Here is a 61,874-nt window from a genome sequence, read left to right as displayed (position 1 = left end):
CTCACAATTTTTTTAGATATATAATATTGGAATAACACATGGGAAAAACCAGTAAAGGAATTAAAATGTAAGTGTTAAAACTGAAAAATAGTAATCTTAATGGCCCATGTGTCATCTTTGAAAGTAAATGAAGTTCAGCGGGGTCAAATTCGTAAAATTTAAAGTTTAGGGCCAAATCCATAATTTGCTCTAAAATTAAGGTCTGTCCATGTAATTTACTTTTAAAAGAATTATACCATAAAATAAAGATTTTAATTATTTTTTATGACTATGATATTATCCAATTTTAATAACCGATATTCAGGGGGAGAAAAGTTGTAATACAATGTGGGATACGGAATGAATTATTCCATTTGCATGGTAAGATTATCCAATCTATCATTTGTGATGCAAGAATATGGATAAACACAAGTAACAACAATTTTTGTTAGATTTTGGTCACATACCATGCTTAATCCGGTCATAACGATAATGACCCTTTGATTTTCAAGAGTTCCTATACGAAATCTTTTTCCTGATGTAAAAAAAAATGTATTGGGTTACATAATTTCAACAATACTAGTAAGGCCATGTGCGTTAAGAAACGAAAGACGTATGCAGTTGATTTGACAACAAAACAGAGGAGAAGGGTGCCAGAGTGATGAACGACACAAGTTCTCATGGAGCAAGTCCATGAGATGGACTTGCAAGGACATGAGAATGTAGCTAGCGTACGCCAGAGTGATTCCTGGTGGAAAAAACGTGAACGAAAGATCCTGCTAAACCGAACTGGGTCCAAGAAAGAAATATTGAAAATTCTTGATCTCTCTCAATATCCCTGTCACTTCGAAAATCCAGGACTTGCATTCATGTCTTGTCGTAAGGTTACTCTTGACTTATTAGAACTAAAAAGAATTTCATTTAAACATCTCATAGCTTGAGAGAGGGAGGGGATCGGTGGACCTTCAGTTGTAATTGCTCTGATAAGAGCATGTTAACATTTAATAATTGTAATCATTATTTATAGATATATAAAAAATTATAAATTGTTTTTCGGCCCAACTATTACTATAATAGGGATTTCAAAAAATGACACACCCATTAATTTCTAGTAGTGTTAATAGGGCGTATGAGTATTGATGGTCTAACGCTCTAGCTGGGGTGTGCATCGCTAATTGGTGATCATTTGAACTAAATATGGTCCTAATATCACATAGATAACATATCACTTACCAAAAATATCAAGATATGAGCGCTTGTGATTCACTCTAAAGCTCGACGATTGCATAAGAGGATTCATTTCGAACCCAAAGTGACACAAGTAAGAATCGAACTTGGGATATGAACTGACAACCTAGCTCGCAAGACCTACCTCAAATCCTTCACTTCTAATATCCATCCAAAATGACACAAGTGAGAATCAAACTTGGGATCTGAACCTAAGCCTTTCTACTACTAGACCACAAATGAGGGATTGGGGGGTTGGACTCTTTACTTTTTTTTAAAAAAATATATATATATTTCAATAATTCTACAACTAGCTATCAATAATAGTTTAGGAGAAATTTCAACTTCCAATCTTGAATTTTCTTCTTATTATTCTTATTATTAGTGCTTATTTATGGTTGAAAAATACGAGTTGAATGTCACATGTTCTATACAGAATAACGAGAATTTTTTTAAGTATAATGTATGCACTATTCATGAAGTATATAGAAATTTAGATACAATGAGAATTTATTAATACATTCTATCTAATAACTCCTTAGAATTTATTTAATTTCATGAAATTAAAAATTATGTAAAATTATCCCTTTATTTAACATTGCACATACTATATGTTGGTATCAAGAATGAAAAATTATGCAAGATCAAGAAAATCCACATGTTACATGGTCTACCATTTGTAACTCTATCGAAGGCAACAATGAATTTGCTGAATTAGGGTATCCTGCCTAACAATTTTTTTGGATATATAGTATCGGAATAACAAATGGAAAAAACCAGTAAAGGAATTAAAATGTAGGTGTTAAAACAGAAAAAATGTAATCTTAATTGCCCATGTATCATCTTTGAATCGAATTTGTAAAATTTAAAAGTTTAGGGCTAAATCCATAATTTGATCTACAATCAAGGACTATCCATGTAATTTACTTTTTAAAAAATTATACCATAAAATCAAGATTTTAATTATTTTTTATGACTATGCTATTATCCAATTGTAATAAACGATATTGGGGGGAGGGGGGGGGGGTGTTTGTAATACAATGTGGGATATGGAATGAGTTATTCCATTTGCATGGTACAATTATCCATTTTATAAGGGTTTGCAGTGCAGCATGTTGCCCGTTTGTCCTCTGTCTTGAATCTTAATGTAAACATTTCATATTTAGATAAATAAAATAACCATATCGTGATAATTATGCGTTTTGCACAAAAATACACACAAAAACTTATATCCATGAAATTCACACATATACATACACATGTACGTTACCTCTCAAAATAAGTCAAATGTAATGAAACTTTAGTGAGGTGTGAACTTGTTTTAAATGACTATTCTTCAGAAAGACTATTCAACATGTGTTTTGTTTCAATATAAAAATCAAAATGACCAATTCATATTCATATTCTCTTCGTAAATTGCTAACTTAAAATATAAACATATATATTTATCAAATATAAAAACCAGAAAAGTCCATTTCTATCAAATATATACATAGTTGTAACGTAGTTTTCTTTACATATATCTCACCATCTCCAAACCATATCAATAGTTTTTTCTACGCATAGATGTTAATTGATATGGTGGTTGTTCTTTTAGTTAAAGCATCACTATTGGAAGGTTTAATGTATATAAAGTTTAATTGACATTCCTGAAGTTGTAGTCACACTTTGTGTATCTATTTATGAAAAATCCGATACCCATTTTCTCGATGTTATACTTTACTAGTCTTAAAACTAGAGGTGTTACGACATAGTACGAACTTCTTAGGCACCAAAAGCGTTCTCCTTTGGCCCTCTTGTTGGATAACTTCTAAGCATGTTAAGGACTCCGGCTGACAAAATAGGTTTTATCGTGTTAAACATGTCATAGATGACGCAATTAGCACAATTTTCAAACATGAATACAACTCGCTTAATTAATTTATTTCTCATGTCTATAACATAGTTGTATGTTTCGTGTATCAAGAAAAAGAAATGATATAGCCTAGCTTACTAATTTTAGTTATTTAAAGAAAGTATAAATTTACCTAGTGCACTTTCTATTAATTAAACATGTTTAATCGTGTCTTATACAGGTACCTAGCTACCAAAGTTTTGCCAACCATACCAAGAACTATGATTCCTTGTTAGGTTAGATATAAATATATGCATGTTATACAAGCAAGCATTCTCTAAGTAATGTTTGCATGAAAGTAAAAGTGTAGATATATCACACATTATAAGTAAATAAGAAGGTACTCTTGATATTTATCAAACCAATGTCTTGTTTATAGTGTAAAAGATTATATATTTACAAGTGAACTTTCATACAAGGACACAACAACAATAAGTACTACAATACAAGAAATACTAAATCACTATGGTAATAGTTGTACCATATTAATCAATGTAGCAACTGCATTTTGGGCTGCTAAAGATGCAAAATTAGAAGCTTCATTAGAAATTGAAGAGCCTCCACCAGCCAAATCAGAAAGAGCCCTAATTGCAAGAAATGGAACATTTTGTTGATAGCAAATTAAGGCAACTGCAGCACTCTCCATATCAATTGGTGTCACATTAAATTTGGAACTTAAAAATGTTCTATAAGCCCCATTATCTATAAACATGCTTGCACTCACACCCCTCTCAACTCTTGCCACTTTAGGTGCCCTTGGTAAACAAGCTGTAGCATTTATACACTCCTCCAACTTCAAACCCTACATTATCACAAAATTACGATTCACGTCCTTTGTTTCCGTTATAAGAATCACTTATATATGAACAAAAATAAGTACCTCGAGTTTCTTGGAAAGCGTGAAGTAGTGCTTGTCAACGGGCACCCAAAATACGTGTTGTCTGACTTCCGGGGTCGTGTTGATTGGGAATACTTCTTCTGGTTGATACCATACATTATTTAAATGGTTGTCTATGGTTGTGTCGTTGTTGTAGTCCGAGAACTTTAGGTACCCGATGTCTCTTGTGTAGTCCCCATTGGATTCTAGAGGCAACTCACTTTCGGGCCCTTGCCCGTATCTCTATAGTGACAAAAAAAAGCATTATTATATGGCTAATATTCAACACATTCGTTTCTAAGTCACTTTTCTTGTCTTAGTTATTATTTTACATGTGACGCAAATATATTTGATACCTGCCATGACCACAAGCCTGTATGAGCCCAAAACTTGGGGATTACCACATCTCCGATTTCGAATTCAGTATTTGCATTTCCGGCTATACCAAAATGTAAAACGACTTTCAAGTTGAACAAACTCAACAACAATTGTGTCGTAATACCTGCGTTTAGCTACACAAAATATATAATTAAGATGTCAAATGTGTACATGATAAAATGAAGGAAACAAACCCTAATCTTTGTTAGATTTTGGTCACATACCATGCTTAATCCGGTCATGACGATAATAACCCTTTGATTTTCAAGAGTTCCTAAACGAAACCTTCTTCCTGTTCAAAAACATACATACAAGATCACATAAGTTCAAGAATACTTGTAACAAGGATGATAACATTTCATTTCATTTCATGCATAGGCATAGGCATGTGCATATATAATCTATCAAATGCACGCGTGCTTACCAGAAATATCAAGATACGGACGCTTTTGATTCGCTACAAAGCTCGAAGATTGTAGAAGCGGATTCATTTCGAACGTGTTTGGCACGACAATACCAATATATGAACCAACCTTGTTGACACTATCAATATCTTTCAATAAAGACTTGGGAATCACACATTCCCCAATATTCACCAAGAAACATAACCCTAAGACAAACCATGCAAACATCATCATAAAAAACCTCATCTTTGTCTCTCTCTATGTGTTTTGTTTAAGGTTTTAACTTTTTAAGAATGTTGGTCTTCATAGATTGGATGTTAAGGTTTTTTTATAGCACAGGAAGTGGATAATATTATAAGAGTGACACGTGGGTATGTAGGAAGTGGTCTAAAACTTGGGGTTAGTCCGTCAACAGTTAAGTTCTTGTTTGGTGGATTAGGTTTGCAAGTGGCGGATACTTGCAGTTGTTTGGCAAGTAATTGATATTAACAAACAAATACACGTGAAATTGAAGATTACGGTTTTTAATATAATAACTATGGAATAATAACTAGGTTTTATCCTCGTATTACATGGGTTGTTTATATTTTTCATTTATAATATTTATATATTTTTTTGAATTTTAATTTTATTTATTATAAGGAAGTTTATAATACATAGGGTTTGATAATGGAAAGGTTACACAAATAAATGAGATGCTATAACTCATTTAAAAACTATCTGGCTTTGATGAGACAAATGACCTGCTTATATTTTTTTACCCTAAAATTGTTCTTTTAATTATAAATAATATCTTTTTTTTTAAAACAAAAATGGATATTAATAGTATATCGCTATTTTATAGGATTTTCATATCAAATATTTGGTGAGATTAATTTTTAATATAATGAGATGTTATAACCCATTTAAGGGCTATATGAGTTTAGTAAGACCCATACCCATGAATTCGGGTTAAATGCATGAGAAGTCTACGTTTACAAATAAAACAATCTGGTTGCTTAAGAAAATGTAGGATTCAACCAAAGAGCTTTTAAAGGTTTCGTTTATATGTATTTATTATATTATTATTATTTATGATTAAGATTAAGATACATCAGTTCAACGTATTTTAAGATAAGATCTTAAACTTATGATTTTTAATACTTTGAATACTTTGATTAAACTACTCTACCTACAATTACAATATGAGAGGGACTACAAGAAAACAAATACTTAAATATTCTTACTAATAAAAATTTACCGACCAAACATGAGTCAACTTATGAGGATTGTTGATCAAGGGTATTTGGCCCGGCAGACTAGCAATACGAAAACAAAAGTATTTGATAATGTTTTGTCTTTTCAAATGTTGAGGTACAAGTCTTGTAGTTGTAGAAAAATGTGTACTTGCTTTTATTTATTTGTTAATTAAAGTTAGTTCTAATTGGTTGAAATGTTAATAGTTAAGAATCTTAATTTGAACTTCATATATGGAAAAAGCCTTTAGTGTATTTAATCACTTAAATGTGAATTGGTTTAACGATTATTTTTAGTATTTTACTACTCAACGTCCCAACGATTTAGCAACAACATATTCATTGACTTATCATAAATTGACGGTCTACTAGCGACATATTACCAACTGCCTATCGACAATGTTCCGAATATAAGCATCTCTATTAACCGAAATAGATATATTCATATAAGAAATATATCAAAAGGCACATGTGTCAAATTAACATATGTAATATCATACAAGATGAATTGTCTAGTAAGTGGTCTAAGTTTGATAACAATGCAAGTTGCTTCAACCCTCCAAAATAATATTCAACTACTCTTTGAAAAGTTAGAGTTTTCACAACTTACATTAATTAATTAATTAATTAATTAATTGTAAGTGACATATAGCTTGTAAAACTTGAATATACACATTATATAACAATTAAAAAAACATTTGAATATTTCATAACAATGCACTAAAAAGTATATCTAACATTATTCAATTTGAAATTGTTAAAAGTACAACACATGACATGTTTGGTAAATTGAAAACATATAAAATAACTAGAATACACTTAAAATTAAAACGGCAATTCAAGAAAACCAAAATCCGTTACAAAAATGCAAAATAAATCATCTCTGTCTTCCTCAACCATCCTTCTAAACAAACTCACTTCAAGACTCCGGTCTCGGTTGCGGTTTCGGGTTCTTCCGTTGACTCATGTTGACTCACCGAGTGTAAACCGAACGAATCTTCTAACCTTAATATTCTCGCCGATAGCTGCAACTGTCTGCTTCACGAAATCCTTCACGAGCACCGAATCATCCTTAAGAAAAGGTTGTTCAAGTAGCGCCAGCTCACCTAACCGCTTCGACACACGCCCTTCAACAATCTTTCCCCTAATACTCTCGGGTTTTGACAAAATGTCTTCACGTTGCATCTCGATGTCTTTTTCTTTGTTCACGATGCTCTCGGGGATGTCTTCGATTGAGACATACTCGACTTTCGGGCATGCAACGACTTGCATTGCTAAGTCGTCGACTAACTCTTTGAACTTTTCACTTCGGCCCACGAAGTCGGTTTCGCAGTTGACTTCGATTAGGACTCCGATACGGGAGTCATGGATGTATGACCCGATTCTGCCTTCGGCTGCTAAACGGGCTGATTTCTTGTCGGCGGTTGACAGGCCCTTTTTCCTTAAATATTCTTGGGCTTTCTCGATGTCACCACCGGTTTCAGATAGAGCCTTTTTGCAGTCCATCATTCCTGCACCGGTTTCTTCACGCAGTTGCTTTACTAATGCTGCTGATATTGTTGCCTTGGGTGCCCTTAAAAAAAATAAAAAATTCAAGATTAAGGATAAAACAAGAACCAATTTTTGGAAAAATCTTGAACCAAGAACCGGTTTTTAAAACGGTCTACACACAAAACCGACTAGAGACTTGGATTATTTGACCAAAAAGTCAAAATGTATGAATCTTGGAATTATTAATCAAAGTGTATCTTTAATGCACAAATGCTACTAAATTAGTAAAAAAAAATAATCTTTATTGACATGCAGCAATTTATTAATAAACAGGTCAAGAAGAAACGCGCCTAAGAGTGAAATCAAAAAATTAGCAAGAAGAAACGGGTCAAGTAGGTCGAAAGTCTTTAATGTGTAAAACGTCCTACTTCGTTAAAAAGATTATATTTTTAAAATATGACAACACCAATAATTTATAAAAATATAAATCTTTTTGGACAAAAAGTGTTCTGCAGTTCCAAACAATCGAACCCCGTTTGACAAATCCGATTGTACACAAAAAATTACTTATTTTGACCCAGACCCATACCCGACCCATGTGTTTCAATCTGAATCACTTTTGACGGCAGGAACAGTCAACTTACTCGTCAACAGTTTTAACCGCTTCGGTTGCTGCAGGCTGCGGTTCAGCAGTTGGTGCAGACGCCTTCTTAGCAGTAGTTTGTGCAGCAACTTCAGCAGCAAAATCTTGTGATTTCTTTTCAAGCCCTTCACCGAGGTTAAACCGCACAAACCGTTTGACTTTAATATTCTCCCCAATAGTCGCAATCGTTGACTTCACAAAATCTTTGACCGCAACCTTGTCATTCTTAATATACGCCTGTTCAAGCAACGCCAGCTCATCAAGCCTCTTCTTGATCCTCCCTTCAACAATCTTTGACCTAAACTGCTCGGGTTTTGACAAAAGGTCTTCTTTTTGCATCTCGATTTCTTTCTCTTTTTCAATTATTTCTTTCGGTACGTCTTCGGGTGCTAAATATTGAACTTGAGGACACGCAGCCACTTGCATTGCTAAATCGTTGACTAACTCTTTGAAAATGTCTCCACGTGACACGAAGTCGGTCTCGCAGTTGACTTCTATTAGGACACCGATTCGGCTGTCATGAATGTAGGACCCGATTCTGCCCTCAGCTGTGGCCCGGCTCGCTTTTTTGTCAGCACTTGCTAAACCTTTCTTTCTGAGGTATTCTTGTGCATTGACTAAATCGCCACCGGTTTCTGCTAGGGCTTTCTTGCAGTCCATCATACCCGCACCGGTTTCTTCACGCAGTTGCTTCACTAGAGCTGGCGATATTGTTGCTGCCATAGTTACCAAAAAAGTTAGTTATAAAACATAATTAGCAAAAAGTTAGCTATAAAACCATATTTACCAAACAAAATTGGTTATATAAATGTAATAAAAATGATACAAGAAATAGTAAATAAAAAAATATAACTTATAAACCTTTAGCAGTAGCTTCTGTGGGAGCAGCGACTTCAACCTTTTCTTCCTCAACTGAAATTTACAAAAAAAGTTAAATAAAAATCGGTTATGTAACAATAACAAAGCATGATACAAAAAATAGTAAATAATAAATTATAATAATAAACCTTTGGCAGTGGCTTCTACAGGAGCAGCTACTTCAACTTTTTCTTCCTCAACTGAAATTTATAAAAAAAATCGGTTATATAACTGTAACAAAGCACGATATAAAAAAATAGTAAATAATAAATTATAATAATAAACCTTTAGCAGTGGCTTCTACAGGAGCAGCTACTTCAACCTTTTCTTCCTCAACTGAAATTTTTAAAAAAATCGGTTATATAACTGTGTAACAAAGCATGATACAAAAAAATAGTAAATAATAAATTATAAATTATAATAATAAACCTTTAGCAGCAGCTTCCGCATGAGCAGCTACTTCAACCTTTTCTTCCTCAACTGAAATTTCAAAAAATAGGTTATATAACCGTAATAAACCGTTACGAAAAATAGTAAATAATAAATTATAATAGTAAATTAGTAAACCTTCAGTAATGGCCTCTGTGGGTGCAGCTATTTCAACCTTTTCTTCCTCAACTGAAATTTCAAATAATCAATTATATGTAATAAAACATCATACAAGAAATAGTAAATAATAATTCATAATAGTAAACCTTCAATAGTGGCTTCTGTAGGAGCGACCACTTCGACTTTTTCGTCTTCTGTTAAAGCGGCGGCTTCAACTTTTTCTTCCTCAACTGTAATATCAAAAAATCAGTTATATAACTGTAATGAAACATGACACAAAAAATAGTAAATAATAAATTATGATAATAAACCTTTAGCAGTGGCTTCTGCCGCAGCAGCCACTTCAACTTTTTCGTCCTCAACGGGAACTTCAGCATCCGCTTGAACATTTGTTTCGGCTTCTTCAATTTTATTCTCTATGACTTCATCAACTGATGTGGCAGGCGGGATTTCAGCATCTACTAGCAACAACATACGAATAATAATTAAAAGGAAGTACTAACAATTTAAAAACCGTAAGTATAAGTAGTCAAAGAGTAATAATGCAAACCTTCGGTCACATCTTGTTCGGTTGAGTTCGTGACGGTATTTGTCTCCACAGGTATATCTACTTTCTCCTCAGCGGGCTCCACCTTATCTGTCATAAATATATATATGTATATTTTATTAACAACACTGTTGAATCATGAGTATAATAAGTGGAAAAATGTAATAATTCAAACCTTCGGTTGTGGTCTCGAGGGTAGGTACTTGTTCACTTGAGCTAGTTGTTTCCTCGGGTATCTCTACTTTCTCTTCACTAGTAATTTCTTCAGTTATAAAAAAAACTAATTATATTTCATGTTATGAAAATGTGCATGAATTATGCGTATAAGTTCAAACCTTCAACCACAGAGGCATCTACTTGCTCTTCACTAGAAACAACTTCATCTTTGACTTCTTCATCAGAAACAGCTTTGACTTTTTCATCATCTTCTGTTTCGGGAGCGACAGCTTCATCTTTGACTTCTTCACTTGAAACAGCTTCAACTTTTTCGTCTTCGGGTTCCGTAATTTCAGTCTCTTTAACTGATGGTTGGGTGTCGGTTTCACTAGAAACTTTCTCCCTCTCGTCTAAAAACGAAGCAATATCTTTATTTCTACGGAAAGCTACAAGAAACGGGTTGGTAGCAGTAAAAACCTTTCCTTGAAGCTTCGAGTCGAACTCTTTATTATTATAGTCACTCTTCATGGTCAAGGTGACTTGACCTCTTGCGATTCTCAAGACCCGAACTTTGACTTCTTGACCTACTTCAAGCGATGACCCGTCACCCATTATACTTCCAAACCCTTCATCGGCTTCTTCAGCAGCCGGTAAAAACCCTTCCTCACCTTCCGGAAGGTTTATAAAAGCACCCGAACGCGTAAGATTCTTTACCGATCCCTCGAGCTCTTGACCCTTCACAAATTTTGTACTTTTTCTCCCCTCGTCTCGGTCCCGCCTCTGGTTTGACTTTTGACCCGTTTTTCTTGGAGGTCTAGGCGTCTCGCCGCCAGCGGCAGGCTCACTTTCACGCATGGTCAACGCGATCCGGCCCGTTTCGATATTTGCCTCCACTAACTTCACCTTCACTTCTTGACCAACCGAGACAACATTTGCAACATCCTTGACAAAACTGTCACTTAACCGTGAAACATGAACCAGCCCGTCAGTAAAAGCTCCAAAGTCAACAAAAGCTCCAAACGGTTGGATCGATCTCACTTTACCCGTGAAAGTTGCACCCGGGACCAATTCTTCATTTTTCACAGGTGGCATTTCACTTTTCCTAGCGGGCCTTGACCGTTGCTTTGACTTATCAACGGTTGATGTGGGTTCTGATGTTTGACCAGAATCTTGACCCGAAACGGGATCTGATTGGTCAGCTTGTTCCGTGGTTACGTCCACATCCACACCAGTGGCTGATGCCACTCCAAATCTCGGTTTATGGTAGGACCCGAATGTTCTGACACGAGGAAATAATCTAAGAGATGTTGACAGAGGTAATAAACAATCTTGACCGTGTACGGTTCTACGGGTAGATCTTTTTACATTACAGCATTTTATTGAACCGTTGTTTATCTTTATTGTATCGAAAGTACACCCGGGAATAAGAGAAATACTGCTTGTTGATGAGGGTATAACGGGTGTCATCTTGTTATTCAAATATGGATAGAGTCAGTTACAGGTCAGTTGGTAACTACGCTAATTCTTCATCAGCTTCTTCACCTGTGAAGCAAACACAACATATATCATATTAAGTAGCTAATAAGGTCAAGAATGAACGAAAAGGGGAAAGATTAAACAGGTTACACATCACCGATGACATAATCAAGTAAAATGCATTGTTCCAAACAATAAAAAAACAGATCTTTTAAAAAAAAATAGTTTAATTACTTATGAAACTGAACTGGCTCCTGTTATAAAAATAACCTAAATACCAATTTACTACAAAAAATTATCCAAATTTGTATAACATGTATGTCCAATTTGCAACACAATTTATCTCATATCTAACCTATGCAGTCGATATCGCCGATACATCACGATATAGCGGTGATATATCAGTTATCGGTCCCTTGGTAAATATCGGTGCAGATAATATCGGCGAAATTGAACCAATATTGGACCGATATATCACCGATATTCCCGATATCAGTGTTTTAAGTCTTAATTATCAACTTTTAGTGTTCAATGTTAGTGCTTTAAGTCTTAATTAGTTCCTACTTGCTACAATTGTTAGTGTTTCGCAAGCTGCAAAAAGGTTAATTTGTTAATGGTTGAAGAGCATATTGAATTATTAGTGTTAAATTGTTACATATATGAACTTTACATGATATTAAAATCATCGATATCCCACCATGGTAACCACCATGGTAACCGATATCTCAAATATCGGTACTTGACAGAAATCCGATATTTTTCCACATTAACTTCTTAGCACCTAACATTATCTTCAAAGATAAAATCTCAATTTTTCTTATAAAAAGATCAAATTCAAATGGGTTTAAACCCAATTTCACAAATATCATCAAGAATCCAAGAAATTTACAAAACCCACAAAAAGTAGCCAACTTTTCATCAAAATGAACTATATTAATAAATTACATTCAAAAATAAATAAAACCCAATTTCACAGTAAATTAACAGTTACATATGCCTTTAATTAGTGTCAATTAAACCAACCCCAATTGGGTTTTACAAACACCAAACAAAATTGACTTCAATTCAATATCAAGAAACTTCAAGAAACTATAAAGATTCAAGAGAACATTAAAAAGCAGGTAAATTTAGACTGACCCGGTAGTTGTATACAGTTGTTAAAGCATAAATCTATGAATTAGAGATACCCAGATGGAAATTGAAGTTTACCTGAAGAGGTAAGCTGGCTGGAAGTTGATTATATGCTTATTATGTTGAATGTCTTGTGTTCTGATAATGAAAAATGAAAGGTGGGTCTTTAAACCCTTATCTCATCATCTACATATTTTTCATATTTTGTGTAATTTGATTTTATTATTTTTCCTTTTTTTCTCTTTATGCAGTGAAAAACATGGAGTAACTATAATAATATTTTGGAAATTCAATGGTAAATGTGAGATTTGGTGTTTCATGTTACACATGTTTGTTTCTTGCTCTCAATATTTAGTTTTAGAGGCTTTCGGGTGATTCTGAAAGACTGACGAATGGGTGGTTTTCATTAGTTGAGTCATTGAATTGAACGGGTTTTAGCTCACCGTATTGTCGTGCCTTCGGACAAGTGTTCACGGGTGTTGGCTTTAGGTGAGCGTTTTTCCTGGATCTAAAAATAAGTGTATCTCGATGTGGTGAATTTAGCCAGTAGCCGATTCGAAGGATTCGTTGGCCATCCAATAAATATAAAAAAAAAATAAACTATACTATTTTGGAATTGTTTGCAATATTTTTATGGTTTTTGTTTATTATTTTTAAATTTTAAATATTGGGTATTGGGCTTTAATACTCCTAACTTTTACAATTTGGCTGATACAATCAATTTGGGATGGTGGTTCATTGACAAAGACAAAATTTTTAAGCACCTGAGTTTGGAAGTGGGAGTCAAGGTCTTGGGTTTAAGTCTCATAGACAACAAGAATTAAAAAGAATTTGGTCGATCAAAAAAAGTAATAAAAAGGTTTGGCTGATATAACTCCAATTAATGAAATGTTACACACCACTACCACTTTGGCTTATTTGTTTCGCATTTCGTTAGTTGGGATTAGCATCGGGCTTGGGAGCAATTAAATTGGTATGTTTGGTATCGTTTTTCATTACCTTTCTTTTTTTTGCAATTCATGGCCAGTGGCGGAACCAGAAGATTTAAATGAAAGGGTCTAAAATTTACTTTCGATCGATATCGCATGTAGATCAGTTACTACGTGGGTCTTCGTATCTTTAAACCATTAATTTTTGATTATTTCACTTTCAAAATTTTGAAAAAAATGTTGGGTTTAGCTTTTATTTTATTTTTTTTTATCTTTAGAATCATATAATAAAAATATCCAATTACAATAGATAAACAGGTAAGCGAACAATAAGAAACATTTTTATGTAGTGACAAATGCCTTTAGTTATATTACTTTAAAAATTATAAACTTTTTTTCTTATAAAATCTATACATAGAAAATGATACATAAAAAAATAAAATATAATAAGTTGATAATATAACTGAAGTAATATAAACCAATAAAGAAATTAAATTTATATAAGAGTAAAAAAGTAAGTAGGCATCAATCAAATTTCCCTCTGTCTTGGAAATAGTAGTACACAAAAATATATTTAAATTAATAATATATGTGTGTAAACTGTAAAGCACAGTAAACTAGCACCAACTTATCGTCATCTTCTTCATTCTACTTCACATTTTCAGAAATCTTACCGGAAAAAACTCTGACGACATTATTTTTCATCTTCTCTCAGCACTTAAACTACTTTAGAAAAGACTATTTAGAGGGTCAAACATCAATGAAGCATCTCCATGATATTTTCCGGCTAACATAAAATCCGGAGGGTCATCGGACCCTCCCCTGGTTCCGCCGATGTTCATGGCTATTTGCTAGTTTCTTGCTAGTCTTATTAATTAAATTTTGATGTTGTTCTTAAAAAAAATATAAGTGAGAGCTTGATAGAGCAATGTTGCCCACTTTGCGCACATAGAATTCCATTTTAGAGCCACCTTTAGGTATGAAGTTTATACTGATGGGGCTTTTACAGTTTTACTGCTCGATGGTGCGTGCGTTTGCCTTTATGTGTAAGAAGTTACATCTACCCGTGGGAAACTGTTTAGCAATTAAAAAAAATCTCAGTTTCAGTCAGTGACATAAAAACAAATAAACTGCATTGAAGACATTTAATGTAACTTATTAATCTTTTTAGTTCTGATAAATAATTAAGGTGCTACACTGCTACCTTAGTTGGAACACACGTTCACAAGGCCGTCTAGTGTGTAAGCTAAATGAGGCAATGACTTTAGGCCTCCAGTTTTATAAGGCCTCCATCTTAAATAGACTTTTATGTATTATGAGATTTTGAAAGTCGAATTCCTTTAGTTTTAGAATTAGTAGCTTATTGATGATCCACAAGCTAAGGAGGATTGCTTCATATCCATTATCACTGCATATCATCTATATTCTATAATTCTTGTATACCACGCATAAGGAAAATAAAAGAAAAAGGTCTTAACATTTTAGTTAGTTCTAGGCCTCAAAAAACATTGAGCCGGCCCTGCACATTCATACATCGAATTTCACATCAAACACACACAAACACAAATCTACTTTCAACAATTAGAGCTTGTTCTTGCTAGTAATTCAAGGTGCGTTTTTTTTGGCGGTGTCTTCCCTGGCAATACGCATAGCTTTGGTCATTGTAACCTTGGATAAGATGGCTGCCAACATGGAGACTCTAACATATTTAAAATATCCATGTTAAACACGAATCCTTAACCATAACCTTAGTCTTCCTCATTTTGTTATCAACAGTTATTCTCTTGTAACCAAACATTGTAATCATTCATTTCTATACTGTTACTAATTTCAAGTGTCTATATTATTTTTTATGAACTATGTATATACACTTTCTACTTGGATTTTATTTATATGTTAATTTTAGAGTTTCTCTTGTTATATTTTAATTTAATGGACAAAAGAATATTTTTTTATTGAAAACTGAAAGCTACAAATATGTTCTATTTTAATTAGTTGACACTTGAAAACGAGTTGGGCTTTCCTTTAAACATCACACATGGGCCAAGTATTTTAAAAACGGGCCACGGCCTACAAGAGAAAGATCTTCTTGATGGTTATTTTATATTTGTTCCGTACTCCATGCTAGTGGTGCACAAATTGGTTAACCGTTTTTTTTATATTGGTTATTAATCGGACTGGTTATTAGTCAATGCAGTCAAAAACAAAGTGATCAATAACTGGTTTTTAACCGGTTAGGTTAAAATTAAAATTGGTGGAGTCCATACTCATCGTATAGTAGTACATATGCTATATAAAAAGTTATTAAAACGAAACTTGTAACATGTAAATGAATAGCTTGATATTAATTAGTTGTGTTTGTTGACAATTTTTTTCTTAATCCTTTTATGATTTATGTTAATAAAAGAACACTAACTTTTTATTATATGGGATTTGCATATTTATTTATTTGACTATCAATTATATTATAGCATGATATATTCAAAGAAAAATAATGTGTATATACCTGGTAAAGCAAATGAGCGGGTGCACGTCACCCACCATCCACTCACTGAAGGGTTTACCCACCTATGACATGAGATCATCCACATATCGGTAATTTTTGCTCGTCTATTGTCATCTCTAAATGAGCACATGATCTGAAATCATCTAATTTTTTTATATCCAAATTGTGGGTTTAATTTTTAGGATTGATTTATGTAAAAAAAATCTGAATAACTCCAAATGGCCCTAAAAATTCACTTAATCCTCAACACTAATACAACGATGCATCTGAAATATATTTAAAGCACTAACTCGCTCTCTAACTTTATTATCATAGTACGCTCTGCTAGATAAATTAGAATCCGTGTTTATAATTTCATATCTAAGTTTTAATGTAGACCTAGCATACGATTTGAATCTAAACTTCAAACCTCCAAATTTATATACTTCAATAATATACTTACATTCCCGGTTTTGATCATAATACCCCGTCCACTTTCAGGCAAACACCACTATTTCTAGTTTTGACTCTTCCAAATCATTCCCGCACGAGATCCGCATGCAGGTTATTTTAAAAATTCATGATCACCTCTATGAAAAAGACACTAGATCACGAAAGGGTAGAGAACGACATTTAGATTAGTAAATACTCTCACTTTCTATAACTAAGTTATATCATTTATGCATTTCATTTGTTGTTTTGCAATTATTCCAAAGAATTATTAATTATTTTCTACTGCTACGATTAAAATAAAATAAAATAAAATAAAATGAAGTTGATTAAAATAATAATGTATTATCAGTGAATAAGTGAACCTTTTCAGATTAATGGTAGTATAAAAAACTAATATCAATAATAAATGGATAAAAAAAGAGACAAGCTTCATGAATCATATCTTCTGCAAATCAACTAACAAAATCCATGGATTTGAGGATTTCATTCTTCATTAAATACCATGATATTATGTTTTATTAAAATAACAACTACAGTTATTAGATTTCTTTTGAAAATAATTTCAGGTATCCATGCCGCAGTGTATCCATAATTCTGACACGGAAAAATCATAAATGTCAGAAAAAAAAAAATAAAAAGACAAACAAATACACAAGTAAAATAAAATAAAATATCCTATAAAATCTTTATATATTTTAAATTGAGTTTTACAACTTTCACAAGTAAAATTTTACAATTTTCATATCTTGTTTTAAATTATCATTTTATGGTACCAAAATCTTCGTTACTAACTATTTAATATTTTCTTTATCAAAGAACTAAATTCAAGCCAAACATTAAATCAAAACCGATCAAACGGTAATGTACTAATAACTAATTTCAAGTTTGTATAAGTCTTTACTTAATTTAAAAGTAGAAAAATAATTATTTCCAACCATCTCTTTCTCCAACCTGTATGATAACAATTTGAACTATTAAACTTTTGAACTCTCATAGATCCCCATAACAAGTACAATAATGAATAACTAATTCATAATAAAACTAGAAATATAATGATTAAACATGTATACTTTAAAAAAGGAGACAACACCTAAAGTCCAATAAATAAAAAATATGATGAACTTGATTTCACTTATCTTTATCTAGTCATAACAAGATTTTATATTTGAGTTTCTTTGATATTATAAAAAATTATAACATTAAACTCACAACACAACTAATAAGTTAATCATACAAGCAAATAATATTATAAAAACAAATATGGTGGTTTGTGACTAGGTCTTAAACTAACAACTTTAATGATTAATGAAGGTATACATTAATAAACAAAAAATGTCAGAAATCAGAACATGTTACAAGATAGAAATCGGGTTAAAAAGTCATACATTTTACTATAACAAATAAAAAACAAGATTTAATAGGATTAAAGGCGATATGGTGCTTGGTTGGATTGATTTGGAGGTATTATGAACACCTATATTTATTTATTTAAATCTTGAAGTAGCATTTTTTAAGGGATCTTCCTTTGCAAAACCTCTCTGGTATTCCATGTGCCTTCAATCTACTGTAGATATTCTCCACTTGCTTTTGCCTTCGGTTTAAAGGTAATTAATTAAACTATGCTAGTTAATTAATGCTAAAACAAAACACAATCGAACAAAATCTAATAATCTACTTAATCCCAACTTTAATTAATTATATATGTGTTTGTTATAAAGATATGGTGTACTTCGACTTGCATTGGCCTTCACCTTTTAAGTGCGAATCAATGGCTCATATGCAAACACGTCGCAACATTTCTACTTTTTTTAATAATTATGAGATCTTGCCAAATACAAATATTTCAACTTTCGTGTGTGTGTGCATAGTAAAAAAATATTGGTACGAAAAGATTTTATCATAAACTAAGAAAGAAAAAAGGTATATGTAACAAGAAAGAAAATCATGATAATAAAATTTATCCTTATCGTGACCAATAAAATAACATGATGTAATTTGACATACATGACATGATTTGAGTAAGTAATATTGTGTAGCTTGAAAAAACACATTGACTAGGTCTAGAACATGGGCAGACCTTATTAAGGGCGGGAAGGGGTTGTGACCCCTCCGGGTTTTTGGTTCAGAAGTAAAATATATAACCCACATGTTTGTAATTATGCGATGTTTTATATCTTTTGTCCCTTCTATTTGAAAGCTCATATTCATATATGTGAAATAACATGTTATTTTTTGGGATTTATGTTCTTTATTTGATGAAAAAAAATTTAGTTGCGTTATATTTATATCTGAGCAAAACCAAACAGATCGAAACAAAAATCTATGGTTCAGTTTCATGTTTTTTGTAAAACCGTTGATTTCTGCGAACAGATCCATAACAACATACCGAATCGAACCACCAAGGAACCAAATAATGTATAGTATTCCGTTGTGTATTCTTAGAGCTTTATTTTAAAGTTATGCGTAATCTCTCCATGTTATCTAATATATTTACAAAATAAACATGCAAAGTATTTTATTTTCATTATTTGATATAAGAAGGGTAAAATGGGTGATGTAACATACTAGCACTTATGTAGAGTTAAGGGCCATGGCCTAATAAATTGCCGATAGATTTAATCTTCAACACTTTTTGTATTTCTTATTGTCGTATTACTTTCGAAAATTTCAGTTATGTATTACTAATCAGTAGTGTAAGTTTGTTTTCATATTTCTTTTTTTAACTTATTCATCATGAAATATATTATTTTAGATCTGGTGCAATAAACAACCAAAATTCCTTGTTCTTTACATTATATATTTTTATTTATTTTTTGTTATTAATTAGATGGAATTTGGGATTGACAAATGACAACTCATCATACGATCCCACAAATATGGCGTGAAACAGCTCGATTGGATTGTGTGCATGGATACTCACCCTTTATTTATCCATTATTATTATTACTAATTTTCAAATAAAACGCACACTCCAATATTTTTCACCTATTATTTATCCAATTAATTATTAACTCGTGAATCATATGTTCTCTCACCCATTTCCTTGAATAAATCTATACTATATTAAAAGAAAAAAAGTAATTTAATCTACATAAACGTTGATTAAAGTTTAAGTAATTACGTACCGGTGTTAAAACAAACTATACAATCCTATAAAACATATAATAATTACATTACTCATTATTCTTTTCTATCTCAATTTTATTCATGCACTCTAAAGTTTTATAACATATTGGACTCTTTAACAATTATTATTATTATTATTATTATTATTATTATTATTATTATTATTATTATAACTCTTAATTTTGAATTTCGATACGTGTCATTATTATAACTCTTCATTTTGTCTTTTATACGTGTCACTTTGATATATGTTTCATCTAACTTGCTTAGTTTTCTACTTAAATTTATACAAGTTAGAAATTAACATATATTCACAACATCAGCAATTAACCCTTGTATACACGTTCACATAAGTTAGACAACACCTCTAGCTAGCTATAAATATATATGGTGTAGTGACATCTTGTTCATGATGTTAAATAGCATTCTAGAGCTTCATTGTTTGTTATGAACAATATCTCTTTTTAATTATTTTTTCATTTTATATATATACAAACACACACATCAATTATTGTAGACCTCTTTAAGCCCTAACAATTATATATAAAACATACAACTTATGTTACTTTTAAGTATTTAAAATTACCTTCAAACCAAACGCCTCCTTAATCGCTTCAACATGATACCTTTTGGTCAAAATCAATGTCTCCATCATTGATAGGCTAATAAATAAATGAAACAACAATTAATTAATTAAGTCAAGGTAGAACCTTAGGATGGATAAGTGCAAAAATGCTATTCATGCTGATCATATAAATATGGTATTAAATATATGTGACGCTTATATTTACAACTAGCTTGTGAATTCGTGTATTACAAGAGATTTGTTAAATAATAAAAATAAATAAGGTATGTTTTTTTGAAAGAAATAAACAAAATTAAAGGTAAGAAGAAAATAAAATACATAATACAAATAATAAAAATAGTAAGAAGTCTATAATCTTAAATTTAGAAATTAGAATGATATGAACTCATTACAAGTTTACAACAATACACAACATTTGTTAAAATTGTTTTGACTCATTACCCATGGATAACTTTAATGAATGAGATGAAAGATTAGAAAATTAGAAGAAAAATTATAACACATTTGTCAAAATAGTTATGACCCATGACCCGTGGATATGTAGGATAAATAAGGTGAGAAATTAGAAAATTATAAAGGAAATTATAACCCTTTTGCCAAAATTATTTTGACCCATGACTCATGGATAGATATGAATGAGATAAAGATTAAAAAGAAAATTATAACCCATTTAACAAAATGGTTTTGCCCATAACCCATGGATATATAGAATGAATGAGAAAATAGATTAGATTAAAAATGAATTTTAATGCCACTTCATCCTTATTATTTTCTTTTATTAGTAAAGTTAGATTATATTAGATTAGACGAATAATGTAGAAAAGATTAAAGTATGGGAATTAAAACAACTTATATATAAAATACAAACTTTTGTACTTCTATTTATCTTTTATTTTTCTAAGTTGAATTTTTAAATTTAGATTTTCACCCTATTTCTATTAACAAATCAACACTACTAGAAAACGATGTATCACATGCAAGCTTTTCGTTTTGCGAGAAGTTGCAACGACAATATATGTTGGTAATTGTTTGTGATGATTTTAGTGTTCTCAATTCATTTTAGTTAATTGCATGAAACACCATATTGATATAAGTTAGATGGTGTAGAGTGTATGATTGTTCAAGATTATTATAATTTTTGACACCAACGAAGCCAATTGTCAAAGTGTCGAAACCCTTAGATTAGGGGGTTTCAAGGTACAGAGCCCATAGACAGGGTCCAGTGGCTGGCCTTATGCGGTACAAGGGGGTTGAACCTATGGTGTTGGTTGTTTCTACTATGCTTAACTTTCTTGGTTGTCATTGATAAATGATCATAGTAGAAGCTAGTTACTACCGGAATGCAAATAACTACATCGCTTTTGACCTTCATCCGACACACTATTTCATAAAACATAATTGTGATGTTCCAAATATATATATGCTGTGATGGTCTCCACCTATAAAACACAAGTGTTAATATAATTATGTAGGTTTTTTTTATGACAAGATTTTGTCTAGAAGACTAGAACTTTTCCAAGCCATAAAAGGTACAGTGTTTCCTTGTGTAAATTTGTGAAGTAAAATAATAAGATTTTAAATGCAAAAGAAGAAAAAGATTCTTTTTAGTAAACAAAAACTCCATATTGATCTTTGAATATTTTATAGATGAAATTTGTTATTACTGTAAAGTAGGTGAGAGATCAATGATGTCTTGTGACATAATCCATGACTGAAGAGGTAGGTCCCAGCAGAGCCCAGTTGGACCCGTAAGACTCACCTTAAAGAGAGACGTCTGCGCAGTTGGACCCGCAAGACTCACCTCAAAGAGGGACGTCTGCGCAAAGACCAAACTCGCAAGACTCACCTCAAAGAGAGACGTCTGCGCAGAAACCAACTGGATCGGCAGGACCCACCATGCTCAGAGACGTGACGTCCTTACGCGCAGTACGCAAGCTGTTCCCGCAGGAAACGCCTCCCAATGGTTTCCAAGTACTCCGCCTGTTCCCGCAGTTACGGATACCAGCCATCAGGGAAGGCTACCCGCGCAGCAAGGCTACACGCACAAGGCTTAACACTCATAATAATTCAGTAGTCACCTGAAGAAGGAATGAGCAAGCCGGGAACAATCCCGCACAAAGGCGGGAGGGGGAATACTCCCGCCCAAATGAGCCAGTCCGTACGATACTGTAAGATCTTTTGTACTGTACCTGACGAGGTATGGGCAAAAGATCTGACCAAAGATACGACAGCTCATTGACAACAGTATGGCAAGCAGCATGCTCTTGTACTGTATGTCACTATTAGTCGCTACCTACTCACCAACTCCTGTCATACCACGTGCATAGCCTGTAGTTGGTGGAAAAGGAATAGTACACAGCAGGCCTGGTCACTGTCAGCCGCTGCCTACCCACCAACTACCAGCATGGCACGTGCGTAGGCCACAGTTGGTAGAACAGGAATACTATTCAGCCGGCTATACCTTCTTGGAAACCTACCTTCGGCTATAAATACCCCAAATGGTATGATCATCTAATCTTATCTTGTATCTTATATCTTATACCTGATATATGCTCTAGCAATCTCTTAATATATACTTATATTCAAGAGCAATCTAGTCTGATTCTCACGCCGGAGGGTGGTCACAAGGAGGAACCCCCCCCCCCCTTCTCAGTGACGAGCTCACGGTGTCTGTTTTGTAGGTTATCAGAATAACCATCTTTGCCGGATCTAACCCCTCGTGGGAAACATCTATTTAACCCCCAGATTATCCGTAATCTGCCCGGGGTCCATTAGTGTTTCTTCATTGGTCGCCATCCGTGCATAAAAGCTAGAACTTCATTTCTTTTCAGTTTTTTCAAACTTCTGGAAAGATGGTTAAAGAAACTCCGGTAACCACAACCCCAGCTACTGGGGGGAACACCGGCGACTACACAGTTTTTACGAACACTACCTCGGTTACCCAAGCCGGGGCAAGTGCAGTAAATTTTACGAACACTACCCCAGTTACCCAAGCTGGGGCAAGTGCAGTAAATAATCGCTCACTGGGATTCATCGATACCCAGTTAGAGAGACAACGAACGAGGCTCCCCCGCCAAACACTCGATGAAGTTAAAGCGTGGGCGGAAGCACGTCAAAAAGAATTCCAAGCTGAGTTGGATGAACGCTTACGTTTACTCCAACAGGCTGATGAATTCGTAGAGTACTTTGACGATGATTCGGAGGAATCCGATAGTGACGCAAACCCTCGTCATAGGGAGAAAGGGAAGCGTAAGGAAACGGACTCCCAACCGAGAAGGCATTTTGGAGAAACCTTCAAACCAAAAAACGCGGGTGGAAACCCACGTGACTTCTCCAAAACATTTACACCAACTGCTGCAAAGGCGGGAACGTCCAAATTTGCAAGGGACATTGCGGAAGCAATCGTCCCGAAAAGTGCCAAACAGATGTCCAACATCGGCACTTACGATGGTATATCTGATCCAGACGATCATTTGAACAGGTTCATAGCGGGGGCAACCGTCAGTAGTTGGACGGAACCTACGTGGTGTTACATGTTCCAAATGACGCTTGTTGGACCAGCTAGAGCGTGGTTCGATCGTCTACCGGTCAACCACATCTACGATTGGGAAGACTTCCAGCAGAAGTTTAGCCAACACTTCAGCCAACAAAGAAAGTATACCGAGGAGCAATGGACAATCCTCAATTGCATTCGAGAAAAAGACGAATCTTTGCCAGACTTCATCACTCGCTTCAACTCAAAGAAGTTAAGTCTGGGTAATATCAGCGAAGATCTTGTTCGCGCTGCTTTCATCCAGGGCGCGAACGACCCAGAGCTCATCCGCACCTTAACGGGTAAAGATGGCATGCCATCCACATGGGATGCCATCATGACAGCAGCTAAACGCTTTGTGGAAACGGAGAAGCAACTGGGTAGAGATCTCCCCCAGAGCACAAACCTCTACAGCCAGAAAACAAGAGAAAACAACGTCCTTACCGCCCGACTAAACAAAAAGCGGAAGCTAGGCATTTGGCAGTCAAGGGTAAACTTTGACACCTCATCCGGCTTGCAACATCGGTTAGGCGGAAGGAATAACGTACAGTCAAACCAGAACTCCAGATGGACGCCACTCACCAAAAGCGTCACCGAGATATTCGCCACTGAGGAGCTCCCATGGCCAAAGGCTCCAATAATCCGACATCGTCACAATGCTGATCGGAGCAAATACTGTGACTTTCACAGGACAAAAGGCCACAACACTGAAGAATGCACAGACGTAAAGGACATGGTCGAAGCATTTGTCAGAGATGGGACGCTCGCGTACCTCGTGGCGCAATGAACGCTGAGCAGGCTGATGCGTGTAGAACCCTAGTTGGGGAAAACACGAATAAAATTGCAGCTTCAAAGTTGGAGACTACATACTGCGTAAACAACGAGATCCCGAACCAGGTGCATATCGGCTCGATGGCACTCCCATCCCAACAACATGGATGGGAGCTCAATTACACAGTTTGCATGTAGATCAATTCCAAATTTGTAAAGAAAAGGCCCAGAGCCACTTCTAATGGAAGTGATTCTCCTTAGAACATCGACGCTGATGATTTTACATTTATACTTTCCACACGGATATGCCGGTCTTCACCGCATACATAAGTGTGAAAGTCGTTGCGTGGGGAAGGCGGCAAAACCCGCATAAACCCAAAAAACGGCAAACCTTCACGCAGGTCAGTTAAAGGTAAAGTTCAGTCATCCCACTAAATGAAAGTGCCGATTTATCCGCACGAATCATGATAGAGGAAACTGAACACTAACTTATTAACAACCGCGCGTCGAACGGTTAATTTATTTAACACTGATATGCCGGTTTTCACCGCATAATTACGTGGAAAGTCGTTGCGTGGGGAAGGCGGCAAAACCCGCATAAACCCAAAAAACGGCAAACCTTCACGCAGGTCAGTCATAGGTAAACTTTGGTCATCCAACTAAATGAAAGTGCCGGTCCTAACCGCACAAATCATGAGAGGAAACCGAACCTATTGACAACCGCGCGTCGAACGGTTAACTTATTCAAAATACTTTAGAAAATTTCTAACAGAAGGATGAGGAAAACCTCCACGCAGGTTAGATGTAGGTAAAGTTTAGCCATCCTACTAAGTGCAAGTGACGGTCCTACCCGCACAATCACGAAAGAGGAAGCAAAACTTCAACCTATTACCTACCACGTTCAAAGGTTAACTTATTCTAAACACTTAGAAAATTTCTAAAAAGATGAGGAAAACCTCCACGCAGGTCAGATATAGGTAAAGTTTAGCCATCCTACTAAGTGCAAGTGACGGTCCTACCCGCACAATCACGAAAGAGGAAGCAAAACTTCAACCTATTATCTACCACGTTCAAAGGTTAACTTATTCTAAACACTTGGAAAATTGCTAATTTAAACTAAAGTATGCATGAGCAAGTCATGTAACGTTTATAACGCAAGTCCCAAAGATTCAAAAGTAAGCGGGAAAATACCCCATACCTCGGCAACCAAGTAACTATAAGACGGGTGCGGGTACAGTGTCAAGGCAAAACCCTTCACATACCTAGCACCTGCAGGGAATTGACGCCAGGAATACCTTGGAAGTAAAGTAACTATAAGACGAGTGCGGGTACAGTGTCAAGGCAAAACCCTTCACATACCTAGCACTCCGCAGGGAAATGAAACCAAGAAGGATCTTCTGGGCCATGCTTGCGGAAACGGGAATAACATCCCCGCATAGCAGGAACGTCGAGAACTAGATTGTTTGAAGCTTCAAGATGGAATTGGTGGTTTTAACATAATTGATCACTATGTTCAAAACTACCAAAACCTCATGGAGAATCCACAAAACTAGGACTCAACGCTCCTGACTTGGGAGGAGGTTACAGACCTACCCGCATCATACCCAAAGATCAAGCAGGAAAGTCGGGAATTTCTGCAAGTGACATTAGGACTTCCGCGGGAAGAATCCCCATGGAAAACCTTAAAACTAAACCCTTTTCAAAAACCCTTTGCTTAAGTCCAAAAGTTCACCTCACTTTATTAAACATTCATGAGAAGAACATTGGATTGGGGGGACTTGAAGAGGTAGGTCCCAGCAGAGCCCAGTTGGACCCGTAAGACTCACCTCAAAGAGAGACGTCTGCGCAGTTGGACCCGCAAGACTCACCTCAAAGAGGGACGTCTGCGCAAAGACCAAACTCGCAAGACTCACCTCAAAGAGAGACGTCTGCGCAGAAACCAACTGGATCGGCAGGATCCACCATGCTCAGAGACGTGACGTCCTTACGCGCAGTACGCAAGCTGTTCCCGCAGGAAACGCCTCCCAATGGTTTCCAAGTACTCCGCCTGTTCCCGCAGTTACGGATACCAGCCATCAGGGAAGGCTACCCGCGCAGCAAGGCTACACGCACAAGGCTTAACACTCATAATAATTCAGTAGTCACCTGTAGAAGGAATGAGCAAGCCGGGAACAATCCCGCACGAAGGCGGGAGGGGGAATACTCCCGCCCAAATGAGCCAGTCCGTACGATACTGTAAGATCTTTTGTACTGTACCTGACGAGGTATGGGCAAAAGATCTGACCAAAGATACGACAGCTCATTGACAACAGTATGGCGAGCAGCATGCTCTTGTACTGTATGTCACTATTAGCCGCTACCTACTCACCAACTCCTGTCATACCACGTGCATAGCCTGTAGTTGGTGGAAAAGGAATAGTACACAGCAGGCCTGGTCACTGTCAGCCGCTGCCTACCCACCAACTACCAGCATGGCACGTGCGTAGGCCACAGTTGGTAGAACAGGAATACTATTCAGCCGGCTATACCTTCTTGGAAACCTACATTCGGCTATAAATACCCCAAATGGTATGATCATCTAATTTTATCTTGTATCTTATATCTTATACCTGATATCTGCTCTAGCAATCTCTTAATATATACTTATATTCAAGAGCAATCTAGTCTGATTCTCACGCCGGAGGGTGGTCACAAGGAGGAACCCCCCCTCTCAGTGACGAGCTCACGGTGTCTGTTTTGCAGGTTATCAGAAGAACCATCTTTGCCGGATCTAACCCCTCGTGGGAAACATCTATTTAACCCCCAGATTATCCGTAATCTGCCCGGGGTCCATTAGTGTTTCTTCAATGACCAAATCAGCCTAGATCAAATAAAATAAACAAAAGGTATGTTATGTATGGTCTACTATTAGTACATCCACATTTCCCTTTCAGTTAACAAATACATTAAATGTTTTAACTCATAAAACTCTATACATTTGACGGTTTAACTTCTAAATGTCCTTTCATAATATTTTAATATGATTTTTTTACAATACTATTTTCGCCCTTTCGTATGATCAGGATCTTTCCAATGACCGCACTTTTCTAATACCGTGAGGCCTTTCTAATAAAATTAATCACACATGCGAAACAAAATTTTGAAATGTAGCATATGATTACATTAAGAATTTTTATTTCGTCTTATGCATTTGTAAGATATTGACATGAATACCTTCTTATAATCTTATATTGTTTTCCTACTATTTATAAAAGTATCACCGTATTTTTCTCATTAGTAAATAAAAGCAAGATTAATGGCTAGGGACCAAGATTAATGGCTAGGGACCGCTTATACAATCTGCACGCTTCTCCAACTTCTTAAGTAACCACACCTGGTATATATTTAATTAAAATCAAACAATATTTTATGTGTAACATTTTTTGTTATTTGTGAAACCATTTAATAAATATTAGGCGACAAGATCCTCTATCCCGAATTTAAGTCACCATAAACAGTTTTCTTATTTTTTAAAAAGATTTTTAATAAAAAATAAAATAAAAGAAAGGAAAAAAAAAACATAAAATCTAAGCAAATTTATATAGAAATGATGAGGGTCAGAATCTGCAAGGTATATCTAAATGCAATCTCATCCAGCTATGCAACAATCACTGTGGTTTTTTTATTGTAAGACTTGACAGCTATAAAAAGGGTATACCAAGTTTGAAGAGATCTCTTATATATAAAAATATATTTTAGTATTATATAATATCAGATTCACAAGAAGAAGGTTTTGCAAGATCAAAGTTGGTGAAGAAACATTGAAATTTATTGAAGGAAAAAAGATGAATTATTATGGTGAATCTGGTGGGAGTGATAGATCATCATCTGCAGGTGGATCATCATCAAGAAAAGGCAAAAAGAGTGGCTCAGATAAGCCAAAACAACCACAAAGAGGCCTTGGTGTTGCTCAGTTAGAGAAGATTAGACTCCATAGCCAAATGGGCATTCCACAGGTCATCTCTCTTTCTTTCACACACTCAAAGTGTGGTTTGGAACCCTAAGAGATCTGTGTATGCTCAGCTTTTAAGTGTAATAAACTAAAAGCTAAATGATTTCTTATTCAAGTAAGACTTTTAAGCTAAAGCGTCAGTCTTTGCTTTCACTGGTTTCCTACTATAACATCTTGAAGACAGATGCGGGACAAAAGCTTAATTAATTACCTGATTCTGTTGGTTAGCAGTATTAGCAGGATCCCGTGAGTTTTCCAATAACGTATGCTTGGCTTCAAGTATGTCAAGTTGACCAATTGAATCATGCCTTCATGAATCTTTTTTATGATCAAAATTAGGGTTTCAATAAGCCTAACCTTCTATTAATTGATGGCCATTTTCATCAACTTTAAATCTTTTTAAGTTTATTCATAAGTTTATAATCATACTAAAGAAAGTTAATTTATTTTTTTCATTCTATCAAATCTAATAGGTCTCCTTGCATTTTTTTTAGTTAATGATTCGTTTTATTTTGTAACCGGAAGATGAAATATGACGGCTTATAAGATGTTAAATATTCACTTAATTGATCTCCATTGATGTTCCTCATATCTTATTAATTGGATCTATGTATGTATACAGGAGGATATCAGGATTCAAACACCATATTCATCATCATCTTCCTTCTCATACACTTCACCATCTACAGCCTCTTACAGTACTTTGCAAGGACACCATTCCCACATGGTATGCATATTCAAACTCTTCAGCCAAATTGGACTACTTCTCTAAACTTCCATGCATACATATATTTGAAGAGATTTGTAGCTAATCATCTAATATCCTAATCCGTATTCAATATCGAATGATCAATCTTGAATAATGCAGATGGGCACGGGCGAGCTAGAACGAACAAACTTCATATATGGTCATGAATCACAATTTGCTAGCACTAATCCCATGTATTTAAAATTACCCCCTTGTATTTTTATCTTTTATGAACCGTATTGATAACTTTTATCGTGTTTAATCTCTGATCATCATTTTATGTTGCTTATATCAGATGGGATGCAAGCTATGCACAACCTGTAGGCATAAATAGACACCTTTTTAGCCAAGAATTTGTAGAGGTGAGTGTATAGTGTATGCTACATCTTTCTTTTTGTAGAACAATGAATTATAATCCTTCAACTTCCTAATTTTCGGTATTTGTTAATTATCATATTTAAAGGATTCATTGAGGAAGAAGAAAAGAAAAGATCAAAATGATTCAATGGGATCAAGCAGTCATAATTCAGATTCAAATGGTAGTCAAGAATTAGATCTGGAGCTAAGACTTGCTCTTTGATGCAACAATTGTCTATTTATCGCGTGATCGATGATTACTTATTGTAACTGCTACTTCCTGCAATGTTTATTCATCTTTCCCGGAATATTTGAGACGGAAAATATTTGTATGTTACCCGAAATTCTCAAATTATAAAGAAGCAAGAAAGCATTATTTATTGAATTCTTTTGTGTTTTTAGGGTTTGCTAATTGCTTACTTTGCCTAAGTAAAACTAGTTTAAATCTCGCATCCGGCTATTTCATAGATGTATCGATCAAAATGGGACACACGGGTTTCACTTCTCTAACATGTACTTTAAGCTCTTCTTAAGAACCTATCATAAGTTTTTAAGTTCTGATCGAGTGCTAACAAGTTGTTTTTTTTTTACTTAACAAGTATTAGGCAATCTGTCTAATTACCCTAAACATTAGTTTGCATATATGACGTGATTTGAAAAAACATACATTATATATAGCATCATAATCTATTTAAGTACTTGGGTAGAAGAGTATATACATAGGGAAGTAGTTACTGGAGAAACTTACAAACATGAATTTTTGTATTGAAGCGCGAATAGACATATTAATCGAAGAAGAATATGAGGACCAAACGAAGCTACAAGTGTCACATAAATGTAACATGAAGGTATGATTGATTAGTTTATATAGAATTTTGTATGATATTATGTTTTAAACAACATAACTGGAGAGTGTGTTGCATAATTGTGTTCTATCGTGTTATTATTGTTACATAATTAAAAATGGGGAAAATTCCTAAAATAGCCCTTTTTAGAGAGTCTCCAAAATAGCCTTTTTTTCTTCAAAATCTTTTAGAATTTGGACTGGCAAGACGTTTTGGGAAAAGATAAAAATAAAGAGGAAGCATGCCTTTTTTTCTTCAAAATCTTTTAGAATTTGGACTGGCAAGACGTTTTGGGAAAAGATAAAGTCCAAATTATTTTGTAATCTTTGAGCAAAAGTTCAAATTTTTCCAAATCTTTTTTATTTAAAAAACAGTTTTGAGAGACTGTTTTTTTATGTTTCCTACCTTTCCCGTCCATATTTTCAAATTCTTGGAAAAAGAGGTTATCAAATCTCGTCTTGAGAGACGCATTTCGGATGAATTTGTTCCAAAGAGACAAGATTCTTTTCTTTCTTCCAACCATAATGCTACACACACACACTTATACATACATACATACATATACATACATATATATATATATACGGAATATATATATACACACACACATACATGCATATATATATATATATATGTATATGTATTCCCATTCTTCATCATCATCATCATACCATTACCTCCAATGGGTAGCTGTTTCTCAACCACCAAGGTCAGTGGCGCCAACAGCAAATCCCGATCATCCTCCACCTCCACCACTGTCGTCAACCACCACCGCCAGACAACCAACAAGAAGAAAAACAAGGCGGCCACTTCACGCCGATAAAATGGAGTGATCCCGTGTGGTAAAGGAACAGATTTCGGGTATCTTAAGGATTTTGATCAGAGGTATTCGGTTGGGAAGTTGTTGGGTCATGGTCAATTTGGGTATACGTATGTGGAATTTATATATACATATATATATACACACACACACGAAATATATATACACACACACATACATGCATATATATATATATACGGAATATATATATATATACACGTATGTATGTATGTATAAGTGTGTGTGTGTGTAGCATGAAGGTTGGAAGAAAAGAATCTCGTCTGCTAAGAACAAATTCATTCTAAATGCGTCTCTAAAGACGAGATTTCAAAATTTCTTTTTCCAAGAATTTGGAATTATGGACGGGAAAGGTAGGAAACATAAAAAAACAGTCCCTTAAGACGGTTTTTTGAATAAAAAAGATTTGAAAAATTTTTAACTTTTGCTCCAAGATTACAAAATAGTTTTGACTTTACCTTCATTATTTTCTGAAATCTCATCTCCTATCTGACTTTCTTTTGAAATTTGGTCTGCTCCCTCTTTATTTTTATCTTTTTCCAAAGCGTCTTGTCAGTCTAAATTCTAAAAAATTTTGAGCAAAAAAGGCTATTTTTAGGACTCTCTCTTTAAAAGAGGCTATTTTAGGAATTTTCCCCTAAAAGTGATATAGGAAAGTGAGTGTGTGAGATTATTGGAAGATTTTTTAAAATTAATTTTTTGATGTACCAAGATTTACCCTACGTCTCATTAATTAACCTTGTATGGTTTTCAATCTTTTTTAAGCTAACAGAAACCTTTAAACAAGTAACTATAGAGCTCAAGAAACTTCAATTATTTACCTAATTGTCATTGGATTATTTTATTTTAATAAAAAAATTAATCAAAAAAAAAAAGATTAGTTTTCTTAAAAAGCAAGTTTTTTTTACCGACCTGCCCCTTAGAGGTGCACAAACCGATTTAAAACTCAAAACTGGTTTGGGTTGAAACCGGTTCGGTTTGGTCAACAAAAGTCAAAATCGGTTTATGATCGGTTTCGGTTGAAACCGGTTTCTTGACTAGGTTACGATCGGTTTCAGTTAGGTTTCAATGGGCTTGGTTCGGGTTTTGATCGGTTTCGGTTTGATTAACCGATTTGGTAGAGAAATTACAAACCGGTTCCGAACCTACGGTTTCAAACCGATTTCTTGGTAATCAGTTTCAAACCAGTTCAGTTTCAGTTTAATTTTCGAGTCGGTTTAATTAACCGATTTATATAGCCACCGCTACTATCCCTGTCCCCTATTTATGTACTTATGGGTTTCACAAGGTGTAATTGTCTGGCACTAGTTCATTCCATTTATGTATAAAGTATCGGAATGATAATGCAAATAAATAGCTAACATTTATAAGTTGGGACCCACTAATATATATAAATTAGAATATGAGCATGCTTGACAAATGTCCCAACCACTCAAATTCAAATCACATGTGCGTATACTGAAAATATATTGTCACATCAGCTTAATAGTTAAGAAAGATAACTTTATTAAAAGAATCCCAACTGTATTATAAGGCTAAGGAGGGCGGATGTCAAATGTCGATGAAAGGCTGATGTGACAGTTGGGGCAAGTGATAAATAGTAGCGGAACTAAAAAATTTTCACATAGGATTAGAAATTTTGTTTTGGTTCAACCATTCAAGTCAGGTTAAATAGTCATATAACTTTTTTTACCCGCTTTAACTGTTATGGTTGGATTTGAATCGGGTTGGGTCACCTAAATAAAATATACATAATCAAACAAAATATCATTAGAAATGAATACTTAAAATACAACTGAGTTAAAATTGGTTTCTATGGGGGTGGGGGGTTCAATCTAACCAAAACATTATTTACTTTGTCATTTGCGGAACCAAATTTTTATGCCCGGTGGTCACAATGTTATTCCTACTTGCATAAATGTATTTAAAATATATATTTTTTCTAGTTGATATACAACTACTTGACCGATTTTAAGTTGTTAACTCTAAGCTACACATTTATACTGATCAATATTTGTTTAAGGGATTTTTTTAAATTAAAAGTTAGTTATAAAAAAGACAATCTAATAAAAATAGAAGATGATAAGTGAAATAAATAAACTATAAACAATAAAGAAGCAAAATAGTTTATAGGTTTTATAGTAGAAAGAACAAAATAATAGACAAATAATCTATTGGTTAGAATACTTTCTTAAAAGTAAAAGTTTTTCTTATAGGCTTTTTAATTGGGCCTTTAAGAGACCTAGCTTTACTAAAATAACAAATAGGGCGTCCCTGTGTCTCTTTCTTCTTCATGTATCGTCCAAACAACACATAATAGGGGAAGAAACGTTGCACTATCAGTTGAATAATTTTTTTTTTGTCATACTACCTTCTTTCTTTATTTTTCTTTAATCATCAATCGGATTTCGAAATTCCATAGGGGTCGGTATCAAAATTTCACAGGGTCGATCAGGATTTTAGCACTATATTAGCATTAATATTTTTTTGTTCACAGGGAACGGACAACCCCCGCACCATATACGTAGATCCGCCTCTGGTGATAAATAGTGGAGTCGAATGATTATGATGTGACGCTGATGTTACAAAGTGAACAGTAAATTAACTAAATTAATGCCCACCTCCCATAATCTAAGAAAGCACTAGTGAAAAACTCAATACAAAAGCAAAAACTACAATTTGCATCTAATTTTCACTCGTTCGTTTAAAACACTGGTATTTTTTTGTAGTGATTTTTCTTTTTCTACAATTTGCAAAAACTTTCTAGCAGTGATTTTTATTATAAGTTTGATGCACGCATAATAACAACAATTCTATAAATTCAATACTTAATTCATCCAGTTTTTTTGAAGGACAACTTGGATCGTTATCACTTGCCCACCGATCATCTTCATTCCCTATGTACGGAATTGTGGGTTGCTAATTTTTTTATTTTTTATTATTATTATTATTTTTTTATTTTTTTTAGTGAGTTTTGATTATATAACTAATTAAAAAAAACTATTTACAATGTTGACTCCAAAGTTGTTATGATAATTTCAAATCCCAATCATACTACTTCTAAAATTCGACTCAAAAAATTATTTTATAAACACTCTTTATGATTTTGTGTCATAACTCAATGTCTCAAATCTCAATGACATAAAAAATTGGACCCTCTTATAGGGCCAGACCTTCGCCAAGCCCAACAGATAATTCAGGCCTAAATTCCTTAGTTTATTGATCACCCCTGTAATTAGAGGTGTACAAAAAAACCGGTTTGGGACCGGTTTTAGGCAAACCGAACCAAACCGGTTTGGGTTTAAAACCGGTTTCACCCAAACCGGTTCTCAAACCGACCCAAACCGCCAGTTTCAGGACCGGTTCCCCTTAAGATCGACTAAACCGGTTTATAAATCGAACCGGTTTGAGGAAAACCGGTTTAAAACCGGCTAAAACCGGTTTAAAACCGGTTAAACCGGTTTATAAACCGAACCGAACCAACGTGACCGGGTCGACCTATCTTGTGTCTAAACCGGTTTATATACCGAACCGGTTTGAGTCAAACCGGTTTTGACCAGGCGTTGACCAAACCGGTTCGGTTTGGATTTAAAACCGGTTTTGTACACCTCTACCTGTAATAAATAATCTATCTCAGTCCTTCTTAACTGGCCCAAATCTTAAATTTGCAAATTCAGCTAATTGATACTCATTTAGAGATATAAATATGTTTTAGTTAAGACACAAACAAAAGGATTAAATATATTGCGTATTTAGTACTGTTTCACAACAACTTTAAGTTATTTCAGGAGTAAGTATAAATGTATATATGGTTTTCTTAAAAACTAAACAAGAAATAAAAGAGAGATTTGCAAAGTTTCTATAAGTAACTTTGGCTATGAAGAGAATGCATAAATTGAAAATATGAAACTATGAAAGTTTGGGCCCAAACAATAACCATAACCAAACTTTTAGTTAACTAGAGATTTGAAGAATGATAACCGACGGTTTTATGGTTAATCGGCAATCAAATTAATAAGACTTTTACATAGATTAGATAAACTATATATGCTTATGTGAAGTATAATAATTCATTCGGTTCAGTTAATTTGATTTTCAAGGATTAATTAACCATACCATCAATTTTGAGTTATGTTCGGTTATTCGGTTTTGTTGCTCACCCTGGGTGGGGTAACAACATTGACATATATGTCTCTTAGATCGGGTGTTGTGGGGTGCTTCCCACACTCAAAAAGCCCTAAAGTGTCAGGGAACACCGCCCCCCACCCCCCTCCCGGACGCTTTGGAAGAGAGAGAGAGAGAGAGAGAGAGGGGGGGGGGGGGGGTCCCGCAAAGCGCTTGATGGGGGAAGAAAATGGTAGATGATTTGTGGGTGGTCTTTAATTGTTTTATTTTTAATAAAAAAATCAAAAATAATAATAATGAGTTAATGATTGGAGGGGTTACATCCATTACCCCAGTTTTAACGAAAAAAACCCCTATAATGACGTGAAGCCACGAGCTCCATCTATTGTACACGTTCTTAATGATTTTCCATCAACTGTTTATGTGGAAACCTTACAACTCAGGGTGGGTGAAGAAAGCCGTTATACACTAGCTACAATTATATGTTTTTTTTTTCAATAAATGTATTACTTCGTATAACAACTTGATTAGTTATAACTTTTATTATATGTTACCTATAGTATATTGGAAATCCGTGTATTATATACAGGTCTTACGCTACTTAGAAATAAAATAGTTTACCTTTAAGCAGTAAGATTTAATAAAAAGGATTTGGTTATGGAAAATTTGATGTGTATATATGATAGTGATAATAGCCTAACACAATATTCAACTTCAAATTTATTATTTGAGCAAGTTAATGATTACAACGAAACAGAAGGCAAGCACGCAACAAGCTGCGCCGCTATCCCCCTTTTAAATTGTAAAACCCAATCTTTGAATAATGGTAATACTAACCATAGTAGATAATAAGGTCGGCTAACATTATAGTTTGACGCATATCCGAAACAAGAAAATAATAAGAGAAAAATTCTAAGGATTTTTAATATAAAACTGAATGATTGAAACATTACATGAGATCCATTTTATATGGTAGAATTCAGTCTGACAATTGGGCGAAACTACTCTTTGAGACCTTTCTATCCACTACAACGGGCCCAAAATTGCGCTAGTGGTAGAAGTTATGATTTTTTGAAAACGAAAAAAAAATTTGGGCCTCTTCCGTCATGTTTCCCTATGTCTAGCTAAACCATTCCATCATGTTTCCCTATGTCTAGCTGAACTAGTTCCGTCATGTTTTCCCATGTCTAGCTAAACCAGGCAAGAGTTTACTAACTTTTGGATCAACTCATAATCATAGTTTAGTTTTCGCCAAGCTTTTAAAACAAGTGAAGAGTTTGAGATCTTTTTAGTTAAAGCAAACACTTAAATTACCCACAAAAGGTTGGAATATATTTTCAAAAGTTCATCATATGACTTTCATTATATATATTAACATAAAAAACAAATATAATATGATTATTGACGTAATTATTTTCCATGGGGTGCACGTCTTACAACTTGTGGACTTGTACGCAGGTTAGTATGTCCAACAAATACACCTACTGAAACCGTGTGTTTGCACACATTCAGATTACAATATAGAATTATTGTACACTAATATATTATAATAACTAAACAAAATGAAATTAATTTCGCTAGTTACATTCGCGTCACTAAATACCGAATCTATTTAAAATGGATAACTTCAAGAGTCGTATAAACACGAACATATTACTTTCTAACGTTAAAAGTTATAAAGGAAAAACTAGCACAGAAATATGAAACTGTGTAACTACAGGATTCATCATGTTTAAATTATAAGTGCATAAAAGAAAACATGAATGATACATTGATACTTGAAATGACAACCACACCATATTGTCAAACAAACTAACTAGGTCAATATATGTTATTAAACAAAGTCAAAAGAACAACACATGATGCTGGACACAAGCTATATAAGGAAGGTATTAAGAACAACACAAACACAAACAACAAGCATAACTATAACCAAGAGAACTTTTGATCATTTTGAAAATGGCGGGTTCTCGAGCTTTGTTCATGGCGGTTTTTGTGTTTTCAATAGCATTCCAATACTCCATGGTTAATGCAAACTTCCCAAAAAGCATGTATTTCAATTGGGGTGCTCACCATTCTTCCATTCTTGGCAATGGCGATGATCTTCGCCTCGTTTTGGACCAAACTTCCGGTATAAATATTTAAATTTTATAACTTTCATTCAAAGAATGCTGTAAATTTTGCTTCTATTTATATAAAAATATATGAAACTTCAACCTTAATACAGGATCGGGTATCCAATCAAAGAGAGCGTTCTTATTTGGAAGCATCGAAATGCTAATCAAGTTGGTTCCAGGAAACTCGGCTGGAACTGTAACAGCTTATTATGTAAGTGCAGCAACAAATTTTTTTGTTAGATATACATATTAACAATGAGAGCTATGTATATTGATATTATGTTTTGTGACAGTTGTCTTCAACGGGTGCAAAACATGACGAGATCGACTTTGAATTCTTGGGGAACTCGACAGGAGAGCCTTACACGGTGCACACAAATATCTACACACAAGGTCAAGGTAGCAGAGAACAACAGTTCAAATTATGGTTTGACCCGACCGCTAATTATCATAACTACACAATTCACTGGAACCCAACCGAAGTTGTGTGAGTAAACCGAGACTAATTAATCTACATTTTAATCTTTATGATGACACACGATGGGTTGATTATTTATTAACCACTTGTTAATGTATTGCAGATGGTATGTTGATAGTGTGCCAATTCGAGTCTTCAGAAACTATCAAAGTGAAGGGATTGCATACCCTAATCAACAAGGGATGCGAGTCTACTCCAGTTTGTGGAATGCTGATAACTGGGCTACAAGAGGCGGGCTAGTTAAAATCGACTGGACCTCTGCACCGTTTGAGGCTTACTACCGTAGGTTCAGGGCTAGAGCGTGTAAGTGGAACGGACCGGTTAGCATTAGCCAATGCGCCATTCCCTCTCGGGCAAACTGGTGGACATCTCCTGTTTACCAACAATTGAGCTTTAGGCAACAAGGACAATTAAAATGGGTACGCGATAACTACATGATCTACAACTATTGTACAGATTTCAAGCGCTTTAATGGACAGATGCCTCCCGAATGCTCTAAACCACAATACTAAGTTGAGTAAGATTCAAACTTGTTTCCAGTTTGTTGAGGATTAAATCTTTGATTGCAACAGTTTCATTAAATTTATCATTGTGTTTCATTATTTCAATTTCCATGCTTGGCATTCATTTTTTTTTCTCTTTGTATTCTATATATGCATAAATCTTGTAAACTTTACATTATTTTTGTACCAAATAACTTTTACTCAACACTTGGTATCAAGTGCTCGTGACCGACCGTTATTTTCTCAATCTACAAAATTCGAGTTATGTAAAAAAATTAATTATAAACCAAACTCACTTAAAATCGACCGTTTTCAACAAATTTGTTAGAACTGATCAGCCTGTATGCTTGCTAAATATATAATTAAACACATCCTTAACCCGATCTTTAAAGTTGTAAGACCTGAGCACTACCCGTTTAACAACTTTATTAATTTAAACAAGCCAAAAGGACTAGTTATGCACATATTGTAGTCAACTAACTATAAAGATGTAGAAAATACGTTAAATTGGTCGTAAACTTGGTGGGTCGACATGCTTAATTAAACGGATTGACTGGCTGACATGTTTAAGTAAAGGTCAACCCCAACACAACTTATTGAATAAACATGTTAATTAGATGTTACAATTCCAAAAACTGATTATTTTCGTTTTGCGTTTAAAACAGGCACTAGCTCCCATCAAATACTAATAAATTTGAATATTAAAATTTTGTAGTAAAATGCGTAGACCCAAACACAACTTATTTAATAAACATGCAAATTAGATGTGATAAATTCCAAATTTTTGTGTTGTTTTTAAAACAGGCACTCCTAACAAATACTCTTTGTAGTAAAATGCCTATAAATACTATCTTAAAGATTAATTAATCTAAGAATGAAATACAGAAAAAGACGTGCAAGGAACAAGATACATTAAGACAATTTACTACTAATATATTATATGTTATACAAACTCTTTCTTTAATAAATTGATGGAAAACTTGAATATAAAAAACTAAGTTTTAGATCTAACTTGAACTTGTGACCTTGTGTTAATTTGTGGTGATTGATCTCTATTAGAAAACATTTGAATTGTTCTTCTAGCAATAGGTTCCCATAATCTCTTCAATCTCTCTTCTTTATCACTATTTCCACCACAATTAGCTTTCTTATTATTACTTGATTCTTCAACACCAAGAAACCTTGGATGAACAATGATTTCCGACATTGATCGATTCTCAACATGTTTACCGGATTTCAGTTCGTTGCTTGACAAAGAAGTAATCATCTCAGACGAGCTTAAATTACTCCATCTATTCTTCCCTATCAAATCATGAGCGTAATTAAATATTATGATCCTATGATTAAACTTGTGCAACTCGTCTTCTTCAATCTTTTCGACACTTCTTTGACTTCCGAATCTTGTAGATTCTTCTCTTTCAACAAACAACTCCAAGTTTAAACCTTCGCCGACGGATTGATTGTTTAAAAACCTAAAACTAGTTGAAGATGCAAAAAGTGTCACATCCTCTTGGCTTACTTTACACCTACAAAGCGGACAACCCGAGTGTTTCTCAAGCCACCGGTCAACACAATCGATGTGAAAAGCGTGTTTGCATTTGGGCAACAGTCGTAGCATCTCAATATCTTTAAATCTGGACAAACAAATAGAGCATTCCAAGCCGTTTCGTAATCCTTTTAACGTTGAAAACCGGAACATGGGGAGTGAGTCGATCAGGGCTTTCTCGATACCTGAAACCCTAGGAACGGATTGAGGTATTACACCTAAGTTTTCTTGATTCAAGTACTGAAGAGAAGATGGGCTGTGCCAATATTTTATGTAGACCAAAAGTAAGAATGCTAATGACAAAATGATGGCAAGACCTCCTATGACAACTGATAGGCTTGGTTCGAAACCAGTGTCGGAATCCAATGACTTTGAAGTATCATCAGTATGAGAAGAAGATAAAGATTGTGATTTTGTTGGATTAGAGGACATGATGAAGATGAGATATATGATGATGAGAAGAAGACAATTCATGGTTTTTTTTGTTGTTTTTAGTTATTGTTGTACAAAGAGGATTAAGTGTTGTTTAACATTTGCTTGGTTTATTTATATCTTGTGACACAGGAAGTCTTAATTTTAAATCTTGTGAACGACGACTATAATGAGCTATGTTTAGTTTAAGACTTGTTAATTTATCTGCTTATGAAACTTCAAATGAAAAATAAACAAAACAAGTTTTTAGTTGTACCTACTTTTATATAAATAATAATATTACCTTAAAGAAAAAAATAATAATAATATTACCTTAAAGAAAGCTTTGTGCAAATTCCAAGTGTTCTCTTAAAGATTATCATATTTTGATGATTGAGCACATATTTACTTTGATGTAAATATTATTTAATAGAGAGCCATATGTGAATGCTATTAAAGAATAAAAACTAAAATTTTGACCGGAAGCTAAGTCAATTTACTATTTAATTTAAAATATGTTGTATCAATATGTTTAAATGAATGTCCGCTCTTCTTCACAAATTACCTTTAAAACTATATTTTTCATTAATGCTATATAACTAACTATAATGAGGATGGTTCAAATGAAAATTATGGTTTTCAAGAAAACCATATAAATAAATTTAAACCATTGATCAAAGAGAATCGATGGTTATTATTATCATGACATTTTAGTAAATAATTTAAAATTAAAGATGATTGTATTAATGGTATAAGGGTAAATGTGGAAAAAAATGTTAATTATGGAAATCATTATCAAAATTCCTACATTTACTTTCATTATTCTCTGTGTCCTAAATTATAATCTAAAACGATTTGATTCTTCTATTTTTCAACAAAGTTAAATATTAAAAGTTGAATGACGCCATTCAACTTTTGTGAGACCAGAACGAAGATTTTCAAAAATATTACTTAGATACATATATGTATTATCAAATTTCTAACTCTAATTCAGAAAGTACATATACGTAACAGTCTAAAATACAAATTATACAAGAAAACCAAATGATTTGATCCGGTCACAATACTCACATACGTGTAACTCATATTATTATGCACACATAACTCGAGATACATATATGTAACACTTAGAGCATCTCCAATAAGAAATTCTTGAGGTGTTTTAGAGAAGAGATGGGTGATGTGGATGAGACAGGTGAGTGAGATTCTTGTTGAAGAATCTATCAATAATGAGTTTGTGAGGTGAGTGAGAGGAGAGAAGAGATCGAGAGGATAGAGAAAAAATAAGGTATTTTGTGGACATAACATAAATTACTAAAACACCCTTTTAGAATAAAATTAAAAAAAATAAAAGAAATTTTATGATTGGTCCACAGCAGTTTTTATAGTTTTTAACTTAAGAGGTGGTTCTCATTTGAACCCTCCCCACTAACCATAAATAAAGGTGTTATAGTTTCGAACCCCTCAAAAAAAAAGACAAAAAAAAAAAACTTCACGCGATTGTTACTTTCCTCTCTCCTCCCAACAACGCCCTCTCTTCGATGTATCACGCGGGCACTCTCCTAGACAGTCTCACATCCTCGCATTGACGAAAGTCTTATAAGCCATGCTAAAAATGTTGTTAAAATATATTTTTTGTAGTTATATATATACTGTATTAACGCACACAATATAGTATTATATCATCTTCTAATAAATTTTTAACATCCAAAATTGTTATATTTAAACTCGTTTAGGCAAAAATGATTCCACAAACATGAAAATGTTTAATTGATCCCACAAGTTGATATGACTAGGGATTGGGAGCTCGCTATATGATACAAGTTCTTTTTATTAATTTTTTCAAGTAAAACGTATACTCCAATATATTCCAACATAAATATTATTTCGTGAATCATACGTTCTGTCATGACGAAAGAAACAATATTGAATTTGAAAAAGACCTTTCAGCAATAACATACTTTGGGTTTCTAATTACGTGTCTTTACAATATTAAAACTAAACTCCTTTCTTAATTGATTAATATTTAATACCCTAGGGACCCTATTTGTAAAGGAAAATGACTATAATGTCCATATGCCCGATCAAGGTTTACAAAATTTTCAGTTGATCTAACAATTCCTATAAGGTCAACCCTAAAGCTTGACAACCTAACGAGATTCTTAACCAATCAAATTCCGCTACACGTCGTAAACCGGCGGGCCGCTAGTTTTTTCAAAAAAATGTCTTGAGCTGACCAGATTATTTAGGTCTATGACGAGATTTATTTTGGCGTTCGACGAGATTCATATTTGGCGTTCGACGAGATTTATTTTTTACGTCCGACGAGATTCTTATGGCTTCCGATGAGATTTTTCTAGCTTCCAACAAGATTTTTTGGACATATGGAACATACTTGTATAAAAATCTTATCAAATAATGATCGAGTCCACAAGCTTTGGGTTAACATTATAAGACCATCCGTAGTGGTGAGGGAAAAGCCCACCATCATCTTTTTCATTGGCCGGAAAAATGTGATGGCCCTACCTCCTTGCACTTTCAGCGTTTTCTCCACAATTTTAGGTGACATTTGATGCCCGAAAATGCTAGATAACACTAGAAGGGCCATGTTCCCTGACATTTTAGGCCAAAACGCCCTCACAATACTCCACTACGCTCTGTCTAATAATTAATTTGTCAAATTCACATTTTATCGATATTAACCGGTCAAACAAAATATTTTCTTCGCTTTTCTTACTCGTAAACAAAATAATTGGATCTCTCATCGGTCTCACCAAACCCTTACTCGGCCAAATGGTAATCGGAGACGTGGAGAAGATGATAACCGTGGGCTTAATCTGGGGCGCCACAAACGCCTTAATGCGTCAAGGCGCACTTATATCCAACCAACAACCACCTTCTCCCACAAAAACCCAATTCTCAAAACCCTAATTGACTGGTTCAATCTCTTACTAATCTGGCAATACTCTGTTCACTTCATCATTATTTTTATATATCTTTCTTTCAATTATAATTCTATGTATAAAATAATATATATTATTTATTTCTTTTTTCATAACATCACCTGGTCTTTCACTGAAGCAGAATTTCGTGCTATAGCTTCCACTACAGCCGAGGTTATATGGATAAAGTCTTTACTTCAAGAACTAGGGTTCAAGTCGGTTAGTATCCCAACTATCTTTTGTGACAATTTAGGTGCTACTCAATACTCAGTCAATCCTATTTTTCACTCACGCATAAAGCACTTGGCACTCGATTTTCATTTCGTTCGTGAAAAGGTTCATGAAAAATGCTTAAGGGTTACACACGTTAATGGGGATGATCAACTAGCCGACGCCCTAACAAACCCATTACTGTGTCCACGTTTCTGACAACTCACATCTAAGATTGGACTTGTATTACGACCGTCTATCTTGAAAGGCCATATTAAGGGTAACAATTATAATTCAAATTTGAATATCATCCACTTATCACAATCTTCTCTAAGTTAATATGATTGTATATATCTTTTATTTATAGCAAGTGTGTAATGTCTTTTAATATATTTCCTATTGTTCATATGTATTTGTTTATATTTATACCTCATCTAGTCATTGAGGAATAATGAAGTCATTCACCATTCCATTATTTTGTTCTCATTCAAAACTTATAAAGCTATAGGCGGACGGCGGTAATATGTGGAAACTCGCCATCGATTACACTCATTGGTAATTCAATTTGTAGGATTTCTTACCTTTTAGAAAATAATTTCACTTCATATTTTCATATTTTTTGTTCTTATCAAATTATATTATCAACAACTAATATATTACAGTTAGAAACACACCCAAATTAATTAACTTCTTCACAGACACACACACACATATATATATATATATAGGATTAGTATCATTCGAGAACTCTTAAATTATTTAAGAACTTGAAGGAACTCTTAATAACTAACGTTTTTTATAAAAAATTTTGTATGTTAATGTTATTTAAGTGTAGTTTTATCACTTTTGACATCTATATTTACGATTATAATTATGAAAATTAGTTTTTTATGCATATCTATGTTTTTTTTATACATACGTAAATTCATGAATAAATATTAAATATACAACGTCCCCACCCTCGTTGATATTATTGTTGGACGCAATTTCCAGAGTCATGGAAATTGGATTAATTAATTTAATTCAATTTGGGATAAACTAAATGGGTTGTATTCAATTTATGATAGCTAATTATATTGCTAGATAAACATGTGGGTTTTATTTGTCCATCTCTAATTGTACCGGGTCATGGCCTATATAACCTAATCATATGGTTATAAGATTGTGAGCTATTCAATCAAGATTCTTTGTTTTTGTTTTGGTGAGTTATATCAATGTTCTTGAGATATAACATAATCATAACATATACAGCAATATGTGAGATATAACATATCTCACATTGTCCAAATTCTCTGGAGCACATAAACAAAGAGAGACCTTGAGGAGAAACATTATATGCTGATATGTGACGTTGTAACGTTATATGCCAACATGCGACTAACAGGACAAACAAAAGTGGCACTAAAGTAGCATGGACATGATTTGCAAATGTCTTAACTACTGCATGGGTGACGAATGAAACTTCAAATCCACATATGATCAGAGCAAGTGGCATGATTTATAAGCCAAGATTCTAAAATAAAAAACAAATTACCAAAAAAGTTTTTCGTTGATTATGCACGAGTAGTTAATTTTAATTACCAGCGCCCTACCAATCATTTATAATTACAGCTAATTTAAGTTCAACTGTTCAAGTTATATTATTATTCTGGTTTAGGTCTAAAGACCAATAGATGTAATTCACAAACACGAATTGAGACACCAGATTGAAATCCAAACCAAAAAGAATTAAAAGGATAACAGTAAAGAATCTTGAAATAAATTGGAGTACAATGAAAGGATAATCTTCAATGAATTGGAAACATGCTTAATATTTGAATCTTGCTCAGTTTAATATTGTGGTTTAGAGCATTCGGGTGGTATTTGTCCATTAAAGCGCTTGAAATCCGTACAGTAGTTGTAGATCATGTAGTTATCGCGTACCCATTTTAATTGTCCTTGTTGCCTAAAGCTCAATTGTTGGTAAACAGGAGATGTCCACCAGTTTGCCCGAGAGGGAATGGCACATTGGCTAATGCTAACAGGTCCGTTCCACTTACATGCTCTAGCCCTGAACCTACGGTAGTAAGCCTCAAAAGGTGCAGAGGTCCAGTCGATTTTAACTAGCCCGCCTCTTGTAGCCCAGTTATCAGCATTCCACAAACTGGAGTAGACTCGCATCCCTTGTTGGTTTGGGTATGCAATCCCTTCACTTTGATAGTTTCTGAAGACTCGGATTGGTAGACTATCAACATACCATCTGTAATGCATTAACAAGTAGTTAATATATATTCAAACAACTGTTTGATGTTTGATATCATGAAGATTAAAATGGTGCTTAGTCTCGGTTTACTCACACAACTTCAGTTGGATTCCAATGAATTGTATAGTTGTGATAATTGGCGGTCGGATCAAACCATAATTTGAACTGTTGCTCTCTGTTGCCTTGGCCTTGGGTGTATATATTTGTGTGCACTGTGTAAGGCTCTCCTGTCGAGTTCCCCAAGAACTCAAAGTCGATCTCATCGTGTTTTGCACCCGTTGAAGATAACTGCCACAATCCAGCATATGAATATATAGTTCATATTGTTCATAATCTATGAAGTATTACTAAAAATATGTTGTTGCACTTACTATTATAGAGCATATATCATTGGAGTTTATTATATATTATTATCATTGCTAGAAGATATTATTTGATTAAATTTCATTTATAATCATCTTCATTGTATCTTGATATACAGTTGATTAATAGTATATAATATTCATTGTTTAGAAAATATTAGTTGATTAAATTTATTTTGTATTGTATTTCTACGTATAGTTGATTAATAATATATAATATCTTATGTGCTTTTCATTATTCTATCCTACACTTACATAATATGTTGTCACAGTTCCAGCCGAGTTCCCTGGAACCAACTTGATTAGCATTTCGATGCTTCCAAATAAGAACGCCCTCTTGGATTGGATACCAGACCCTGCGATTAAGTTTGAAGTTCCATTTATTATTATACAACATAGGAGCGAAACGTACATTCGATCTATAGCGAAAATATTAAATCTTTATACCGGAAGTTTGGTCCAAAACAAGGCGGAGGTCGTCACCATTGCCAAGAATGGAAGAATGGTAAGCACCCCAGTTGAAATACATGCTTTTTGGGAAGTTTGCATTAACCATGGAGTATTGGAATGCTATTGCAAACACAAAAACCGCCATGAAGGAAACTCGAGAACACGCCATTTTCAAAACTATGTTCAATGGTTCTCTTGGTTGAGTTGTTTGGTGCTTAGTTGTGGTTCTTGTTTGTCATATTTATAGCTTGTGTCCAGCAATAATATTGTGGCTGACCATGATGTTGTTACCCATTATTCTTTTGACTTTGTTTAATAACACATATTGACTCCTGGATTTTGACAACATATATGCTGTAAAGCTGGAATAGAATTTAGTAGTGGAGGTGCACCCCATGGAAAATAATTACATCAATAAACGTATTATTATTGGCTTTTTGTATTAATATATATTTTATGAAATTATAGATACATAGGGTAAGGATCATAAGAGAATCATTGGCAAATTGAGAACTTTGAGAACCATTTTGGACCACTTAAAAAACCTCTAAAAAAATATTTAAAAAATTATAAAACAAAAAAAAAAATGAAAATTTTAAAAAAGTAAAAAAACCAAAATTCTTATATTTCATTCCGGTTTCATAAAAAAAACAATTTTTTTGTTCTTTTTAATTCGTATTATACCTATACACATATGTATACTTTCATTTAATCTCTAGTTACATAATATAAACATATATACATTATCATTTACCTTAAATTATACACATGTGTATAGGAAAAAACATGTGTGTACATATTATACATATATGTATAATAAAAAAACCGATTTTTTTCTTTTTAATTCGTATTATAGCTATACACATATGTATACTTTCATTTAATCTTTAGTTACGTAATGTACACATATGTGCATTATCATTTACCTTAAATTATACATATGTGTATAGGAAAAAAACATGTGTGTACATATATATACATATTATACACATATGTATAATTTAGCTAAACCGATAATTTTTTTTAAACCGGGAAGATAAGTAAGAAATTTGGTTTTTTTACTTTTTTATTTTTGTGTTTTTTTTGTTTTATGATTTTTTTATATTTTTGGGTTTTTTATGTGGTCCAAAATGGTTCTCATAGTTCTCAATTCCCAAAAAGTTCTCATATGATCCTGATCATATATATATATATATATATATATATATATATATAATTTCAAAACTTTAAAAAAGTTTGAACTTCTAGAAACTTATAACAACCAAACAGTTTTTTAGTTTTTTTCCATATATTAACATTGTTAGAGACTAATTTTTACCATATTGCATATATAAATTTTTTATTACATAAATAAATCACAAGTGTACATATATGTAAAATTTATGTAACAACAAATGTACATATATGTAAAAACAAATTTAGATATATGTAAAAACTAATTTTCATTATTGTAATCGTAAATATCAATATAAAGCTGATAACACTTAAATAACATAAGTATACAAATTTTTTTATAAAAGAAACGTTAGCTATTAAGAGTTCCTTCAAGTTCTTAAATAATTTAAGAGTTATACTCATCCTATACATACATACATATATACATATGAAGAACTCTTAAATTATATATATATATATATATATATATATATATAGGGTTAGTTTCATTTGAGAACTCAAAAAAAGTTAAGAACTTTTAGGAACTCTTAAAAACCAAATATTTTTTTAACTTTTTTTACATATTAACATTATTTGAGACTTGCTTTATTATATTTATAAAAAAAAATTTGATTATATATATAAATCACAAGTTACACATGAGTAAAATTTATGAGATAAAAATTTACGTATGTATAAAAAAACATAGATATGCATAAAAAAACTAATTTTCATAATTATAATCGTAAATATAGATGTCAAAAGTGATAAAACTACACTTAAATAACATTAACATACAAAATTTTTTATAAAAAACGTTAGTTATTAAGAGTTCCTTCAAGTTCTTAAATAATTTAAGAGTTCTCGAATGATACTAATCCTATATATATATATATATATGTGTGTGTGTGTGTGTGTGTGTGTCTGTGAAGAAGTTAATTAATTTGGGTGTGTTTCTAACTGTAATATATTAGTTGTTGATAATATAATTTGATAAGAACAAAAAATATGAAAATATGAAGTGAAATTATTTTCTAAAAGGTAAGAAATCCTACAAATTGAATTACCAATGAGTGTAATCGATGGCGAGTTTCCACATATTACGGATAATCTGGGGGTTAAATAGATGTTTCCCACGAGGGTTAGGTCTGGCAAGATGGTTATTCTTCTGGTGACCTGCGAAACAGACACCGTGAGCTCGTCACTGAGAAGGGGGGGTACCTCCTTGTGACCACCCTCCGGCGTGAGAATCAGACTAGATTGCTCTTGAATATAAGTGTATATTAAGAGAAATAGCGTGAGAATCAGACTAGATTGCTCTTGATACCGTTCCAAGGTGTTGGAGTATTTATAGCCGAAGGTAGGTGTCCAAGAAGGTACAGCCGGCTGTATTATATTCCTTTTCTACCAACTGTGGGCTACGCACGTGCCGTGCTGGTGGTTGGTGGGTAGGCAGCGGCTGATAGTGACATGGCCGGCTGTGTACTATTCCTTTTCCACCAACTGCAGGCTATGCACGTGCCACGACAAGGGTTGGTGAGTAGGCAATGGCTGATAGTGACATTAAGTACTAGAGCGTGCTGCTCGTCGTACTGTTGTCAGTGAGCTGTCGCAGCTTTGGTCAGATCTTTTGTCCATACCTTGGCAGGTATAGTACAAAAGATCCTCCAGTAGCGTACGGACTGGCTCATTTGGGCGGGAGTTTTCCCGGCTTTGGGCGGGAGTATTCCCGGCTTGCTCATTCCCTCTTCAGGTGACATTACTGAATTATTTGAGAGTTAGTGCCTTGTGCGTGTATCATTGCTGTGCGGGTAGCCTTCCCTGATGGCTAGTATTCGTAGCTGCGGGAACAGGCGGAGTACGTTACCATTGGGAGGCTTTTCCTGCGGGAACAGCTTGCGTACTGCGTGTAAGGACGTCGCGTCTCTGAGCATGGTTGGTCCTGCGGATCCAGTTGGTCTTTACGCAAACGTCCCTCTTTAAGGTTGAGTCTTGCGAGTTCAACTGCGCAGACGTCTCTCTTCGAGGAGTCTTGTGGGTCCAACTGCGCAGACGTCCCTGTTTAAGGTGAGTCTTGCGGGTCCAACCGCGCAGACGTCCCTGTTTAAGGTGAGTCTTGCGGGTCCAACCGCGCAGACGTCCCTGTTGAAGGTGAGTCTTGCGGGTCCAACTGGGCTCTGCTGGGACCTACCTCTTCAAGTCCCCCGAGTCCAATGTTCTTCTCATGAATTGTTAATAAGTGAGGTGAACTTTTGGACTTAAGCAAGGGGTTTTGAAAAGGGTTTAGTTTTAAGGTTTTCCATGGGGATTCTTCCCGCGGAAGTCCTAATGTCACGTGCAGAAATTCCCGACTTTTCTGCTTGATCTTTGGGTATGATGCGGGTAGGTCTGTAACCTCCTCGCAAGTCAGGAGCGTTGAGTTCCACTTGTGTAGATTCTCCATGAGGTTTTGGTAGTTTTAAACATAGTGATCAATTATGTTAAACAACCAATTCCATCTTGGAGCTTCAAACAATCTAGTTCTCAACGTTCCCGCAATGCGGGGATGTTATTTCCGTTTCCGCAAGCATGGCCCAGAAGATCCTTCTTGGTTTCAATTCTCTGCGAGTGCTAAGTATGTGAAGGGTTTTGCCTTGACACTGTACCCGCACTCGTCTTATAGTTACTTTACTTCCAAGGTATTGTTGGCTTCAATTCCCTGCAGGTGCTAAGTATGTGAAGGGTTTTGCCTTGACACTGTACCCGCACCTGTCTTATAGTTACTTGGTTGCCAAGGTATTCTTGGCTTCAATTCCCTGCAGGTGCTAAGTATGTGAAGGGTTTTGCCTTGACACTGTACCCGCACCTGTCTTATAGTTACTTGGTTGCCAAGGTAAGGGGGTGTATTCCCGCTTACTTTTGAATCTTTTTGACTTGCGTTGTAAACGTTATATGACTTGCTCATGCATATTTTAGTTTAACTTAGCAATTTTCCAAGTGTTTTGAGTAAGTTAACCGTTCGACGCGCGGTTGTCAATATGTTAGTGTTCAGTTTCCTCTATCATGATTGTGCGGGTAGGACCGTCACTTTCATTTAGTGGGATGACCAGTCTTCACCTATAACTGACCTGCGTGAAGGTTTGCCGTTTTTTGTGTTTATGCGGGTTTTGCCGCCGTCCACACGCAACGACGTCTCAACTTATTTATGCGGTGAATACCGGCATATCAGTGTTTTGAATAAGTTAACCGTTCGACGCGCGGTTGTCAATAGGTTAGTGTTCAGTTTCCTCTATCATGATTGTGCGGGTAGGACCGTCATTTTCATTTAGTGGGATGACCAAACTTTACCTATAACTGACCTGCGTGAAGGTTTTCCTCATCTTTTCCTTAGAAACTTTTGCCGTTTTTTGTGTTTATGCGGGTTTTGCCGCCGTCCACACGCAACGACTTCCCCACTTATTTATGCGGTGAATACCGGCATATCAGTCTGGAAAGTTCATAAGTATAAATGTAAGACCATCAGCGTCAATGTGGTAAGGAGAATCATTTCTATTAGAAGTGGCTCTGGGCCTTTTCTTTACAAGTTTGGAATTGATCTACATGCAACCTGTGTAATTGAAATCCCATGTTCTTGGGATGGAGGTGTCATCGAGCCTTTCGAGCCGATATTCACCTGGTTCGGAATCTTGTTGTTTACGCAGTATGTAGTCTCCAACATTGAAGCTGCAGTTTCATTCGTGTTTTCCCCAACTGGGGTTCTACACGCATTAGCCTGCTCAGCGTTCATTACGCCACGAGGTGCGTGAGTTTCCCCCCGTGTTCCTTGGTTTGAAGGTTTCTTCGAAATTCCTCAGTTGGAAGTCCGTTTCCTTACGCTTCCCTTTCGCCCTATGGCGAGGGTTTGCGTCGGTGTCGGATTCCTCCCGATCATCGTCCGAGTACTCGCACTCACTGCTCATGTTGAGCTGTTGTCGAGTGCTTCCAAATTCATCAGTCTGTTGGATGGAACGTAAGCGTTCGCCCAACTCAGCTTGGAATTCCTTCTGACGTGCTTCCGCCCACGCTTTAACTTGTTCAAGTGTTTGGCGGGGGAGCCTCGTCTGTTGTCTTTCCACCTGGGTATCAATGAATCCCAGGGGATGATTGTTTACTGCACTTGCCCCGGCTTGGGTAACCGGGGTAGTGTTCGTAAAATTTACTGCACTTGCCCCGGCTTGAGTAACCGGGGTAGTGTTCATAAAATTTGTGTACTCGCCGGTGTTCCTCCCAGTAGCTGGGGTTGTGATTACCGGGGTTTGTTGGTCACTCGCTGGCCTCGGGACCAGAGTAACGTTAACCATCTTTCCAGAAGTTTTGAAAAAACTGAAAAAGAATAAGTTCTAGCTTTTATGCACGGATGGCGCCAATGAAGAAACACTAATCGACCCCGGGCAGATTACGGATAATCTGGGGGTTAAATAGATGTTTCCCACGAGGGTTAGGTCCGGCAAGATGGTTATTCTTCTGATGACCTGCAAAACAGACACCGTGAGCTCGTCACTGAGAAGGGGGGGGGGGTACCTCCTTGTGACCACCCTCCGGCGTGAGAATCAGACTAGATTGCTCTTGAATATAAGTGTATATTAAGAGAAATAGCTAGAAAGAAGATGATGATACCGTTCCAAGGTGTTGGAGTATTTATAGCCGAAGGTAGGTGTCCAGGAAGGTACAGCCGGCTGTATTATATTCCTTTTCTACCAACTGTGGGCTACGCACGTGCCGTGCTGGTGGTTGGTGGGTAGGCAGCGGCTGATAGTGACATGGCCAGCTGTGTACTATTCCTTTTCCACCAACTGCAGGCTATGCACGTGCCACGACAAGGGTTGGTGAGTAGGCAGCGGCTGATAGTGACATTAAGTACTAGAGCGTGCTGCTCGTCGTACTGTTGTCAGTGAGCTGTCGCAGCTTTGGTCAGATCTTTTGTCCATACCTTGGCAGGTATAGTACAAAAGATCCTCCAGTAGCGTACGGACCGGCTCATTTGGGCGGGAGTTTTCCCGGCTTTGGGCGGGAGTATTCCCGGCTTGCTCATTCTCTCTTCAGGTGACATTACTGAATTATTTGAGAGTTAGTGCCTTGTGCGTGTAGCCTTGCTGTGCGGGTAGCCTTCCCTGATGGCTAGTATCCGTAGCTGCGGGAACAGGCGGAGTACGTCACCATTGGGAGGCTTTTCCTGCGGGAACAGCTTGCGTACTGGGCGTAAGGACGTCGCGTCTCTGAGCATGGTTGGTCCTGCGGATCCAGTTGGTCTTTGCGCAGACGTCCCTCTTTAAGGTTGAGTCTTGCGAGTTCAACTGCGCAGACGTCTCTTTTCGAGGAGTCTTGCGGGTCCAACTGCGCAGACGTCCCTGTTTAAGGTGAGTCTTGCGGGTCCAACCGCGCAGACGTCCCTGTTGAAGGTGAGTCTTGCGGTTCCAACTGGGCTCTACTGGGACCTACCTCTTCAAATTTGAACACGGTGGAGACTATTTTTATGTTAATTTATCTAGTAGATTACTAGGGGAATACTCGTTGCGAATATCATTTTACCTATGAGGGCTTAAAAGCACGGAACGAAATCTCATTTAGAATATTTCCTTCACGTTTTTTTGATGAGAATTGACAAGTATGTCACCAAAAGCATTGATCGACACTAACACCATACCTCGCTAAACCATCCTTAATTGCTGAGAGATTACTAACGGATACTGTAAAAGTAAACTTGTTATTTTTTATTTTTTTTGGTTAGACCCGCTCTTGGTGATCCGTTTCATAATTCGACAAATATTATTAATATATATTTTATCTATTTTTTTATTAACAGCAGCATGTTACAGTTAGAAACACACACAGTATTAGACATTTAAGTAGGACTTAAATATCATATTAGCTTCTTGACGCAATTATTTTCCGTGGGTTGTACGTCTTAGAAACAAGAGGTGAACCATAGCCATCCTGCACCCCCACCACTCACTTCTATTACAGCTTGCAACTACAACCGGTGTATTTGGGTGCATTCACAGTTATTAAATATTATAAACAAGAGAGTCAATACGTGTTACACGAAACAAAGTCAAAAGAATAATGGGTCACAACTTTATGGTCAGCTAGCTACAATAATATTGCTGGACACAGGCTATAAATATGGCAAACAAGAACCATAACTACACACCAAACAACTCAACCAAGAGAACCATTGATCATAGTTTTGAAAATGGTGGGTCCACGAGTTTCCTTCATGGCGGTTTTTGTGTTCGTAATAGCATTCCAACACTCCATGTTTATTGCGAACTTCCCCAAAAGCATGTATTTCAATCGGGGTGCTCACCATTCTTCCATTCTTGGCAATGGTGACGACCTCCGCCTTGTTTTGGACCAAACTTCCGGAATGAAGATTTATATTTTCGCTATAGATCGAGTATATGTTTTGCTCCTATGCTGTATGATAATGAATGGAACTTTAAACTTAATCGCAGGGTCTGGCATCTAATCCAAGAGGGCCTTCTTATTTGGAAGCATCGAAATGCTAATCAAGTTGGTTCCAGGGAACTCGGCTGGAACTGTGACAGCTTATTATGTAAGTGTAGAATAGACTAACGAAAATCTGGTAAGATATGTTAGCCGATAATCTGATATTATTGGCATGTATCGTGTATTTAAATGCTAATCTGATATTATTGGCATGTATTGTGTATTTAAATGTAATCGTTATTCAGTTTTGCATGATTGACTTTCCTCAGTTAGCTCCATAATTGTAGCCTTGTAACTGATAACATTGTATTATTTATAGTCATTGTTAATAAGAGAATGGTCAAGGGGAATTACAAAACCTTACATGGTATCACCCTCTTTGGCCTGATCTCGATCACGCCGCCACCCATTTTTTTTCCTTAACGTTTTTTTTCTTTCCGGCAGCCCTCACTCACCATGGCCGACAAAGCAGATCCCAAACCACAACCGTTACATCCAGTTTACACCGTAACCAATATACAACACAAAGTGCGTGAACTTGACGGCGTTAAACTCACTTACCCCTCTTGGGTAAAACTGTTAAAACTCCATGCTATCCGCTACGATGTGGTTAGTCACATCGACGGAACGGCAGCCCCGGCAAACACCGACGCCGACTACGCATCAATTTAGGGGTGGCAAATGGGTTGGGTTGGGTCGAAATGGGTCGGAACGGGTTAGGGTCGGAATGGGTCAACTAAAAAAAGGGTTGTTTTGGTTCGGGTCGTAACGGGTTAGGGTCAAAAGGTTTGGGTCGGAACGGGTCAAAGCGGGTTTCGGGTCGAGTTTGGTTTTTTTTTTTTTTTTAGAACGAGGGCAAATGCGAAAACGTTTTAGCTTTTTTACATTTTTCGTTTTTGATTTATATTTTGACTTATGATTTTTTTGAATTTATTTTGGAGGAGTTTTTATTGTTTAAAACCTCTCCAAAAAAAATTCAAAAAAATTAATAAAAAAATCATAAGTCAAAATATAAATCAAAAAAGTAAAATGTAAAAAAGCTAAAATGTTTCCGTCTTTGCCCTCGTTCTTAAAAAAAAAAATAAAAACCCCACCCGAGAACTAAACTGAAACCGAAAGTCAACGAAAACGGAACATAAACCAAAACTAAACCGAATTGATCGAAACTGAAAAAATCAATCAAAAACGAAACTAAAAAACTGAAACCGAACAGAAATGAATCTGTAAAAACCGACTACAACAAAACAAAAGGCCGAAACCGACCAAAAACAAACAAAAGAAACCGATACCCAACCCGTCCAGTGCTCCGAAACTGACCAAAAAGAAACAAAGGAAACCGAAACCCAACCCGTTCAGTGCGAAAACTCATGTTGGTTCGAAACCTAAACCGAACTCGTTCCAATCCAAAACCCGTTTCAACCTGAGCTTGCCACTTTTTCTTAAGACACTAACCCACATCGACTCATTTCTTTAAATTTGTCGACCTATTTTGACCCAAAAATAAGGAGGTGGAATTTCAAGTGACTCATTTTGACCCATCTTATTAAAATCTATGACCCAAACCAACCTATATGATTTTTAAAACAACCTAAAATGACCCATTTGAAATGGTTTGGGTCAAGATTGCCACCTCTACGCATCATGGAAGAAAATAGGTGCCATTGTACTGCAATGGATCTACGGGACTCTTTCTCAAGCTTTTCTTGACCGAGTCCTTGAAGACCAATCCACTGCCTATGAAGCGGGTTGAGAAGTTGTTCTTGAACAACAAAGGTCCTAGAGCCGCGGCACTCCAGCATGAACTTACCAACCTCACCCTTTCCGCTATGTCGGACCTTGAGGCGTATTGTCAACGGATCCGGGAACTCGCGGACCAATTAATCGCCGTTGGTTGTCCGATTAACAATACTCAACGAATCATCTATCTCGTTCGTGGTCTTCCCCGTGAATATGACGCCACGGCATCCATTCTCAATCAGACAATTCCCCTGTGGGAGGAGGCTTGTGAACGACTCCAATCTGAAGCTCGCCGCATCTCTCCCCAACACCGATGGTCGCCGCCGCCATTACTCCTACACCGGAAAAACCTCGCGAGTACCACCAATCGGGATTCTGAGTCTACTCGCAGGGATAATCACAAAAACGGACGGTCAGATGGGTCAGTCTTCAAACAGACCCCTTTTACACCATACTGGGCCCCTTCTCAAGCCCAACCTCAATATCCTTACATTCCATATTGGGCTCCACCACCCAACTCAGCAGTGGACTCAACCTTGGTATCCAAGAAATGCTACTAGGCCAAGCAACCATCCACCCCAGTACAGGAACCAGCAAGCCCAGCCCCATGTAGCAGCTGCTGATCCGCTTGAACCCACCCAACTAGCCCATGCGGTTGAAGCTCTCTCAATGGAATCGGGTAATGATCAGTAGCATCTAGACACGGGTGCATCCTCTCATGTCACCTACGATCTAGGTAAACTTCAGAATTTCTCATCGTATTCACCAATATCTTCAATATTTGTAGGTAATGGCAATAAACTTCCAGTTTTTGGTTCGGGATCCTCCGAAATTACCACACCATCCAAAAACCTACACCTAAAATCTGTCCTTTTTAACCCAAATTTCATTAAAAATCTTATTTCTGTACGTAAATTCAATATTGATAATTGGACCTCTATTGAATTTGACCCATTTGGATTTTCTGTGAAGGATTTCAAGGATGGCACGATCCCGAGTCGTCATAACAGTACGAGTGACCTTTACCCGCTCACCGCTAATGCTTCCGCCATCGCTTGCGTTGCTTCCGGTCAAGATTCTCCTTTTTGGCACAACCGACTTGGTCATCCGGGTCAACTCGTCATGGAGTTTCTTCGCTCGAAGAATTTTATTTCTTGCAATAAAATAAAATTTCCTTTTGTTTGTCAGTCTTGTCAGCTATCTAAACACAAACGTTTGCCATTTTTGTATTCTACTAGTCATACTTTGTTACCTTTTGCGATATTACATTGTGACTTGTGGACATCTCCCATTACAAGCCATGTAGGCTATAAATATTATATGGTCTTAACTGATGATTTCACTCAATACACATGGGTCTACCCACTAAAATTCAAATCCGAGACATTTACCAAGTTTACACATTTTCATCAATATGTTACCACACAATTTCAATTACCAATTAAATCGTTTCAATGTGACATGGGGGGTGAAGTTGACAACACTAATTTTAAAAACTTCACAACCCAACACGGCATTCAAATTCGATTTTCTTGCCCACATACATCCTAACAAAATGGAAAATCCGAACGCATGATTCGTCGCTTAAACGAAATCATGTTTGCCCTCCTCACGCATGCTTCACTCCCCTCCACATTTTGGGTCGAAGCCCTTCACGCAGCCTCCTATCTCCATAACATCCTCCCTACCAAACTTCATAACAACCAAACCCCTACCTCACGTCTCTACCTTCGCCAAGCATCATACGACCACCTTCGTGTGTTCGGATGCTTGTGTTATCCAAATCTATCCTCCACTCGTCCACATAAACTTGCACCACGCTCCACCAACTGTGTGTTTCTCGGATACCCAACCAACTACCGCGGGTACCGATGTCTTGATCTCTCTACCGGGAAAACCATTTTTTCTCGACACGTAATGTGACATTCGTTAATTTTCGATTCATATTCGTATTTGTAAACCCGACCCGTTGGGTCGTTTTGATGTATATTCATTATTATTTATCATTAATAAAGTGATTCTCGACATTTAATGTTCATTATTCGTTGTTCGTTGTTATTAAATTGTTTATAAATTCCCGAGCCTTAACGAACGAATAAACGCGTAAATAATCCAAAACCGAACACTATTTAATTCGATTACTAAGTTTAGGGTTAAAAATGTAAAACTTGAAAACTTTATTTAACTTAGAAGATATTTATATTATCATTTAAAGGTTCTTGAAAGTTTAGGGGCTAAAATTGTAAATTCTATTTAAATTATAATATTATAATAACCCAACCCTATCCCTTCCCCTCCCTCCCGTCACGTTTTTCCATTGACTCTCCGGGCGCCGGAGTGGCCGCCGGCCACCCTAAACCTTTTTTTTAAACCAAAATTTAATATTAGAAAATGTTTCTCCTTGTTAATACATCATAACCAACCCGTTAATCACGTTAATCAACTCGTAATCGTGTCCGTAATGGTCGCCGGAAAATCCGGATAATCAAATCAACGAATTAATGTGAAGACGCTCCTCCACATAGTATAAATAGACACTTAAACTCATAAACAACTCGCTCATTCCTCTCAATCCCCCTCTAATACACCGATTTGTCTGTAATTGGGAGTTTTCTTATTACTTTTCCGGCAACTGGGTTTCGGTAAAAACAAAACCTTATAAGGTAATTAATTTATTGTTGTTAATGTCGTTACACCAATAAACAAAACCCCTAATCTAATTATAACGAACATGGAACAGAAATCCCAATTGATAAATTAGGGTTTATGTTTTTGAAGATGAAGAAGATGAAGTTGAACATCTGTTTAAAGTAAACTGTTTCCATAACTTCATTGAATTGCTTCCTAGTCCAACTGGTTAAATCGTTAACATTGTAAACATGAGACCCGGGTTCGAAACCCCGAACCCGGGTCAAGCGCTTCTTTTCTTTTGTGTTGGACCCTGTATTGTTATTATTATTATTATAAAAATCCATTTCAAAGCTAATGGTATATTTAAGTATTAAAAACCATACCATAAACGAATATTGTCACCAGAGCAGTTGGATAATACCCAGAACTTATACCACCAAGACCCGGGTTCGAAACCCGGGTCAATCTTATATTTTTTTTATTAAACATTTTTCCAGTTTATTAATAATTAATAAATTATTTTAATCAATTAAAAATCAAAATAAATTTATAAAAACCTTTTTAACTTAAATAAAAATTATGTAAATTAAATATAAATTATAACTCACCATTTCACACTTAAAACCAAGTTTTCTCGTTTTCGTAAACCGTAACTAAAAATCATTTGTTAATCGTAAAGTAAACTTTAATTTACTAAAAATCGTTCCGTTAACGCAATAATTATAATTATGACTTATAATTAATAGTTCAAGCTTTTCGAACATATAAACTTTGTTTTCTCGCCATTAAAGTGCTTAAATCGTACTAATAACCAAATTGCCGTTAAAACATAAATATTAATATAATAATCAAAGAGCCGTAAAGTTTGTAATAAAACAATAACTAACTTCTAAATCTATTCATTTAACCAACTTTAAAGTTCCGTTAGAATAGTCATTAAAAGTCGTGTTTATTCTTATTTATAGTTCGTACGGATTGACCGCTTCGGTTTCCTTTGACGCCTTCGAGTTATTCTTATTTTCTTTTTTCACGCGATTACTAAGGTGAGTTTTTCACCACCCCTTTTTAATGTTTTAATGTTTTGGGGTAACATATGTATCCTTATAAACATTCAAGTATTATTTCTTCTATTACAATACTACAATTCGTATATGGACTTGTGTGTTACTTGTATTACTTGCACGATTGGGAAGCCTCATTAAGTATGATCATACGCCCCTCTTTGCACTCCGGTCCATTTGTATCGAGTGGAAAAGGGCCTCATTATCCGAGTACGTTGGTTGTTACCAATTGGAAAGGACCTTACTTGTGCGATTATCCAAGTACGTTGGTTGTACCAACTGGAAATGACTTACTTGCTCGTTCACCACATGTCTATGAATTGTATGGTTTTTATGTATGTATTTAAACTGTGGAAACTCACCAGCTATATTTATAGCTGACTATATTTATACATATGTTACAAGTACCGTGATTAGAGGATGAAGGACTAGAAGACACTTAGAATACCTAGGTTATTTAATGAACGAGACATTTGTTTTGATTATTGTTTATCTTTGATTTAAACTCGTATTGTTTACTTGATTGAACTTGTGTACTTGGCTATTTAATGAATTAATGTTATTATGGTCACTTAATAGTGCCACGTGTGTTTGAGCAATCTGTACGTCACACTCGGGCGTTTTCGCTTAAGCCGGGGTGTTACACGTCACCTTTGACGAAACCCAATTTCCATTCCTTAACCCGTCTCAACCCACGCCCTCTCACACTTTTCTCGACCCATCACCACATATATTCACCCCACCCAACACGTTTATCTCAACACAAAACCCATCCATCGACAATACTACACCCGGCCCAAGCACATTACCCACCCAAGAACAACCTGTCGCATACCTCACACACCATCCTACTAGCCCTTTACCCAGCTCAAACCCATTATCCAACCAAGACCAACCTGGCCCACCTGATCCACCTTCACCCAGCCGACAACAACCAAACCCGATACCCCCTCCACCACCCGCACCCACTCACCCTATGCAAACTCGATCTCAATCAGGCATCTACAAACCTCGCCTTCCTATATCACTAAACGCTGAAACCACCCCCTCCCTCTCCCCTCTACCCAAATCACATCTCACTGCCCTCACCGATCCCAACTGGAAACCTGCCATGATAAACGAGTATGAAGCTCTATTGGCAAATAATACGTGGACCTTGTACCAAGACCTGCTGAGGCACCCGTAATACGTTGCATGTGGCTTTTTAAGCACAAATTTCATGCGAATGGTACATTGGAACGACACAAAGCTCGTCTAATCGTTAATGGAAAAATTTAAACCATTGGAGTTGATTGTGACGAGACGTTCAGCCCCGTGGTTAAACCCACAATGATACGCACGGTTCTAAGTCTCGCAGTATCAAAAGGCTGGCCTATTCATCAATTAGATGTTAGAAATGCATTTCTAAATGGGCATATTAAAGAGACATTTACATGTTTCAACCACCAGGGTTCACCTCGCTGTCTCATCCTAACTTTGTGTGCAAGCTTAATAAGTCTCTTTATGGCTTGAAACAGGCTCCACGAGCCTGGTATCAACAATTTGCAGGATATATCAACAAATGTGGCTTCAAAAGTAGTGCTTGTGATACCTCACTATTTATCTATCACAAGGGAAATCAGATGGCATGTCTACTTTTATATGTTGACGACATAATTCTCACGGTTTCCAATACCTCTTTGCTTCGGAGCATCATCAACTCTCTATCGGCTGAATTTAAAATGACCGATCTAGGCACATTGAATCACTTTCTCGGTATCGCCGTGCAGAAACAAAAGACTGGCCTGTTCTTATCTCAATATCATATGCCGCCGATATTTTATCATGTGCCGATATGTCTACCTGTAAGCCCGCTAGCACCCCGGTAGAGGTTGGTTGCAAACTTTGTGCCAATCACGGCACTCCCTTTTCAGACGGTCCTCTATGCAAA

General features: G+C 35.5%; 5 protein-coding genes and 2 pseudogenes across 5 annotated transcripts; 3 read left to right on the top strand and 4 right to left on the bottom strand.

The window, feature by feature from the left end:
* Nucleotides 1-3,563: 3,563 nt before the first annotated feature.
* Nucleotides 3,564-5,025, bottom strand: LOC143548946 (bark storage protein A-like). Its single transcript, XM_077039981.1, has 5 exons — nt 4,780-5,025; nt 4,580-4,647; nt 4,334-4,489; nt 3,981-4,220; nt 3,564-3,902 (listed from the first exon to the last, which is right to left on the bottom strand). The coding sequence occupies exons 1-5, from the start codon at nt 5,003-5,005 to the stop codon at nt 3,564-3,566; spliced, it is 1,029 nt and encodes a 342-aa protein (XP_076896096.1). The 5' UTR covers nt 5,006-5,025.
* Nucleotides 5,026-6,957: 1,932 nt separating this feature from the next.
* On the bottom strand, nt 6,958-11,795 carry LOC143548939 (polyprotein of EF-Ts, chloroplastic-like). The gene is made up of 9 exons (XM_077039976.1): nt 10,418-11,795; nt 10,294-10,344; nt 10,096-10,172; nt 9,847-10,033; nt 9,272-9,322; nt 9,136-9,186; nt 8,990-9,040; nt 8,130-8,844; nt 6,958-7,567 (listed from the first exon to the last, which is right to left on the bottom strand). Exons 1-9 carry the CDS (start codon nt 11,703-11,705, stop codon nt 6,958-6,960), a joined length of 3,081 nt encoding a protein of 1,026 aa, XP_076896091.1. The 5' UTR covers nt 11,706-11,795.
* A 16,408-nt stretch (nt 11,796-28,203) lies between these two features.
* On the top strand, nt 28,204-30,189 carry LOC143548925 (protein SPEAR3-like). Its single transcript, XM_077039961.1, has 5 exons — nt 28,204-28,722; nt 29,341-29,445; nt 29,587-29,660; nt 29,762-29,828; nt 29,930-30,189. The coding sequence occupies exons 1-5, from the start codon at nt 28,552-28,554 to the stop codon at nt 30,044-30,046; spliced, it is 534 nt and encodes a 177-aa protein (XP_076896076.1). The 5' UTR covers nt 28,204-28,551; the 3' UTR covers nt 30,047-30,189.
* A 7,392-nt stretch (nt 30,190-37,581) lies between these two features.
* Nucleotides 37,582-38,856, top strand: LOC143548924 (putative xyloglucan endotransglucosylase/hydrolase protein 26). The gene is made up of 4 exons (XM_077039960.1): nt 37,582-37,762; nt 37,859-37,959; nt 38,042-38,235; nt 38,330-38,856. The coding sequence occupies exons 1-4, from the start codon at nt 37,591-37,593 to the stop codon at nt 38,736-38,738; spliced, it is 876 nt and encodes a 291-aa protein (XP_076896075.1). The 5' UTR covers nt 37,582-37,590; the 3' UTR covers nt 38,739-38,856.
* An 826-nt stretch (nt 38,857-39,682) lies between these two features.
* On the bottom strand, nt 39,683-40,740 carry LOC143548922 (putative RING-H2 finger protein ATL12 pseudogene; annotated as a pseudogene).
* Nucleotides 40,741-45,668: 4,928 nt separating this feature from the next.
* LOC143548921 (putative xyloglucan endotransglucosylase/hydrolase protein 26) lies at nt 45,669-47,277 on the bottom strand. Its single transcript, XM_077039959.1, has 4 exons — nt 46,890-47,277; nt 46,698-46,798; nt 46,175-46,368; nt 45,669-46,077 (listed from the first exon to the last, which is right to left on the bottom strand). Exons 1-4 carry the CDS (start codon nt 47,059-47,061, stop codon nt 45,669-45,671), a joined length of 876 nt encoding a protein of 291 aa, XP_076896074.1. The 5' UTR covers nt 47,062-47,277.
* A 6,644-nt stretch (nt 47,278-53,921) lies between these two features.
* The window catches only part of LOC143548920 (putative xyloglucan endotransglucosylase/hydrolase protein 26), a 9,643-nt pseudogene continuing 1,690 nt past the window's right edge, over nt 53,922-61,874 (top strand).

This window comes from Bidens hawaiensis, unplaced genomic scaffold (assembly GCF_021521415.1).
Source record: "Bidens hawaiensis isolate Kalapana, Puna unplaced genomic scaffold, B.hawaiensis_p1.1 tig00015320_1, whole genome shotgun sequence".
Classification (NCBI taxonomy): domain Eukaryota; kingdom Viridiplantae; phylum Streptophyta; class Magnoliopsida; order Asterales; family Asteraceae; genus Bidens; species Bidens hawaiensis.
Note: the sequence above shows the minus strand (reverse complement) of the source record. Positions and strands in the feature narration are given on the sequence as shown.

Bases quoted from the DNA above. Each gene is read 5' to 3' on its own strand.
- LOC143548946 (XM_077039981.1), bottom strand. From the start codon at position 5,005: ATGAGGTTTTTTATGATGATGTTTGCATGGTTTGTCTTAGGGTTATGT. The intron at 4,648-4,779 runs GTAAGCACGCGT...GTTTTTGAACAG, and splicing joins TCCGTATCTTGATATTTCTG to GAAGAAGGTTTCGTTTAGGA. The intron at 4,490-4,579 runs GTATGTGACCAA...TATTTTGTGTAG, and splicing joins TCATGACCGGATTAAGCATG to CTAAACGCAGGTATTACGAC.
- LOC143548939 (XM_077039976.1), bottom strand. From the start codon at position 11,705: ATGACACCCGTTATACCCTCATCAACAAGCAGTATTTCTCTTATTCCC. The intron at 10,345-10,417 runs GTTTGAACTTAT...TTATAACTGAAG, and splicing joins AGATGCCTCTGTGGTTGAAG to AAATTACTAGTGAAGAGAAA. The intron at 9,187-9,271 runs GTTTATTATTAT...TATAAATTTCAG, and splicing joins TGTAGAAGCCACTGCTAAAG to TTGAGGAAGAAAAAGTTGAA.
- LOC143548925 (XM_077039961.1), top strand. From the start codon at position 28,552: ATGAATTATTATGGTGAATCTGGTGGGAGTGATAGATCATCATCTGCA. The intron at 29,661-29,761 runs GTATTTAAAATT...TGCTTATATCAG, and splicing joins TTTGCTAGCACTAATCCCAT to ATGGGATGCAAGCTATGCAC. The intron at 29,829-29,929 runs GTGAGTGTATAG...TCATATTTAAAG, and splicing joins TTAGCCAAGAATTTGTAGAG to GATTCATTGAGGAAGAAGAA.
- LOC143548924 (XM_077039960.1), top strand. From the start codon at position 37,591: ATGGCGGGTTCTCGAGCTTTGTTCATGGCGGTTTTTGTGTTTTCAATA. The intron at 37,763-37,858 runs GTATAAATATTT...ACCTTAATACAG, and splicing joins CGTTTTGGACCAAACTTCCG to GATCGGGTATCCAATCAAAG. The intron at 38,236-38,329 runs GTGAGTAAACCG...AATGTATTGCAG, and splicing joins TGGAACCCAACCGAAGTTGT to ATGGTATGTTGATAGTGTGC.
- LOC143548921 (XM_077039959.1), bottom strand. From the start codon at position 47,061: ATGGCGTGTTCTCGAGTTTCCTTCATGGCGGTTTTTGTGTTTGCAATA. The intron at 46,799-46,889 runs GTATAAAGATTT...ACTTAATCGCAG, and splicing joins TGTTTTGGACCAAACTTCCG to GGTCTGGTATCCAATCCAAG. The intron at 46,078-46,174 runs GTGAGTAAACCG...AATGCATTACAG, and splicing joins TGGAATCCAACTGAAGTTGT to ATGGTATGTTGATAGTCTAC.